General features: G+C 35.8%; 1 protein-coding gene and 1 pseudogene across 1 annotated transcript; both read right to left on the bottom strand.

Moving 5' to 3' along the window:
* Window positions 1–13,731, bottom strand: part of LOC124106583 (high affinity copper uptake protein 1-like) — a 14,212-nt pseudogene extending 481 nt beyond the window's left edge.
* A 16,375-nt stretch (window positions 13,732–30,106) lies between these two features.
* LOC124106582 (amelogenin, X isoform-like) lies at window positions 30,107–62,758 on the bottom strand. The gene is made up of 5 exons (XM_046464257.1): window positions 62,705–62,758; window positions 60,496–60,543; window positions 59,110–59,154; window positions 58,361–58,840; window positions 30,107–30,415 (listed from the first exon to the last, which is right to left on the bottom strand). Exons 1-5 carry the CDS (start codon window positions 62,756–62,758, stop codon window positions 30,107–30,109), a joined length of 936 nt encoding a protein of 311 aa, XP_046320213.1.
* Window positions 62,759–72,089: the final 9,331 nt, after the last annotated feature.

Here is a 72,089-nt window from a genome sequence, read left to right as displayed (position 1 = left end):
AGCTGAGGTGGTTGGATGATGGTGAGTTGGTTGGCATGGCTCATATAGTTTATTCCCATATGAAGGGAATGGTCCAGGAAAATTTGAAAGTTAGCAGAAGAGTCTCTTGCCAGGTCCTGCCACAGGTGCCTTGCTCTCAGAGCCTGAGCTAATCACCCACTCAGGACTTCTCAGAAGCTCCTACTACTTCTGCCTGGCTTGACGTGTCCACCACTGTCACAGAGGCCATGGGTTCCCGCCCCTGTTTGGATGTTTAGCAGATGTCAATCAGTCTGTTGATTTCTTTTGAGTTTCAGAGGCACAGGAGACAATTACCTAGTTGTTAAGAACTTACTATCAGTAGCTTCCTGCAATTGACAGCTTGGATGGCAGATCCTATTATATATATAGTAGTGTTATGGGTTGATTTGAAAATTAAGTCAGGCAGACCCCATTCTTCTCAGACATCTCACCCTGCACAGAATTGGCCCCTCTTTCCTCATGAGCTTATTTGCATAAAAGCTGACACCCCCACCCACTTGTACCCTGATCACAGCATCTTTAAACTTTGAAGCTAATGCAAGATTGCTTCCTGAGTATGTATAAAAGGTGTAAATTTCCGAGAAATGTGTCTTATGATTGTACTTGTCTTCCCTGCTGCAACCTTTTTTGGTTTTTCTGTTTTTTAAACTCTTCCCCATCAATTGTCAGTGTCTTGAGATGCTAATCTTTGCTTTTTTCTCTCCTTTGGCCTGGGACAGGAAAAAATCTTTTATCTTTACTTCAAAAGACCCAGAGTTTCATTTTGAATTTTGGAATAGAGCCTTAATAGTGTTTCAGGATGTAGGCTCTGGAGTGTCCCATGATTGCTGTGTCACTGTGTACTTTTCCACTCTATTGGATTCTTTTAATGCAGGAAAGATCCTGGTGGCTGTCAGTGGGAACAGGAACTTTGCCTGTGAATTTCCCATGGGTGATCTCTGGTATAACAGTATTCCCCTGGCCAATGTTGGTCTCTAATGCACAATTGTAAAGAGTCTCAGGTTGTTCTAGTTTGCACCACCCTAGGTTGTGAATAGCTTGTGTTGATTTACAATGCTAAGTCCAAAGCAAGGTCCCCAAAATATCCAAACAATTCTCCATCATTTGGCAGTTTAGATCATGGTTTAGACTCTGCACCTGTTAAAGCTGTTATGAGGTCCTTTCTGCTGTGTAGCCTCAGGCAATTTCCTGCTGGGTCTCTATGTTACTGAATATTCAGGCAGCATCTCTCTAGTAGGCCTTGTGATCCCATTCTTGCAGGTCATGGAGACTGTCCCTAGTATTTCCTATAGTACTTTCCCACTGTGTTCTTGGTTGGAAATCTGATGAGTCTGCCTTGCTTTTGTAAGAGCCAAAGCTGCCACTTTGTTGACTCTGTCAGAGTTGAGTAAGCAAACAGACACTGCCCAGAACTTTTAGCCCTTGCTTGGGTCACAGAGTCTGAGCAGGAATAGACACACACTTCCCTGGTTCAAGTCCCTTCCAGCCAACTCTGTTCTTCTTGTTGATGGTTTTGCAGGAAAGGAAGGGAGTTTCTGTGATTTAGAGTATTAAAGGTCCTTCTAGAAATTCTGCCTGTATTTTTAAGAGTTCTCTTTGCAAGGGAATTTCCTCTGATTTAATTTGTAGCTGCCTGGATTTGGGAAGATACTGAACTGATTTAAGAAGGTGACTAGTTGGGTGAGGGAGCCACAAAATGGCTGTGAATCCCCGGCTTAGTTTTCTTTTCACAATTTTTTTAAGGCTGTTGTGGGTTTTTTGTTTGTTTGTTTTGATATTGGGGCTTGAACTCAGGGGCACTGGACCACTTCACAACATCCCCAGCACTATTTTTTATTTTATTTAGGGATAGGGTCTCACTGAGTTGCTTAATGCCTAACTTTTGCTGAAGCTGGCTTTGAACTCATGATCCTCCTGCCTCATCCTCCCGAGTTGTTGAGATTATAGGCAATTAGAGACATAAGCCACCACACCTGCTTGTTTGTGCATCTTAAACATCTTAAAGGAGTTTTCTGTTTCTTTTGTGCTTAAAATTTTGTCTTTGTACACCATTTTTAAGTGGGAAAGCTTTGATGCCTCTCCCCCCTTCTCATTCACCATTTTTTGGTGGCTTAGGGTACCCTGTGCTCATTTTCTATTCTGGTAATCTATTTTCCAGTCTCTTCAGTTTTCAAACTATTGATATAGAATTTTAGATGATTTATTTTATCACCCACTTCTCAAGTCTGTTTTTCATTCACTGTGTCCTTTCTGTGTTTTGAAGAGACTGCTCCTAGTCATTTTTTTTTGTACTGGGGATTGACCTCAGGTGCCCTCAAACACTGAGCCAAATCCCCAGACCTACTTTGTATTTTATTTAGAGACACGGTCTCACTGAGTTGCTTTGGGCCTTGCAGTTGCTGAGGCTGGCTTTGAACTTGCCATTCTCATGCCTCAGCCTCCCAAGCTGCTGGAATTACAGGAGTGCCCTACCATGCCTGGCCCAGTCTATGTCTTTTAATTAGGAAATTAAGACCATTACATTCAGAGATATTGTAGAGATAATATTAATTTTTTTCATTTTGATTTGTTTCTAATGTTTAGTTAAATTTTAATTCTCTCACATTTTTAGTTTTCTTTTTTTTTCCTTTTTTAAAATTGGTTGTTCAAAACATTACAAAGCTCTTGACATATCATATTTCATACATTTGATTCAAGTGGGTTTTTAACTCCCAATTTTACCCCAAATACAGATTGCAGAATCACGTCGTTACACATCCACATTTTTACTTAATGCCCTATTAGTAACTGTTGTATTCTGCTACCTTTCCTATCCTCTACCATCCCCCCTCCCCTCCCCTCCCATCTTCTCTCTTTACCCCATCTACTGTAATTCATTTCTTTCCTTGTTTATTTTCCCATTCCCCTCACAACCTCTTATATGTAATTTTGTATAACCATGCGGGTCTCCCTCCAATTCCATGCAATTTCCCTTTTCTCTCCCTTTCCCTCCCACCTCATGTATCTGTTTAATGTTAATCTTTTCTTCCTGCTCTTCCTTCTTTGTTCTTAGTTGCTCTCATTATATCAAAGAAGACATTTGGCATTTGTTTTTTAGGGATTGGCTAGCTTCACTAAGCATAATCTGCTCTAGTGCCATCCATTTCCCTGCAAATTCCATGATTTTGTCATTTTTTTAGTGCTGCATAATACTCTATTGTGTATAAAATGTGCCACATTTTTTTTATCCATTCGTCTATTGAAGGGCATCTGGGTTGGTTCAACAGTCTAGCAATTGTGAATTGTGCTGCTATGAACATCGATGTAGCAGTATCCCTGTAATACGCTCTTTTAAGGTCTTCAGGGAATAGTCCGAGAAGGGTAATAGATGGGTCAAATGGTGGTTCCATTACAAGCTTTCCCAGAAATCTCCATACTGCTTTCCAAATTGGACGCACCAGTTTGCAGTCCCACCAGCAATGTACAAGAGTACCCTTTTCCCCACATCCTCGCCAGCACTTGTTGTTGTTTGACTTCATAATGGCTGCCAATCTTACTGGAGTGAGATGGTATCTTAGAGTGGTTTTGATTTGCATTTCTCTGACAGCTAGAGATGGTGAGCATTTTTTCATGTACTTGTTGATTGATTGTATGTCCTCCTCTGAGAAGTGTCTGTTCAGGTCTTTGGCCCATTTGTTGATTGGGTTATTTGTTTTCTTATTGTTTAATTTTTTGAGTTCTTTGTATACTCTGGATATTAGGGCTCTATCTGAAGTGTGAGGAGTAAAAATTTGTTCCCATGATGTAGGCTCCCTATTTACCTCTTTTATTGTTTCTCTTGCTGAGAGAAAACTTTTCAGTTTAAGTAAGTCCCATTTATTGATTTTTGTTATCAACTTTTGTGCTATGGGTGTCCTATTAAGGAATTTGGAGCCCGACCCTACAATATGTAGATCGGAGCCAACTTTTTCTTCTATCAGACACAGAGTCTCTGATTTGATATCTAGCTCCTTGATCCACTTTGAGTTAACTTTTGTGCATGGCGAGAGGAGGGGATTCAGTTTCATTTTGTTGCATATGGATTTCCAGTTTTCCCAGCACCATTTGTTGAAGATGCTATCCTCCCTCCATTGCATGCTTTTAGCTCCTTTATCAAATATAAGATAGTTGTAGCTTTGTGGATTGGTTTCTGTGTCCTCTATTCTGTACCATTGGTCCACACGCCTGTTTTGGTACCAGTACCATGCTGTTTTTGTTACTATTGCTCTGTACTATAGTTTTAAGTCTGGCATCGCTTTACCGCCTGATTCGCACTTCCTGCTTAGAATTGCTTTTGCTATTCTGGGTCTTTTATTTTTCCATATGAATTTCATGATTGCTTTATCCATTTCTATAAGAAATGCTGTTGGGATTTTGATTGGCATTGCATTAAACCTATAGAGAACTTTTGGTAATATCGCCATTTTGATGATGTTAGTTCTGCCTATCCATGAACAGGGTATATTTTTCCATCTTCTAAGATCTTCTTCTATTTCTCTCTTTAGGGTTCTGTAGTTTTCATTGTACAAATATTTCACCTCTTTTGTTAGGTTGATTCCCAAGTATTTTATTTATTTATTTATTTATTTATTTGTTTGTTTGTTTGTTTGTTTGTTTGAGGATATTGTGAATGTAGTGTTTTTCCTCATTTCCATTTCAGAAGTTTTGTCGCTGATATACAGAAATGCCTTTGATTTATGCATGTTGATTTTATATCCTGCCACTGTGCTGAATTCATTTATTAGTTCTAGTAGTTTTTTTGTAGACCCTTTTGGGTTTTCTAGGTATAGAATCATGTGATCTGCAAATAGTGATAATTTAAGTTCTTCCTTTCCTATTTTTATGCCTTTAATTTATTTCGTCTGTCTAATTGCTCTGGCCAGTGTTTTGAGAACTATATTGAATAGAAGTGGTGATAGAGGGCATCCCTGTCTTGTTCCAGATTTTAGGGGGAATGCCTTCAATTTTTCTCCATTCAGAATGATGCTAGCCTGAGGCTTAGCATAGATAGCTTTTACAATGTCGAGGTAAGTTCCTGTTATCCCTAGTTTTTCTAATGTTTTGAACATAAAGGGATGCTGTACTTTGTCGAATGCTTTTTCTGCGTCTATTGAGATAATCATATGGTTCTTATTTTTAAGTCTATTGATGTGGTGAATAACATTTATTGATTTCCGTATATTGAACCAGCTTTGCATCCCAGGGATGAATCCTACTTGATCATGGTGCACAATTTTTTTGATGTGCCTTTGTATCCGATTCGCCAGAATTTTATTGAGGATTTTTGCATCTAGGTTCATCAGAGATATTGGTCTGTAGTTTTCTTTCTTTGAGGTGTCTTTGTCTGGTTTCGGAATCAGGGTGATGTTGGCCTCATAGAATGAATTTGGCAGAGCTCCTTCTTTTTCTATTTCCTGAAATAACTTGAAAAGTATTGGTATTAATTCTTCCTTAAAGGTTTTGTAAAACTTCACTGTATACCCATCCGGTCCTGGGCTTTTCTTGGTTGGAAGTCTTTTGATTGCTTCTTCTATTTCATCTATTGTTATTGGTCTGTTTAAGTTGTGAGTATCCTCCTGACTCAGTCTGGGCAAATCAGACGACTTAAGGAATTTATCGATGTCTTCACTATCTTCTATTTTATTGGAATATAGGTTTTCAAAATAATTTCTAATTGTCTTCTGTATTTCTGTAGTGTCTGTTGTGATATTGCCTTTTTCATCCCGTGTGTTAGTGATTTGAGTTCTCTCTCTTCTTCTCTTCATTAGCATGGCTAAGGTCTGTCGATCTTATTTATTTTTTGGAAGAACCACCTTTTAGTTTTGTTAATTTTTTCAATAGTTTCTTTTGTTTCAATTTCGTTGATTTCTGCTCTGATTTTAATTATTTCTTGCCTTCTGCTACATTTGCTGTTGTTTTGCTCTTCCTTTTCTAGGGCTTTGAGATGAAGTGTGAGCTCATTTATTTGTTGGTTTTTCCTTTTTTTGAGGAATGACCTCCAGGCTATGAATTTCCCTCTTAAAACTGCTTTCATTGTGTCCCATAGATTCCAATATGTTGTGTCTGTATTTTCATTTATCTCTAAGAATTTTTTGATTTCCTCCTTTATGTCTTCTGTAACCCATTGAACATATTGTTCATTTTCCATGTGATGTAGGATTTTTCCTTCCTTCTTTTATCATTGATTTCCAGTTTCATTCCATTATGATCAGATAAAATGCATGGTATTATCTCCACCCCTTTATATTTACTGAGGGTTGCCCTATGGCATAATATGTGGTCTATTTTTGAGAAGGATCCATGTGCTGCTGAGAAAAAAGTATATCCACTTGATGATGGTTGATATATTCTATATATGTCAGTTAAGTCTAGGTTGTTGATTGTGATATTGAGTTCTATAATTTCTTTATTCAATGTTTGTTTGGAGGATCTGTCCAATGGTGAGAGAGGTGTGTTGAAGTCACCCATAATTATTGTGTTGTGGTCTATTAGACTCTTGAACTTGAGGAGAATTTATTTTATGAACGTCGCAGCACCATTATTTGGTGCATAAATATTGATAATTGTTATGTCTTGTTGGTGAATGGTTCCTTTTAACAGTATATAATGTCCTTCCTTATCCCTTTTGATTAACTTAGTCTTGAAGTCGATTTTATTCGATATGAGGATGGCCACCCCTGCTTGCTTACAAGGACCATGTGCGTGGTATATTTTTTCCCAACCTTTCACGTTCAGCCTGTGTATGTCTTTTGCAATCAGATGTGTCTCCTGGAGGCAGCATATTGTTGGATTTGTTTTTTTAATCCATGATACCAGCCTATGTCGCTTTATTGGAGAGTTTAAGCCATTAACGTTTAGATTTACTATTGATATATGGTTTGTACTTCCAGCCATGTTTGATTATTTATCTTCTTCTTTTTTTTTTTAATTTAATTTAGTTTGTTTCTCCATGGTTAGCTTTCCCCCTGCCCTCTGTTTTTATAGAGGCACTTGCCACTGATGGTTTTGGTTATTGTTTTTCATTTCTTCTTCGTGTAGTGTTTTGCTCAAGATGCTTTGCAATGCTGGTTTTCTGGCTGCAAAGTCTTTTAGCTTTTGTTTATCATGAAAGATTTTTATTTCGTTGTCGTACCTGAAGCTTAATTTTGCTGGATACAGAATTCTTGGTTGGCATCCATTGTCTTTCAGTGTTTGAAATACGTTGTTCCAGGATCTTCTCCCTTTCAGCATCTGTGATGAAAAATCCGTTGTTAACCTTATTGGTTTACCCCTGAATGTAATCTGCCTCCTTTCTCTTGTAGCTTTTAATATTTTCTCTTTGTTCTGTATATTGGATATCTTCATAACAATGTGTCTTGGCGTTGGTCTACTGTGATTTTGTGTGCTCGGTGTCCTGTATGCATCTACAATTTGTATATCCGTTTCCTTTTTTATTTCTGGAAAGTTTTCTGTAATTATTTCTTTCAGGAGGTTACTCATTCCCTTGGTTTGAATCTCTGTACCTTCTTCTATCCCAATGACTCGTAGGTTTGGTTTTTTAATGTTATCCCATATCTCTTGGATGTTTTTCTCGTGATTTTTTAACCAGCCTTTCTGAGTTGGCTAGACTCTTTTCAGATGATATATTTTGTCTTCTTTATGTGACGTTCTGGCTTCTACTTGCTCCACTCTGTTAGTGATACTCTCAATTGAGTTTTTAATTTGGTTTATCATTTCCTTCATTTTTAGAATTATTGTTTGATTTTTTTTTAAATAATCTGTATCTCCTGATAAAGATGCTTAACTTCTTTTATCTGTTTATGTAATTCATTTTCAAAGTGTTCTTTCACTGTTTGGATTTGCTGTCTCATATCCTCTTTAAGGTTCCATTCCATCTGTCTAAGTTATTCCTTGAGTTCTTTATATGACCATTTTTCTGATGATTCTAGGTCCTCCTGAATATTTAGGCTGTCCTTCATTGTTTGTACCCCCTTTCTTCCTTGCTCATGTTACTTCTTGTTCTGTTTGACTGCTAAGTTACTGTTTACTCTTATAAAATTATTTGATTCTTGGGAGGAAAGATATTAGAAGGGAAGGGAAGAAGTCACTAAAGAGAATGAGAGTAGGCAGGTAGAATTCAAGGAAGGGTGAATAAGAAAATTGAAAAGACATGAAAAGACAAAAGAAACAAAAACAAAACACACACAAAAAAGTTGGAAAATAAAGAAAGAAATAAAAGAAAAAAATTTTTTTACAAAAATAATAATGATAATAAAAATAATGAAAATGAAAATTAAAAAAATTATAATAATAATAAAAATAAAAATAAATTAAAAATAATTAGAAACATTAAAAAAGTTAAAGAACAAGAACAACAAAAAAGTTGAAAATGAAAGAAAAAAAAGAAAAAGAAAAAAGATAATAATAATAATAAAAATAAATGCAGTCATAGAGTTCGATTAATTTCTCTTCCAGCAGATGGAGCTGTGCCCACTGGGTCAAGCTTCTCCTCTCACTAGGTGGGAAACAATCACTGTGTAGCAGCTCTTTCTCACAGTCTGGGCGGGTCTCCAATCCTGAGTGCCTAGGGCCTTCTCTTGTGTTTCCTCAAGCCAGACCGTGATCACCTGTGATGCTCACCACAATACTGGCTGCACGCCAGGTCTGCTGCTCCTGGGAGCCCTGTTGCGCTGGTTTCAATGCAGTTATCTCCTCCACCTGTGATGTAAGTTCTCTGCCAAGGTGGAATCCCATGCAAATGGTGACTGTTCGTTCCCTTTGCCGGGTGACCAATGCAATGGGTGGGTCCTGACTGTCTCTGCCAATCCCCGTTTCAGTCCTGTGGCCACTGCCTATGAAGGCTTGGTTGGTTTTTACCTCTGAAAGTTCATAAGGGCCAACCAGTTATTTCAGCGGGATCGTTAGTGCTGAGTCACGAGAAGCAGGCGAACCGGAGCTTGAATGCAGCCGATCCGGGCTTGGTGTGTGTGTTCTGAGGGGCCCAGACTGTACACCCGAGATCCACGTCAGCTCAGCATTGCCTAGTGACCCTGAGCAAACAGCATTTATACAGTTTACAGCTCCCTATGCCCACGCAGTTGAAGAGGTCAGAGACTTGATCTCTCCCCGCCCGCTGCCATGTTAGATCTCCTCAATGATATTCATGTTGCCCTTACAGCTTCCTGGCATAAGCAAGTTCTTGGGATTATACAAGCTGCTGCTTCTGTTTCCAGTCCAGATTTCTAGAAATTAAACCCTGTCGCCGTCACCTCTTCCCCGGGGCCACGCTGGGGGACGCTGGGCTCGTCCGCGACTGTAGCTGTGCCACCGCTCAGTGCCCGGCCCCCGGGACCCAAGCGGTTGCCGCCGCGGTTCTCCGGCCTCCTCCTCTGGAGCACGGGTCCCCTCGCAGGGGGATGCAGAACGACCCCAGAGCAGGCTCTGCCCGAGGGTGCAGCGGCGAACAGGTGACCCAGGCGCTCAAGGATGCGGTCCAGCCTTTGGAGGACAGGGCTCGGCACGCAGCCCAGCTCCAACCTCTAGGTGTGGCTGCCGGACAATGTAGACATAGCCATCAAGACAGCTAGCAGAGAGCAAATGGCGGCTCCTGTGGAGTGGATTTTCGGCACAGAAACCGCAGCCCAGCCTACAATCCCAATCCACAAACTCTCCCTGTATAAAAAATATTCAAAAAAAAAAAATAAATAAAGGCGGGGCGCACTGAGCTTTCTTTGCCTCGGGTACTTACAATCCACTGCTGATTACACATTCACCTTCTCTGCCTGGAGCAAAGCGAAAGAGGAAGCAGATGGGAGCAAAGCACCCGGGGCTCTGGGCGGCAAAGCGTCCGGGAGCCAAGCGTCTCTTTTTTGATCTCTTTGTTCTTCCTGCTGCTTGACAAAGTGGTCCGGTACAGATTAATGGTGAAAGGAGCTCTTACACGCTGCGCGAAATCTTGATTAAAGCCGCTGCTCTGAGCACCACGCTCAGCACTTCAGCAACCCCCGTGCGCAGCAGCCATCTTCTCACATTTTTACTTTTCTAATGAGATTCATCTCTTGTTCTGACAGTTTGACAGTTCTTAAAAAATTTCTTTAGTGTGTAATTTTTTTCTTATAATGTTGTGTAATTATGGATTAGTCATCATAAATTCTTTTAGTGGTTATTTTTAAAGGTTTTTATTTCACTAATTCTGAAGAATGACTTTACTCTATATAGCTAACTTTGTATTTATTTTCTTTCAGGACTTCATATAAATGCTGCAATCACTCTTGGATTTAGAATCTGTACTGAAAAGTCTGTGACAATTCTTGAGAGTTGATTTTCTAGCAGAAAAGTACAGCTGCTTATATAACAATGACTGAAAACTGTTTCTTCTCTGTTTAGGAAGGTTGTCTTCTTTTAACTGATCCTGCATCTTTAGGAGGACATACATGTATGTTGAGGAAAGAAGGTCACATCTGCCTAAGCAAAGCCAAATTATTCCTGGAGTTCAATGCGATTACAGGTGTTATAAACTGATCACTCTTACATTCAATCAGTGATAATTTTCATTGACTTAATTTGAAATGTGAATTGCACAGTTCTCATGAGGCTTTTTCAGTTTCATCCTTGTCCTGCTGTACCTGGATTTTCATGTCCTTTCTAAAGTTTGGAAATTTTTCTGATATTATTTTACTGAAAAGTTTGTAAATGTTTTTAGTTTGTATTTCAGTACATTTTTTATATCAATGATTTTTTAAAAAATTTAGTCTTTTAATTTTCCATCATTCCTGAATATTCTGATCATGTATTTTACAAATCTTTTCATTTTCTCCTGTGCTTTCAAGATCATACCCTGTGTTTAAGCCCTGAAATTCTGTCTTCTATATGGCTAAATCTACAAGTCATGCTTTCTACAAAATTTTTAATTTCCTTATGAACCCATTTATTTCTAGGATTTTTATTTTATTCTTTCTCAGAGTCTCTCTTTTGGTGAAGGCACTCCCCCTCCCCATTGTCTTGACAATGAGAATAAGTGACAATAAGTGTGGCAAAGCCATGCTGGTGGGAAACCGAAACCATGAGACCCTTTTTTTATGTAATTGGGACTTTTCATTTTCATTCTCATGTTCCTGAAAGGAAGCATGAGCATGCTTAATGCCAAGCCAAATTTAATTTCAGATGGGTAGAACATAACAGATAGTTCATGCCTTGAAGGCTGTTCTACCACCCCTCAGCATATCAAGGACAAAATATAAGGCTGCTCTTCTATCTTGGGACATTGAGGACAAATCTGATAATGGACAACAACAATCATTCTCTGAAAGCTCATGAGAATTTTAGGCACCACTATGATTATATCAACTAAGAACCCAAGTGCATATCTCCAACCTCTTAGGAAAGCATAATCCATTATGCTTATTGCACAAAGCCCACCATATGTAATTTTATTTTATTAAGGGAAAGTTATGTTATACTTTAGGAAAGTTAAGACATATAAAGATACATTCTTCTCTTTTCTATAAATTATCTTTTACTTGACATAGTAACTTTTGATGAGCATCATTAATATTGGCAGTAAGTGGACTGATGTTCAGAACTTGCCTTTCAGTGAGAGAAATTACAAGGACATAAGAACTAGTGCACCTTAACTAAGAAACGATGAAACTCTTTAAGAAAGCAGCTCAACCAGTTTTATGAGAATTAATTTAGGAAGTAATCAAAGTAGCTTTATTAGACATACTTTTAGAATAATGTTAGAAATATTATTTTATTTTGATTCTGTTATAGTTAAAGCAATGTCCTGGGGTTTCATCAATTGACTTCCAGACCACTCACGTATAATTGAATCAAGCCTTTAATGAAGCACACCCATGGTGACTGACCAGGGACATAAAGTCTGTTTCCTGATCAGCCCCAAATAATTGTAAGGGTGCTACTTTTAAGCCTGAAAACCACATTGCATTGGGGTTTAGCCAATGCAAGCAAGCCAAGTTACAGAAGTGGGAGAGTGCAGTTAGGTGGCAGGACACTTAGCCAATCACAATTTGCTCAGCTACCCCAATTACATAAATGGAGCCTCATTACCCTAGTTACAGAAGCAAAGCCCCTTTAGATAGTTCCATTTTCTTCAGGGTTTCTATAACAAAAGGAAACAAACAAACAACAACAACAACAACAACAACAACAACAACAACAAAAAACCCTCAAAACCAAACTTGCCCCCATCTTGACCTTTCTATTTGTCATGGCTGTTTTACAAATATGGAATTACTAAACAAAATGGAGTCACTTTGGCTTGACTATCACATTCCCCACTAGTTTTAGCAGGCTAGATATCAATTCTGCACATTATATATATTTTTTAACTTCTCTAAAGGACCATACTGAGCTTGCAAGACTATAAATCAGACTTCAACTACACTCTGTGTACATGGTTTAGGAGGGTTTTTAAGAGACCTAAAGTAATCCCAATCAGGAGATTGGGGCCCAACTATAGCTGAGATGATGGTAGTCAATCAAGAGGACCATGAGAGTAAAAGCTTCCAGTTTGGAAATTGACATTTCTAGTGCACCTAAGTTTATATTTATTTTCAGAGTTTGTGATAAGAGTTGTAGTTCCTATAGCAGTAGATCTAGCTATTCCCAAGCCAGCTAGGAGAGGAACTAAAATTGGGCAGCCCATTTTTGTTGAAAAATCAGTGGGTCCTGGCCTTCTAATAAGTCCAGGCATTCTCTTTCTTCTACTCCATTAAAATAGTACATTTGAGGAAAAAGATGGTTTGTGATACATAGTTCAGAGTTATTGTCAGCTTGGAGATTTAGGCAAGGAGTTAGATTATACAAGCAGGCAAACTGAGCTCCTTTGGGAGGAATAAGAAAGCATGGCTCAGTGGTTGATTGAAGTGGGACCCAGGAAGCACAATTTTTGGAGAATGGGGAGTTGTCCCATTTGTAAGTTGGGCTGTGGAAGCAAGTGTCTCTTTCTTGGAGATTACCCAGGTGATCTTGGGGGTAGTTCCCCAAATACATCTTCCCAAGCTAGACATATTGGTGAACATCTATACTGACTGTAATTTTTCCCTCTAATATTAGGGACCTCCTACTACTGTAAGGAAAAAAAAAGATGATGATCATTCTTTCTACTTTGACTGATAGGGGGTGATGTGCGGTGGGACAAGCAGTTTGAATTCCCTTTTTAGAAATTGAGTGGGTGAAGGGGTTCCTGGAAAAAATCTGGTTCAGGAAGAACAGGTTGTAAATTCACCTGGGGGTAGGCACTTTTATAAGAGAAACAAAAGACATGAGTAATGAAATAAGATTAATACAAAATAGCAGTTATAGCATCTGGAGCCTGTCCATGAATATCATGATAGAAATTAATAATTGTTTACCAGGAGGTCGAAGGCCTGACAAATTGTCCACATAACAAGGCCTTACAAAGTCTAATAAGGCTCCTTTTAGGGAACATAAATCTTTAACATTGTCAGAGTTATCAGGAATGTAAACACAATATTTAGTTAAGTTAGTTAATGTCATCTGATTTTTGTAAAATATCTTTGTTGGTATAACTTCTGTGTTTAGTAAAGATCCCTTTGTTACTTAGAGCTAGATAGTTATACTAGCAAACACTGATTAAGTTTACCTATGTAGGAGGTTAGGAAGATCTGAAGGCCAAAACTGACTAAAAACTTCTGGCTCTGGCAGTTTTTGTTGATAGTTACCAGGCATTGTTGCCTAAGAATCTCTCTTCTGTTGCCTCCATTCTTACTTATTGGGGTGTGTTAACACAAGTGCACTTCTTAAATTACATTAAAATATCTGTTGTTTCTTTTTGAAAGCCTAGGAATGACTGTGCTTTGGTTTTAACTATTTTTGCTAGATGTTTAAGTTCAAGCTGATCAAACTGAACTTGCTCTTATCTATTGGTAAGAGTCAGCTGAGTTTTCTTGGTGGACACTCTTGGGGAATTCTTGAGCACAATTTTAGCTCTGCTAATGCCATTTATGTTAGGATGGGTCATTTGCTGACAATATGGCTTCCTTTGGAAGTTTCCCCCTTTCAATGATGCTCCCCTTTTTGCAGTATGAGCACTCATTGGCTTTCTATTCTCCAGTGGTCTCATTAATCTCCCTATTGGGAGGTTATGTGGCCTGGAATTACAAAGCTCTTTCCCTTTTCCTGGGTTCAGGGTGACTCAGAGAGCAAGAGCCAAATATTGGTTGTCTTGGCCCCTTTATTTTAACCTAAATTTTAAGCCTTGGCCTTAACCATCCAGCAAGACAGTCTTATCAGTCTTAAACTAAGAGTAGTGGGCTTTAACTTTAAAGTTCATAACTCTACAGTTAATAACTAATTTCTAGTTATACATAATATACTACCTTAATTTAATTTATTTTTTTATGTGATATTGAGGATTTAACCCAGTGTCTCATACATGTAAGACAAGCCCTTTACTTCTGAGCCATAATTCCAGCCCTTTTACAGTTAATTTAATCCCTTTTAATTAGTATCTGTCTATAGATGATGGCTTAATATATCAAATTAATTTAGGTTGTGTGTTCTTGAAGTATTATCTCTGCAAAACATTAACAGGCATCAGTTATAATGAATATACAAAGTGAAATTAACAATAGTAAAAACACTTAGCTTGTATATAATTTTGACTTGGCTGAGTTATACATTATATCTCCTATTTGAGATCACAGTAATCTTTTCAATAAAATTAATCTTTGAATATAACTTTAAATCAACCAAAATCTGTCCTACTTTGAAGTCATTCTGACATGCTGTAAGGTGGGAGGCAGAGCCTTAGCTGAGGTAAGGTGAGGCTCTTCACAAATCTTAGGTAAAATGTTCTAAAGCTGATCTTTGTCTCCTTTTCCAGATACAATTTTTTAAAGTTTAAATATATGGTTTCCTGAGTCTGTATGAATGTTTGCTAACTCAGTATGATATTACATATAAAATGTGACTCAAGGAAAAACTGAGAGTTTTTAACTTTCCTTTGTGTGGAAAAGTGGCAAAATGTTTTATAATATTAACCTTTAAACAGACCAGCCTCTTATATTTTAAAATACCTTTAAATTTCCATATTCCAGTGTAAAAGGTAACATAAGGTTTGGTTACAAAACATCAAATGATATAAATAAATCTCTGCAAAAATCAGTTATCCTTATAAGTTTAAAATTATCATTATAGACAACTTCACTTTGGAGAACACCAGCTAGATAAAATGTTCCTTTAAATCTTTTACCTTAAGGACTTGAATACCTGAAAGGTATGAACACATTTATATGTAAAGAAGAGTAATTTACCACAATTTCATTGATGTTTTCTTATTAACCAAGTCTAGCTTTTAAAGAAAAAATCTAGACTCTGTACTATAGTATAATACTCTAAAAAACCAGTTTCTGTTTAACTACAGATATACAAACTTTAATTTCTCCAAGATTAGTTGTTGTAGAGAACAAAACTTAACAGGCACAATGTACTTGATTTTTTAAAAAGTTTTTGTCATTTTAATACATAAATATATCAGTACATTAATATTTTCCCTAGAGCACAACCTTGAATAGTTTAAATATTTGTGCTACTTATATAACCAACTTAGTTATATATAAACATTGTAATATTTATTCTTTATTTATAGACCTTTATATTACTTAATTAGACCCTTTTATTGTTTACTTAGATGTATTATAATTATACTTTACCAATAAAAACTTTTTTACCTGGAAACATTTTTTTATTAAATATATTTTTATATTTAGAAACTTTTAATAATTTTTAACCCACTGATCCCTATTTTTGTTTATACTTTTAAATAACCCTTATAAATTTCTAAATTTAGATAAATTAATCCATTTTAATAAGATAAACTTTTTTGTTATTTACAGTAATCTAATTTACATGCTTTTGAAACCTCTGACTCATTGTGTATAGAATTATACCTGTTGGGACTTTTAAATTTTACAAACCTTGTTCTCATGGTATAAAAATGTCAATAATGTTTAAGTATTTTATCTTATTGAATTTAAGGAGTTAAGAGTACTTGATATTATATTTAACAGTTAACATTTAAACCTTGTAAACCAATCAGATGTCTCTAACAAACACTTCCATGATTAATTTCATACATGTCAGATCTAATTTACATTTTTCTTAAAAACAAGTTATTAGACAAGTGATTTCAACAGTACTAGTCATCATTTTTTAAAATTTTTATTCTTTTTCTGTTGAAGAAAAGTCCTAGAGACAATGAATATTAGACATTTTATAGACATTAACATTTTGTTGCCAACTGTTAGACCATCTAGAAACAAAACTTAAAAGACATTTTTACATTTATTTATTTTCCCAATTTAAATTGAACCTTATAAATGATATAAGCTAAAGGTATTTGAATTTATTTTTTTTAAATTTTAATTTATGAGCTTATATGTCAATTTTTGGTACCAAGTATCTATAGACATGGCAATACATGTAGACAGACAGTACACCTGTGCACCTACATAAAACAAACAAACAAAAGCCTTGTAGGTAATTTTTTAAAAACCCTATGAGATTGAGAGTTAACCCTTGTAAATTTGCCTTAGAACAAAGTAGAGTATAATCAGAAAAAAACATATTAACCTAGACATATTGGACCAAAATTGTATATTTAAAAAATCTAAAATTTAAATGCCTTCCTGGTCTTTGTCCTGAGGTTGTTCTGCTCATCAAAGGTTAAAAGAGTTAAGGGAACTCAAACAAATGACAGGGCCTTATTTCTCCCATAGAGGTACTTCCCATAGAGGCAACTCCATTAGTCTCCTTGGGAGAGTCCCCCAGGCTGGGGTCCCATTCTGAACTTTTTTTTTCCTTTTGGTTTCTTGGATGGTGGCCACAAAATTTTGGCCTGACATTGAAAAATCTTTGGACCATTTTTAATAGTTGGAGTTATTTATGTTTGCAAATACTGAGAGACAAAAGCCAAATTTTCTAGAAAAAATTATGCTTTTTGTTATACAATTCAGGAATAATAATTTTATAAAACACTGTGGGTTTAATCTGTCCTCTATAGGAATTGACATGATGTACCCTGTTAACTACCTGGCCCAGTTCCTAAATAAAGGCATTCTCTTGAATGCCTTTTTACTTTTGACCTTTTTGTTTTTCAAGTTCCATTAGCAGCCATTTACATTTAACCATTTTTTTAAACATTAGAAACAAACTGAGATAAGAATTTAACATAGAACACAAAGGGGACAAACACAAGCAAATGAATAGACAAAGACACTGACAAAGACATAAACTAGAGCCAGATTGACCTAGGGAGACCACTTAGGAGACCAGAGAGATGTCTTGGCTGGTCTCAAGGCTCAGCCTCAGTGGGCACATTCAGCCTGACTAAAAAAATTTCAACCATAAGTCAACTTACCCAGACAGAAACAGAAGGCTTTTCCTTTTAGCACCTTGTGGGATGAAGCTTTGATCCTCATGGAGTGAAGCTGAGAAACATCTCTCAGGAGCTCCCCTCTACTCCCTGGAGGGTCAGGAAACAGCCCAGAGAGGACAAAATTTAGAATGTGGGTGCTGAGAGAATTAAGAATCTCCATGGAGTGAAGGAGTCCTGATGAAAGAAGAGTGGTTATGAAAACAAAAAGGGCCCATGCACACACACAATACATGGCAAGACAGACACAGAACAGGTGAGGCCACATGGGGAGGCCTCCAGTAGGACAGGGTTGATGTCTCATCTTGTCCTGGGACTTGGTATAAATAACTGCATCCAGTCTGACCTTTTTTTCCAGAGGAATCAACTTACCAGGTTTGACAGGCAAGCAGGCAGAAGACTTCTCAGAGTGTTCTAGGATGGACTGGAATCACCATCAGAGTGAGGCTAGAAATGTCTCTCAGGAGCTTCTCTCTACTCCAAGGCCTAAGGTCCAAAGGCTCATTATATTTGGTGTGAGGTTAGGGAAGAAATGAATCCCAGATGAGCCCCCAAATATTATACTTAACCCATGTCCCAGGGCTTCATAAATTGACTTCCAGATCACTCATGTATAATTGAATCAAGCCTGACCAGGAACATAAAGTCAGTTCCTGTTCAGTCCCAATTGTAAGGGCACTACTTTTAAGCTTGAAAACCACAAAAGAAATGTTTGGGAGTTTAGGCAATGCAAGCAAGCCAAGTTACAGAAGCAGGATATTGCAGTCAAGTGGGATAAAGCTTGTCCAATCACAATTAGCCTAGTCACCCCAGTTACAGAAACAGAGCTCCATTACCCTAGTTACAGAAACAATGACCCATTAGATAGTTCCATGTTCTTGAGGATTTCTACATCAAAAGGAAAAACAAATTACCCCCATCATGACCTTTCTATTTGGCATGGCTGTTTTACAAAGTGGAGTAACTAAACAAAATGGAGTCATTCTGGCTTGACTATCATAGTACAACATATCTCTGAAGCATGTTCATTTTGCTTCACTACAGTTGTTTCCTTTATCATTAACTATTTCCTCCTCCTTTCTCCCAATATTTAGAACTTTAAATAAAAATTACCAGAAACTATCTTTTTCATGACACATCACAGTTATATGCCAAATATATATATATATATATATATATATATATATATATATATATATATATATATATATCCACCAGAATTTCAGCAGGTATCTTTGCAGAAACACTAAAGATTAGAAAAATATGGAATAATACACTTTTTAATATCCCAAATAAAATAACTTCTAAGCAGTATTACAAATCCAGAACAATTATCCTTGAAGTTGAATAAGAAATAAATTTTTTTTCAATATAAACATAAAAGAATATGCAAGACACCCAATCTGTATTACAGAAGATATATTATAAAATCTTGCCCTAAGAGATCAAGATGACACAATCACAAAATCATAGTAAAGAATAAATCTCACTAGAAAAGTAGGTAAGCAACTGAATAGCAGAAAAGAATCAAATATGATTATATCAGGAGATCAAAATCCCTAAGATTAATCAGGGAGAAAGAACTACAGAATATTTCTTTCAATAATAATCTAGAATATATCAGGTGAAAATTCTCCAATTAATAAAGTTTTTTTTAAAAAGAGAGAGAGAGAGAGAGAGAGAGAGAGAGAGAGAGAGAGAGAGAGAATTTTTTAATATTTATTTTTCAGTTTTTGGTGGACACAACATCTGTATTTTTTTTTTAAATTAAATAATAATGTCCGTTGGCTCACAGTTTATTCTTTTTTTTTTTTAATATTTATTTATTTATTTTTCGGTGGACACAACATCTTTGTTTGTATGTGGTGCTGAGGATCGAATCCGGGCTGCACGCATGCCAGGCAAGCGCGCTACCACTTGAGCCACATCCCCAGCCCAACATATGTATTTTTTATGCTGAGGATTGAACCCAGCTCCCCGCGCATGCCAGGCAAGTGCACTACTGCTTGAACCACATCCCCAGCCCCTGAAAAGTTTTTTTAAAGATCCATTTACAGAGCCGCCACCTGGCGCCTGCACCTGCAAGGTAGGCAGACCTGTGACTGACCGGCAGAACAGGCTCAGAGGCCCACCAGCGTGGTAGACACGTCACCCCAATTGGAGGAGGGGCCCAGCCATTGCCCGCAAGGTAGGCAGACCACGCGACCTGGAGAAGGCGCCCAGCCGCCCGCCGGCGTGATAGACAGATCACCCCAATTGAAGGAGGAGCACAGCCGCTGCCCGCCCCTACAAGGGAGACTCTGCAACTATAAAAGAGCAATATAAATATATAGGGGGAAAATTCAATAACACAACAGTTTCACCAAGCAGAAAGAAATGCGAGCAGTATGAAAAGACAAGGAAAGAAAGGAACACAAGCAATGCAGGTCAACTCAACCTTAGAAGAGGCAATAGCTGCAGCAGATGGAATGTCAGATAAAGAATTCAGGATTTACATGCTTCAGATGATCTGGAGTCTCAAGGAAAGACATTAAACAGCAAAATCAGACAATGAAAGATCACTTCAACAATGAATTACATAAACAAATCCAAGAAGCAAAAGATCAACTATACAGGGAGATAGAGGTTATAAAAAACAAACAAACAGAAATCCTAGAAATGCAAGAAGCAATAAACCAACTTAAAAACTCAAATGAGAATACTACCAGCAGAGTAGAACACTTAGAAGATAGAACATCAGACAATGAAGACAAAGTATTGCTACTTGAAAAGAACATAGACAGCTCAGCAAGACTCTTAAGAAACCATGAGCAGAACATCCAAGAAATATGGGATAACATAAAGAGACCAAACTTAAGAGTCATTGGGATACAGGAAGGTATAGAGGTCCACACCAAAGGAATGAGTAATCTATTCAATGAAATAATACGAGAAAACTTCCCAGACTTGAAGAATGAGACAGAATCCCAAATCCTAGAGGTCTACAGGATGCCGAATGTGCAAAATCATAAGAGATCCACACCTAGACACATTATAATGAAGATGCCCAACATACAGAATAAGGAGAGAATTTTAAAAGCTACAAGAGAAAAGAAGCAGATTACATTTAGGGGTAAACCAATCAGGATAACAGCTGATTTTTCAACACAGACTCTGAAAGCTAGAAGATCCTGGAATAACATATTTCAAACACTGAAAGAAAATGGGTTCCAACCAAGAATTGTGTATCCAGCAAAATTAAGCTTCAGGATGGAAGATGAAATTAAAACCTTCCACGATAAACAAAAGTTAAAAGAATTTGCAGCTAGAAAACCATCTCTTCAAAACATCCTCTGCAAAACATTACAGGAAGAGGAAATGGAAAATAACAATGAAAACCAACAGTGGGAGATAGGACAGTAAAGTGGGGAAAATAATCAAAGAGGAAAACAAACCATTTTAGTAACATAAATAAACAAATATGGCTGGAAGAACAATCCATATCTCAATAATAACCCTAAATGTTAATGGCTTAAACTCACCAATTAAGAGACACAGGCTAGTAGAATGGATCACAAAACAAGACCCAACAATATGCTGCCTACAGGAGGCGCATTTGATAGGAAAAGACATACATAGACTGAAGGTGAAAGGTTGGGAAAAATCATATCACTCATATGGACTTCGGAAACAAGCAGGAGTGTCCATACTCATATCAAATAAAAGAGATTTCAAGCCAAAGTTAATCAAAAGGGATAAAGAGGGACACTACATACTGCTCAAGGGAACCATACACCAACAAGACATAACAATCATAAATATATATGCTCCAAACAATGGTGCATCTTTGTTCATCAAACAAACTCTTCTCAAGTTCAAGAGTCTAATAGACCACCATACAATAATTATGGGAGAGCTTCAACACACCTCTCTCACCACTGGACAGATCTTCCAAACAAAAGTTGAATAAGGAAACTATAGAACTCAATAACACAATTAATAACCTAGACTTAATTGACATATATAGAATATACCACCCAACATCAAGCAGTTACACTTTTTTCTCAGCAGCACATGGATCCTTCTCAAAAATAGATCATATATTATGTCACAGGGCAACTCTTAGACATTATAAAGGAGTAGAGATGATACCATGCATCCTATCTGATCATAATGGAATGAAACTGGAAATCAATGATAAAAGAAGGAAGGAAAAATCGTGCATCACTTGGAGAATGAACAATAGGTTACTGAATGATCAATGGGTTACAGAAGACATCAAGGAGGAAATTAAAAAATTCTTAGAGATAAATGAAAACACAGACACAACATATCAGAATCTATGGGACACAATGAAAGCAGTTTTAAGAGGGAAATTCATCGCCTGGAGGTCATTCCTCAAAAAAAGGAAAAACCAACAAATAAATGAGCTCACACTTCATCTCAAAGCCCTAGAAAAGGAAGAGCAAAACAACAGCAAATGTAGCAGAAGGCAAGAAATAATTAAAATCAGAGCGGAAATCAATGAAATTGAAACAAAAGAAACTATTGAAAAAATTGACAAAACTAAAAGTTGGTTCTTTGAAATATAAATAAGATCGACAGACCCTTAGCCATGCTAATGAAGAGAAGAAGAGAGAGAACTCAAATTACTAGCATACGGGATGAAAAAGGCAATATCACAACAGACACTTCAGAAATACAGAAGATAATTAGAAATTATTTTGAATCCTTATACTCCAATAAAATAGAAGATAGTGAAGGCATTGATAAATTTCTTAAGTCATATGATCTACCCAGATTGAGTCAGGAGGATATAGACAACTTAAACAGACCAATATCAATTGAGGAAATAGAAGAAACCATCAAAAGACTACCAACTAAGAAAAGCCCAGGAACGGATGGGTATACAGTGGAGTTTTACAAAACCTTTAAAGAAGAACTAATACCAATACTTTTCAAGCTATTTCAGGAAATAGAAAAAGAGTGAGAACTTCCAAATTCATTTTATGAGGCCAACATCACCCTGATTCCTAAACCAGACAAAGACACTTCAAAGAAAGAAAACTACAGACCAATATCTCTAATGAATCTAGATGCAAAAATCCTCAATAAAATTCTGGTGAATCGGATACAAAAACATCAAAAAAAATTGTTCACCATGATCAAGTAGGATTCATCCCTGGGATGCAAGGCTGGTTCAATATACGGAAATCAATAAATGTTATTCACCACATCAATAGACTTAAAGATAAGAACCATATGATCATCTCGATAGATGCAGAAAAAGAATTCAACAAAGTACAGCATCCCTTTATGTTCAAAACTCTATAAAAACTAGGGATAACAGGAACATACCTAAATTTTGTAAAAGCAATCTATGCTAAGCCTCAGGCTAGCATCATTCTGAATGGAGAAAAATTGAAGGCATTCCCTCTAAAATCTGGAACAAGACAGGGATGCCCTCTCTCTCACCACTTCTGTTTAACATAGTTCTCGAAACACTGGCCAGAGCAATTAGACCAATGAAAGAAATTAAAGGCATAAAAATAGGAAAAGAAAAACTTAAATTATCACTATTTGCAGATGACATGACTCTATACCTAGCAGACCCAAAAGGGTCTACAAAGAAACTTTGAGAGCTAATAAATGAATTCAGCAAAGTGGCAGGATATAAAATCAACACGCATAAATCAAAGGCATTCCTGTATATCAGCGACAAAACTTCTGAAATGGAAATGAGGACAACCACTCCATTCACAATATCCTCAAAAAATAAATAAATAAATAAATAAAATACTTTGGAATCACCCTAACAAAAAGAGGTGAAAGAGTTATACAATGAAAACTACAGAACCCTAAAGAGAGAAATAGAAGAAGATCTTAGAAGATGGAAAAATATACCCTGTTCATGGATAGGCAGAACTAACATCATCAAAATGGCGATATTACCAAAAGTTCTCCATAGGTTTAATGAAATGCCAATCAAAATCCCAACCGCATATCTTGTAGAAATAGAGAAAGCAATCATGAAATTCATATGGAAAAATAAAAGACCCAGAATAGCAAAAATACCTCTAAGCAGGAAGTGTGAATCAGGTGGTATAGCAATACCAGACTTCAAACTATACTACAGAGCAATAGTAACAAAAACAGCATGGTACTGGTACCAAAACAGGCGGGTGGACCAATGGTACAGAATAGAGGACACAGAAACCAATCCACAATATTACAAATATCTTATATTTGATAAAGGGGCTAAAAGCATGCAATGGAGGAAGGATAGCATCTTCAACAAATGGTGCTGGGAAAACTGGAAATCCATATGTAACAAAATGAAACTGAATCCCTTTCTCTCACCATGCACAAAAGTTAACTCAAAATGGATCAAGGAGCTAGATATCAAATCAGAGACATGGCATCTGATAGAAGAAAAATTTGGCTACGATCTATATACTGTGGGGTTGGGCTCCAAATTCCTCAATAGAACACCCATAGCACAAGAGTTAATAACTGGAATCAACAAATGGGACTTACTCAAACTAAAAAGTTTTTTTCTCAGCAAAAGAAACAATAAGAGACGTAAACAGGGAGCCTACATCCTGGGAACAAATTTTTACTCCTCACACTTCAGATAGAGCCCTAATATCCAGAGTATACAAAGAACTCAAAAAATTAAACAATAAGAAAACAAATAACCCAATCAACAAATGGACCAAGGACCTGAACAGACACTTCTCAGAGGAGGACATACAATCAATCAACAAGTACAAGAAAAATCGCTCACCATCTCTAGCAGTCAGAGAAATGCAAATCAAAACCACCCTAAGATACCATCTCACTCCAGTAAGATTGGCACAGCATTCTGAAGTCAAACAACAACAAGTGCTGGCGAGGATGTGGGGAAAAGAGTACACTTGTACATTGCTGGTGGGAATGCAAATTGGTGCAGCCAATTTGGAAAGCAGCATGGAGATTTCTTGGAAAGCTGGGAATGGAATCACCATCTGACCCAGCTATTCCCCTTCTCGGTCTATTCCCTAAAGATCTAAAAAGAGCATGCTTCAGGGACACTGCTACATCGATGTTCATAGCAGCACAATTCACAATAGCAAGACTGTGGAACCAACCTAGATGCCCTTCAATAGACGAATGGATTAAAAAAATGTGGCATTTATACACAATGGAGTATTACTCTGCATTAAAAAAATGACAAAATCATAGAATTTACAGGGAAATGTATGGCATTAGAACAGATTATGCTAAGTGAAGCTAGCCAATCCCTAAAAAACAAATGCCAAATGTCTTCTTTGATATAAGGAGATTAACTAAGAACAGAGTAGGGACAAAGAGCATGAGAAGAAGATTAACATTAAACAAAGACATGAGGTGGTAGGGAAAGGGAGAGAGAAAGGAAATTGCATGGAAATGGAAGGAGACCCTCAGGGTTAAACAAAATTTCATACAAGAGGCAGTGAGGGGATAGGGGAAAATAATACAAGGGGGACAAATGAATGACAGTAGAGGGGGTAGAGAGAGAAGAGGGGAGGGGAGGGGAGGGGAGGGGGGATAGTAGAGGATAGGAAAGGCAGCAGAACACAACAGACACTAGTATGGCAATATGTAAATCAGTGGGTGTGTAACTGATGTGATTCTGCAATCTGTATATGGGGTAAAAATGGGAGTTCATAACCCACTTGAATCAAAGTGTGAAATATGATATATCAAGAACTATGTAATGTTTTGAACAACCAACAATAAAAATTAAAAAAAAGATCCATTTACATGTATTTACCAAACAACAATAACAATGAAAACAAAAGCCTTCATTTCAATATTAAATACATAAACTGATTGATAATGTAAAAATGGAGATAATATCTTGACCATATGAATTCAAATTAAGCAGGAGTTCTTTCCTTATTCTGTCTGTTCTCCCTTCCTGTCAATCTCTTTCATCTAGCCCACTGATCTTTCTTTTATATTGGTGGAATACTCCACTGCCACCTGTTTCCCCTTTCTATCTTATTTTTAGCTTCTTATTTTGGACTAGGTTTCACATATCAGAGAAGATATTTGACTTCAAATTTGGGGGGTCTGGCTTAGCATAATAGTCTCCAGGTTTATCCATCTACCACCAAATGTCAAAATTTCATTCTTATTCATGGCTGCGTAATTGTGTCTATAATCACCACATTTTCTTTATCTATTTATCTGGGGAAGGATACATAAGTCATGGCTAATCATAGCATAGCTAATGTGGATTATGCTGCTATAAATATTGATGTAGCTGTATCCCTATAATAAGCTTACTTGAGATATTTTGGATATATACTTGGGAATGGAAGAGATTTTTCAAATTGTGGTTTTATTTCTAATTATTGAAATAAAATATCCTGCTTTCTGGAGTGGTTACACTATTTAAGAATCCTATCAACATTACATGAGTGTACCCTCCCCCCAACTTCCTCTCCAGTATTTAATATTAAATATCAACATAGTTTTGATTGGCATTTACTTTAATTGCTAAAGATGTTAAACAATTTTTCATAGGTTTGTTGGCCTTTTTCATTTCTTCTTTTATGAAATATCTATTTCTTTTGCCCATTTATTAATTGGGTTATTTCTTTCTATGTTAAATTTTTTAAGTTTTTCATACTTTCTGGATATTGATTGTGTGAGGAAAAGATAGCAAATATTTTCTTCAATTTTTTAGATTTTATCTTTACACTATTTATATTTCTTTTGCTATGAAGAAACTTTAACTTGATGTTATTTTTTTATTCAGTCTTGATTTTATTTCTGTGCTCAGGAATCCTGGGAATGGAGTTCAGTTCTGTACTGACATGTTGAAGTTTTTGTCTACATTTTCTTTTAGAAGTTGAAGAGTTTCTGATCTAATTCATAAGTTTTGAGTCAAGTTATACTTTTGTACAAATGAATTTCTAGTTTTTCTGCACCATTTGTTTAAAACACTGTCTTTTTTTCAATGTATGTTTTTGTTGCCTTTCTCTACTGTCAGAATGCTGTTTTTATTTTATTTATTACATACATCACATAGAGGAGTGCATTACATTCATAATTTTTTTGCATTGCAGTTCTTAGTACACCTTTATACCACAATTTATCAAATCTATTTGTAGACAATGTATGTTGACACCAAATTCTCATCTTCATACGTGAATTTTATATAATGATGACCATCTCCTTCCACTATGCTTGCTATTCCCATTCTCCCTCCCTTTCTCTCCCACCTCTATTTCCTATCTAGAGGTAATCTTTCTCCCTTGCTTTCCCTCCCAACCCTATTTTGAGTCACCTCTCTTATATAAGAGAAGACATTTAGCATTTTTTTTTGATTGGCTAACTTCACTTAGCATAATCTGCCCTAATGCCATCCATTTCCCTGCAAATGCCATGATCTTATTATTTTTTAGCGCTGCATAATATTTCATTGTGTATAAAGGCCACATTTTTAATCCATTCATCCATTGAAGGATGAATGGCTTCACAGTTTAGCTATTGTGAATTGTGCTGTTATAAATATTGATGTGGCTGTGTCCATGTAGTATGCAGTTTTTAGGTCCTTTGGGTGTAGTCCGAGAAGAGAAATAGCTGGGTCAAATGGTGGTTCCATTCCAGCTTTCCAAGGAATCTCCATACTGCTTTCCATATTGGCTGCACTAATTTGCAGTCCCACCAGCAGTGTAAAAGTGTACCTATTTCCCCACATCCTCGCCAACACTGTTGTTGTTTGTCTTCATCATGGCTGCCATTCTTACTGGGGTGAGATGGTATTTTAGAGTAGTTTTAATGTGCATTTCTCTGATTGCTAGAGATACTGAGCATTTTTTTTGTATATTTGTTGATTGATTGTATATCCTCTTCTGAGAAGTGTCTGTTTACGTCCTTGGCCCATTTATTGATTGGATTATTTGACTTTTTTTGGTGCTTATCTTGTTGAGCTCTTTATATACCTAGAGATTAGAGCTCTGTCTAATGTGTGAGAGATAAAAATTTGCTCCCAGGATGTAGGATCTCTATTCACCTCACAGATTATTTCTTTTGCTGAGGAGAAACTTTTTAGTTTGAATCCATCCCATTTTGTTGAGAGCCACAGCTGAAGGGGCCCCAGCAAACTTCCAGCTGCCAGCTGATTGGCTCCTCTGCGGTGATGCTCTTTGGGCTGTTTCCCTGCCCTTTCAGACCATGGAGCTGCTCATTGGGGGACTTTTTTGGCTCTGCCCACGTGACCCAGCCAATCAGCCTCAAGAGCAGGAGGAGTGGGGGAGATGGAGAGGCTTGTGGGAAGCCGGTGGTGGCAGTTTGGCTCTGAGGGTTTTTCCTGAGGAGCTGTTTTGTTTGGCGTGTGTGGTTCTAAAAATAAAGTTTTTTTCTTTTGACAAGTGGCTCCTGAATTGTGCCCAGCCAGACTGAGGCACCATTTGTTGATTCTTGATTTTAATTCTTGTGCTATAGGAGTCTTATTAAGGAAGTTGGGGCCTAAACTCATATGATGAAAATTAGGACTTACTTTTTTTTTTCTATTAGATGCAAAGTCTCTGGTCTAATTCCTAGGTCCTTGGTCCATTTTGAGTTAACTTTTGTGCATGGTGAGAGATAGGGATTCAATTTCATTTTATTGCGTATGGCTTTCCAGTTTTCTCAGCACCATTTGTTGAAGATACTATCTTTCTTCAGTGCATGCTTTTGGGACCTTTGTCTAATATAAGATAGTTGTAATTTTGTGAGTTAGTCTCTGTGTTCTCTATTTTATACTATTGGCCTACCAACACCATGCTGTTTTTGTTACTATTGCTTTGTAGTATAGTTTAAGTTCTGGTATAGCGATACCACCTGTTTTACTCTTCCTGCTTAGAATTGCTTTATTTATTCTGGTCTCTTATTCTTCCAGATCGTGACTCTTTTTTTTTGTCTGTATCTTCCTGTATCTCTCCATTTTGAATCTGACTAACCAAAATCCAACTGGAGCTATTTTCTCTCTGGAACATGCCCCTTGGTGCTCCTCTAAGCTGCTGGGTCTGACCAGCTCAGCAGAAATTCAACTTTTGGTTTTAGGTTTTTTCCCCTGAGGCTGCTTGTCTGTGGTTTGTAAGCTGCAGACTGAGCAAAAATTGACTCCCTCCTCAGTCCTGCCACAGAAAGAGAGAACCCCTTGGAAGGTGTCAGGACATTTGTCCTATTCCAAACCTCTAACAGCTCTCTGAAGCCTTTTCAGCATGTCCTTGGGGGACCTATTTCCTGTTCTAGGTCATCAAAAAGACATATTTCTAAAGTGGTCCAGACCTTCTGAACACTCTCTATTGTATTTTTAGACAGCTTGGCAGAGAGGCAGACTTTATATAATTTTCTACCTAGCCTTTCTCAAGTACGTAAATTCAGTTAATCTTGCTGACAAAACCACAGGCACGTCTCACTAACTGTTTTCAGGAACTGAGCTAGCTGGGCCCTTCTGACTTGTTTTCCACTCTGGTTGATTACTATCTCCAGAGTTGTTAAATACATTTCTTTATCTGAAGACATGGAACTGCACATGATAATTCTTTAACATCCCTGGCTCTGAAACTGTCTGCTTCCTCTGTGATCCCCCAAAGAATCAGTTTTATCAAGGGACACAGACCTTTTATAAAACATTATGCAGAATGGTGGCCTATTAAATCCTGTAGGAATGGTAAGAACACAGTCTGTAAAGACAACAATGAGTATCATGAGACATTTTTGCAGGTATATAACAATTTTAGCCAAGAGAATCCAGATATTATAATAGGTTTTAACAGTCAAGGAGTCTAACAGTCAAGGAGTCTAAATTCCCCATGGCTGGGGAACAACAGGACAATGTTATTATTAAGACCAAAGCATTTACAGAGTTTTTTTTTTTTTTTTTGTGAGTTTAGCAATTAAATCAGTAACTAAGTTGTTTTTTTTTTTTTTTAAAATTTGTTTTAATTAGTTATACATGACAGTGGAATGCATTTATGCACTTTGATATATCATACATGGATGGAATATAATTTCTCATTATATATATAATATAGTATATAATATATATATAATAAATACAATATTGTATGTAAAATAATGTCTATTTCATTCTAATATCTTTCCTATCCCCACATCCCCTCTTCTCCCCTCCCATCACTTCCCTCTACCTAATCTAAGGTAACACTATTCTTCCATAGTGCCCCCCACCTTATTGTGAATTAGTATCTGCATATTAGAGAAAACATTCAGCCTTTGGTTTTGTGGGATTGATTTATTTGCTTAGCATGATATTCTCCAAATCCAACCATTTACTGGCAAATTTCATAATTTTACTTTCTTTAAAACTGAGCAACATGGCATTGAGTACATATACACAATTTTTTTTTATCCATTCATCTATTGAGGGACACCTAGTTTGTTCCATAGTCTAGCTATTGTGAATTAAGCTGCTATAAACATTGATATTGCTGATTTTCAGGCCCAGAGTCTTTCCTGTTGCTGTTAAAACCCAGGAAGCTCATTCTGATAAAAATCCCAAGTGGTCATAGGTGTTGAGAGCCTGGAGCCACGGGGCCCACGTGGGGCACTAAGAGGGGCTACTGGGTTCAGCTGCAGCGGCGACCTGGGAGAGGAAGGGACAGGATGGAGGCAGAGGAGGCGAGCCCTGTGCCTGTCTTCCTTGAGCCATCATGGAATTGGTCCCTGGTCTCGGCTGCCTGGCCTCTCCTGCCACAGGGAGCCAGGTCGCCTCTGCTTCGGGGTGCTGGGCTGCGGCTGGGCGTTGGTGGCCACAGCTGCCGGTGAATGCGCATGAGCAGCTTTGGGTCTCACACCATGCAAGAGGGAGCTGTGAGCCTGCAGCTGCTCAGACGCAGCACTTGGGGAGAACTGGGGCCAGGAATTGGCACTTCCTCTTCCCTGCCTGTTGAGAGCCGCAGCCAAGTCGGGATGGCGCCTGGCGTTTTGCCAGGGTGGAGTTAGCGGAGTTCCCGAGTTCTGGTGGAGCTCTCATGGAATTCCTAGAAAGTTCACCTTGGTGGAGTTGGAGGGTACAGTTCCAGTTGAGTGCTAGAGGAAGTGCCAGAGTTGGCGGTTGAGCTCTAGGATGGGGTGGTGCAGTGAGAATCATCGGTGCTAAAAATAAAGTTCGTTCCTGCTTGACAAGTGGAATTGTGCCCAGCCAGACTGCGGCACATAGGAAAATATTTTGGGTAAAGACAAGGTTGCTAGGTAATGTGCGTGGCTGAAAAAGCTAGGACAGCGGAATCTTGGTCACTTTTTTTCCCCTTATTCCCATTTTGATATTATCTGGAGCTGGATATGTGAAGTTGTGTTTGACAGCCTAGGCTGGATTTCCTGGGTAGGGATCCAAAAGTGGTCTTCATTATCTATAAAAACATACACACAACTTTTGCCTTGGGTTATATTCTTACCAGAATTCCAAATGTTAGTAAGATCATCCTGATACCAAATCGGTGTGTCTAAATGTTTCCCTTCTTCTGTCAAAAAATATTTATCTGTCCGAGTCATAATGTCTCCTTAAGGTAAACTTATAAAGTTTATTGTAAATAAAGCCAATGCACTATTACCATTAATTTTTAAAAATATTTGTTTATGGATAATATCAAGTATAGGATCAAATAATTTCCCCCTTTTTGATTTTTAAAATTTGGAGTTTTAAAGTTCAATTAGCTCTTTCAGTAATAGCTTGACCTTGAGGGTTGTAGGGTATACCAGTACAATATTGCAGGTCTTTAAAATAGTTTAAAATTTATGAGAAGCATACACAAGAGCATTATCAGTTTTAATAATAGAGGGAATTTTCATAGCAGCCAAACATTCAGTTAAATATAGGAATACATGTTGAACAGTTTCTCCATTGTGTGGAGAAGGCTATATAAAGCCAGAATAGGTATGTACACATACAAAAAGGTAAGCATATTGTTTTAGAGAAGGCAAATGTGTTACGTTCATCTGCCACATGGCATTAGGCTCCATTCTTCATGGATTTGTTCCTTGGAGGACAGGTCTTTTCTTCAGAGCTTGGTATACCTTAGTCCAAGACCTCCTAGCCTTAAGAATCTAGCTTGAGAAATCAGCTGATGCCTAAATTGTTTCCTTCTAAATGTTATTTGACTTTTTTCTCTGGCACTCTTTAGAAATATACCCTTATTCTGTATATTAGGCAACTTTATAATAATATGTCTTTAATTTTATAATAATAATAACTTTATAATAATATAAAAAATCCAATGATTTTTTAAAAAATTTGATTTATTGATTCCTTTAGTTCCAGAATTTCTGCTTTTCTCCCCAGAATCATTCTGTCTTTATTGAAGTGATCTTTTTCTTTCTCTATTTTCTCCCTTGCACTGTTCTTTATCTCACCAATCAATGTAGATATGAACATTCTAACATATTCTTCACTGCCATGTTGAATTCCATTTTTAGATATTTTGGTTTGAGGCCATTTATTCTCTTGATGTTTCATGTTTATTTGTATGTCTACCCACCTAACAATTGATGTTGAGGCACTAGATTTTCTGCCTTGTGAAATTATGCTATTTCTGAAGGTTTCTAATTATTCAGAGTTTAGAGAGATGGATACTAATAACAAGTGGTACAAACCATTTGCAGCAGCATTAAACCAAATATATCTTGCAATGAAATCTACAATATTGATTGTTCCAATGCTCACAAATGGTGTGTCATCAATTGCCCAAAGTAAAAATGGTAAGTTTATAAAAGGCTTAACAATTTCCTGTGAGGACCAGAGTTAGAACAAAAGTGATGTAAGAGGTAATGATATTGAGAAGAGGAGCATAAAAGGAGGTAAAAAATTAAAGGAGGAGAGGAAGAAAGAACAATAGAGATTGTCAGTTCTTGTTGAAAAAGTGAGAGAACCAAGAAACAAACAAATATGAGAAAAAAATATAAAAAATAAGAGTAAAATAGAATTTTTTTAAAAAAGAAAAGAAATATGAAAGAAAAATATGAGAAAAAAGTTTACAAGAACAAAATTGATATATGCTGATAAAACATCTTAGTTTGCATAATACTGATCCATGAAAGATAACTGTCTTCAAATAAAATGGTCAAAGAAAAAAAATAGGATATTGAGTATATAAAAGTATCAAGTTAAAGATAGAGTTTTTTAAATTAAAAAAAAAACCCTTAACACTGAAAAACAAACAATCTAATCAGTAAATAGGCAAAGAAACTGAATAGACAATTCACAGAAGAAGAAATACAAATGATCAACAAAAATATGAATGGATGTTCAACATCTCTAGCAATTAGACAAATGCAAACCAAAACTACAGTGAGATTTTTGTCTCACTCTAGTCAAAATGGCATCACCAAGAATACAAACAACAATAAATGTTGTTTGTATATAAAAATGTACATTCATATATTACTGGTGGGGCTGCAAATAGGTGCAATCACAGTATGGAGATACCTAAGAACTTGAAATGCAACCACCATTGGACCCAGTCATTCTACTTCTTGGTTTATGCTCCCAAACCATAAAATCAGCCAACTACAGTAATGTGGTCATATCAATGTTTACAGCAGCTCAATTCACAGTTGATAAACTATGGGACCAACCTAGGTGTCCTTCAAAAGATGAGTCAATAAAGAAACTGTTATAGATACACAATGAACTATTACTTAACCTTACAGAAGAATAAAATAATGGCATTTGCCAAATATGGATGAACTGGAGAACATGATGCCAAGCAAAATAAGCCAATGAATCAAAGAACAAAAGGCCAATATTTTCTCTGATATGTGGATATAATACACAATGTGTGTTTGGGGAAGTAATGGTATTTTGGATTAAACAGAGTGGAGTGAAGAAAAGCAAGAATGGATGGGGGACCTGGGAGAATGAATGATAGTATAATAAATCAGACATTATTACCCTATGTGCATATATGAGTACAAGACCTGTATAATTCTACATCATATACAACCAGAAGAATAAGAATTTATACTCCATTTATGTATGATGTCAAAATTTATTCTACTGTATAACCAATTAAAAAATTAAAAATAAATAAATAAAAGAGTTCTTTAAGAGGAAAAGAAGAGGAAAGGGGTGGTAGAAAATGCTTTGTAGATTCAAACAATGAGTGAGGTATGCAGATGTAATGTAGGATGTGTTTTTAAAACAAAAAAATATAAAAATAGAAGAAAAGGAATTAAAAGAAGAATGTCAGAGAGCATACAATAGAATTTGGCTGTTGGTAAAAAATGACACAGAAACTATAAAAGAGATTTGTGAAAAAAACTATAAAATATCTGTCAATAGAAAATCAATTCAAAATATACTAATCATAGATATAGGCTTCAAAAAAACAACAACAAAAAAACAACCAAACAAAATAACTAATACAGAGCATGAAAAATAGCTACCTTCAAGAAATGTTGAAAACTAAATAAAAAACCAAAAAGCAACAGTAATAAAAACCCCAAATGGATGCCTATGTTTACAAATGTATAAATGTTTATTTTTTTCAATCAGTTTACATTCAAAAACAAAACCAAAAAATTCCAAAATATAAAAAAAAACAAAACAGAAAAATAGTCAATGGAAGTTTTTGTTTGTTGTTTGTGCCAAACAACACAACAAAAAAAAACTCAGGTTTTCTTCTCAGTTGGATAATGTGAAGAGCTATGGAAAATGTCAACAGCTTGACTTCCTGTGTTTTGTTGCCTTTGGATCCTGTGGAATGAATTGCTAAAAATGAAGCTTAGAGGGGTGGGAATTTGGTCTGTTATTATACCAGGTGTTTTATCTGGTGGGAAGTTTTGTGTTGTTAATGAATCAATGTGCTTCTAGGAGTTTATCCACTACTTTCATCAGGCCACTACTCCATTCTTCTATCTATCCTTCTGCTCTGCTTTGAGGGCTTCCTGTGCTTTTGTGTTTTAATTTTTTTTTCTCTCAAAGGGGTATTTTGAGCACCGAGCTTAATGGAGTTCTTCTCTGCCCTAGGTTCTGTGTGCTGCTGGCAGCATGTTCAATATCTGTGTGTGGGGGAGTGTACCAGTGAAAAGAAAATAAAAATGACACACAGAGACAAGATGCAAATGCAGGAAGTATGGCAGAATGGCCAGGCTATCAGATCTATATGACATTATTCCTAGGAGCATCATTCCCAGGAGCTGTTGTATCAATAGGTTACTTTAGGTCATTGGCATGATTACTACATATTGTTCATTGTATTATGAGGCAGATTATAGACTTAGCATCATTATGTTGCTTATTTCTCAGATACATGCTAAATTGCAATGTGCAATGTTAGAAGTATTGTGTAGCTCTCAAAAATATCCATTTTATAAAATTACTGATATGAGGACAAGTTTAGGCTCAGTGAAACATTGTGGTTGAGTAAGGAAATTTCCTTCATTCCCAGGATCTGTGTGCTGCAATAACCTGTGTAGCTAAACTAGCAGATTCCCACAAGAGAAGATGGGAGATTTGAAGAGATAAAGAATTAACACACACAGATTTTGAACATAAAGTTGAGATCAGATGGAGCACTGCTCTCTGATAGAAAAACATGTCTAAAAAATTACACCAGCAATCCTTATCATATATGCCTCTAGATCAGGTTAAAGAATATGCAAGCATTATTCTTTGTATTCATGAAAGTTAGAGTTAAATGTATGCAGCGATTTCTTCTGTTACTATCTACAGTTGAAGTATGCAAAGTTAGGAGCATTGGGCAGCTCTCAAGAAAGCCCATTGTTTAAAGTTACTAATTTGTGGGTAGAATTAGAAGCAGTGGAACTGGTGAAACATTGTGGTTATCTTAGCAAGGAAATTCCTTAATTCCCATGAGCTGCTGTGCGTAAGAATAAAGTCAAGGCTGATAAGACTCTAGCATGAAGGACATTTTCATAGAAACCGGTCATCCTATGCCTTTGCACAAAACCTCTCCCAGCCACCAACTATGCCACAGCTATGAAGTCATCCGGGACCCCAATCTCAGACACTGGTCTCCCAGTCACTGTCACTACTTTCCACAGTGTGCCTGAGATCAAGGTCAAGGCTGATAAGACTCTAGTGGCATTAGCAAAGATAGCAGCTAGACATAGAACATGTATTAGATAACTTACTAGCTCCTAGAAACTGCAGAGCATTCTAAGTGTGGGAAATTGAGTGCCAGTTTCCCCCCCTTGTATATTTCCACTGATAGAATCCCTACAGCTCCCCCTTTATGTTTTGTATGACATTTTGGATAAATATCATTTGTTTTATCTTTAATATTGGAGGAGGCAAAAAGTAGGGAAGGCATTGAGAGTAACACGCATGACATAACAATCCCAGTATTAGTAAAGACCCACCTATGAACAAGGAGTCTTGATTTTTTTTTTATTTCCCATAGTTGGGGTACAATAGTAGTCACATTGTGATAAGAATCAAAACATTTACAGAGTTTTGTGTAAGTTAGCAAACGAAATGGTGACCAAATTTTTTAGAGTGCATTCTAATCCCATTTGAGCCAGCAGCTATTGAACTGAAGCTGTTAATGATTTTATATTTTCCCAAATCATGAGAAGATAGCCTTCTTATAGTTTTTTTTTTCTCTTTGAGGATGGTGATTATCTTTTGGTTCACTGGAATCCTCCTCATCCAGGGTCAAAGGAACTTGGAATAAGATGGTGAAGTTCCTAATATCAACTCATAATTAGCAGTTCTCATGCATTGAGCTGGAGTCCAAACAGGACCTGTTGTTGTAAGAATAGCAGTCTATCCTATTCTCCATGTGATAAGCGGTCTTGTCATCCTGGGTCTGGTGAACTCCTATATTTTATATAAATTTTTGGTAATGGCTGCTTGAAAATAGAATGTTTATTCCAAGCAGATAACCAATTGTGAGTATTAACTTTGTATTGCATGTTGAGTGCATTAAATGTAAATAAAACAATATTTAAAGCATTATTAATGTGAGAGAGGCTGAGTCTCCTGTTTTTTGTTTTAAAAAGCATGTTTTAAGAGTACCGCGTGCTCCTTCAAAGTCTGCCTGGTAAGATTATGAAGAATTTTATGACTTAAAGTTATATTTTATTGATTATATATATATTTTTTAAAGTATGAGATGTATATGCATGAGCATTATCTGTTTTTAAAAGAGCAGGCTTGCCAATAGTGGCAAAGTAAAGTAATAAATAAGAAATGCAAGAAAATACTTTTTTTTAAACCTGTGGGCACTATCACTATTAAACAAAGATTGAGTATCAAAGAAAACATGAAGAAAGGAACAAAAATGAAAGGAGGGAAATGGGTAACATCCATTTGTGAAAGTGTATTAGACAGTAGGCTACATGAATTTATAGATTTCCACATAGGAACCTGAAAAAGTGTACAGTGAGAATAACTATTGACTATAGCATGAACTGGTTGAGAAGAGATCAAATGCATTTTTGTTAGTGAGCAAGAATTTTGATGAATAAATCCAGAAGATTTTATAGCATCTGAAAATAAAGGATAAAAGGATCTCATAACTTTATATGTATGAGTGTTATCCTCTAAGAGGTCCAGGAATTTTGGTGTGGCTGCATATAGGAGCAAGGATGATTCGAAGACATACAATGCTGCAAAAGAGTTTAAATGGTTAAAAAAGAGAGATAGTAAGCTAGAGTCTAAATTATGGCATAACACAACTATAAAAATATAAGAAACAAATTTAGTTATATATTGAGAATCTGTAATATTGTTTGAAGTAGTAGAAAATAATCTCAGCATCAGAAATGGCTAATTCAGCTTTTTGTAGAAGATTTGAGGCAGAATACAGTAATTATTTTATTTATCATTAATAAAAACAGACATTAATCTTCTTTGTTTAGTTCCACCATTATATTTGTTAACTCATGTACAAGAGAAATGTAAAAATTAAGGAAAAGGAGGAATGTAAAACCTGATATAACAAATAGAATTTGCTATCAAGAGGCATGTGAAAAGCAATTGGTGCTAAAAACCTGTAAATATAACTTCATAATAGAGAGAGAACTGTAAGTAAGTATTGGAGATTTAAAGTTTTAAGTAAGATATAAAGATATATAAGTAAGATATAAAACATGAATGTGTATGCCTGTTAAGGATAAAATTCTAGGATAAAATTAATTATTCTCAATTAATTGAGCATGCATATTAGTAAAAGGCAAAATATTACAGCCTGAAAAATGAGGACAATATAATTACATATATATATGTGTGTGTGTGTGTGTGTGTGTGTGTCTGTGTGTGTGTATTTTTCAGTTATAATAGTAACTACTGCTACAAAATTATAAGGTGTTTTAATAAAAACTATCAATAATAATGGCATTCTAGATATTGAAAATTGATCCACCATTTTTGTTGATAATCCTTTTTATTTCTTTGTAAAGCCTGTTTTAAAGAAGTTAGATAAAGAAAGGAGAGAGGGTCTTTTTTTAACAATTGGAAAAAAAAGGAGAGATAAGTTGGGTATCATTTGTATTTTTTATTTATTTTTTTAAGAACTTGCACTTATAAAGATTAATTTCATTTATGTTAAATGTAATTAATCTATTTTAATGGTAAGATAAATATATCAGAAAAACATGATTAATAGAATTAATTATTTCTTTTTTGTATAAAAATTTTTAGAAGTAATGGATATTATATTTTAGAAATCAAAACTTTATTATTTGTTCACCTAGAAAAACCCGTGAGTCAGAACTTTAAAGACATCTATATATTTATTTAATTATTTGATTTGAATTAAATTTTTTGATCCCTTTGAGTGCTCATTTGTTTAAATGCCAATTTAATACCAAGAATATAACATATAGACACTGAACAGGCTTGTATAATTGGAAATGTCAGGTTCAAAATTCAAACAGCCAGGAGATCCAACATGGCGGTGGGCGCGGAGAGATCAAGTCTCTGACCTCTTCAGCTGCGCAGGTATAGGGAGTCATAAATCATCTAAATGCTGTTTGCTCAAGATCACTAGGCAATTCTGAGCTGACGTGGATCTGGGGTGAACAGTCTGGGCCTCTCAGAACACACACCGAGTCCGGATTGGCTGAATTCAAGCTCTCGTTTGCCTACTTCTAGCAGACAAACTGCTGTGACTCAGCACTAAATAATCCCACTGAAACAACTGGTTGGCCCTTCTGATCCTACGGAGTTTAATGCCAACCGAGCCTTCATAGGCAGTGGCCACAGGATTGAAACGGGGCTTGGGAGAGACAATCAGGACCCACCTGTTGCATTAGTCACCCGGCAAAGGGAACAAACTGTCACCATTTGCATGGGATACCACCATGGCAGAGAACTAATGTCACCAGAATGTGGCGGAGGAGATAAATTCCGGCTACCACTCCCTCCAGTGCTGACAACTGAGGTCTCTTGCACCAGCTACCGGGGGCATGGCTACCGGAGGGCAAGCAAAATTTGCTGAGGGTTCTAAGCCCCAAGCTCTACAAACTTAGGGTCTGGGGGAATGGCAAACAGGGAGAGTGTGCCCAGTCATTCATGAAAACAGGGGTCCCAGGAGCAGCAGACCTGGCGTGTAGCCAGTATTGTGGTGAGCGTCACCTGTGAGTGGGGCCTGGCTTGAGGAAAAGTGGGGAAGTGACTAGACACAGGAGAAGGCCCTAGGCACTCAGGATTGGAGGCCCACCCAGTCTGGGAGGAGGAGCTGCTGCACAGTGATTGGTTCCCGTGTATTGAGAGGAGAAGCTTGGCCCGGTGGGCACAGCTCCACCTACTGGAAGAGAAGTTAATCAAACTCTAAGACTGCATTTATTAATTTTTTTTTAAATTTGGTTTTTTTTTAATTTTCATTTTTTTGTTGTTTTTTAAATTTAAATTTAAATTTTTTAATTTTTTTAAATTTTTTTTCTTTTCTAATTTTTTCTTTTGTCTTTTCATTTCTTTTCAATTTTCTTATTCCCCCTTCCTTGAATTCTACCTGCTTACTCGCATTCTCTTTAGTGACTTCTTCCCTTCCCTTCTAATACCTTTCCTCCCAAGCATCAAATAAATTTATAGGAGTAAACAGTAACTCAGCAGTCAAACAGAACAAGAAGTAACATGAGCAACATGAAAAAGCAAGGAAGAAAAGGAGTACAAACAATGCAGGACAGCCTAAATATTCAGGAGGACCTAGAGTCATAAGAAAAATGGTCAAATAAAGAACTCAAGGAATACCTTAGACAGATGGAATGGAACCTTAAAGAGGATATGAGACAGCAAATTCAAACAGTGAAAGAACACATTGAAAATGAATTACATAAACAGATAAAAGAAGAAGTTAAGCATCTTTATCAGGAGATAGAGATTATAAAAAAAATCAAACAATAATTCTAGAAATGAAGGAAACTATAAACCAAATTAAAAACTCAAATGAGAGTATCATTAACAGAGTGGAGCAAGTAGAAGCCAGAATGTCAGATAATGAAGACAAAATATATCATCTTGAAAAGAGTCTAGTCAACTCAGAAAGGCTGGTAAAAAATCATGAGAAAACATCCAAGAGATATGGGATAACATAAAAAAAACAAACTTAAGAGTCATCGGGATAGAGGAAGGTATAGAGATTCAAACCAAGGGAATGAGTAACCTGCTGAATGAAATAATTACAGAAAACTTTCCAGAAATAAAAAAGGAAATGGATATACAAATTGTAGATGCATACAGGACACCAAGCACACAAAATCACAGTAGACCAATGCCAAGACACATTGTTATGAAGATCTCCAATATACAGGACAAAGAGAAAATATTAAAAGCTACAAGAGAAAGGAGGCAGATAACATTCAGGGGTAAACCAATTAGGTTAACAACGGATTTTTCATCACAGACGCTGAAAGGGAGAAGATCCTGGAACAACGTATTTCAAACACTGGAAGACAATGGATGCCAACCAAGAACTCTGTATCCAGCAAAATTAAGCTTCAGGTATGACAATGAAATAAAAATCTTTCATGATAAACAAAAGTTAAAAGAATTTGCATCCAGAAAACCAGCATTGCAAAGCATCTTGAACAAAACACTACACAAGGAAGAAATGAAAAACAATAACCAAAACCATCAGTGAGTGGGAAGTGCCTCAGCAAAGACAGAGGGTGGGGGTGAAAGCTAATCATGGAGAAACAAACTAAATTAAAAAAAAGATAAATAATCAAACATGGCTGGAAGTACAAACCATATATCAATAGTAACTCTAAACGTTGATGGCTTAAACTCTCCAATAAAGCAACATAGGCTGGTAACATGGATTAAAAAAACAAATCCAACAATATGCTGCCTCCAGGAGACACATCTGATTGCAAAAGACATACACAGGCTGAACGTGAAAGGTTGGGAAAAAATGTACCACGCACATGGTCCTCATAAGCAAGCAGGGATGGCCATCCTCATATCGAATAAAATCGACTTCAAGACTAAGTTAATCAAAAGGGATAAGGAAGGACATTATATACTGTCGTGACCCCCTGCCAGCAAGGAAGACACGACACAGGATTCTTTTTTTAGCGGTTTATTTAGGCCTTAATTCTAGTCTTCTCTCAAGCGCGCTTGCTTCCGCGCACCCACACACAGCCTAATAAAGCTTACTCAAGTCCAATCCAAAGCTGCCACGCAGGGTTTTCTCATAGGGTATTGAGGGACAGCGCACCAACTCTTCCTAATAAGGAGTTGTTTACCAAGATCCACAACGGAGACCGGCGCCATCTTCTAATGGCGGCAATGGTCTACAAACACGGCTCACCACAGTTCCCCCTTATTTCTTAAAAATTAATGCAGGCGAAAGTAGAGGTCCTATCCCACTGTGCAAACATGGCTGCAAAGTATGGCTCAGTCCCAAGGAGGCGCCTTCCCTAGATCTGACACCATATCAGCCGACGCCTTTTTTCATGGGACGGGGCGTGGACGTCAAACCCGTATGCAATAGGACATGCTTTCCTTGAGGTCCGGAGACCGGATCACTCAAGTGCAGTGCCTTGCCTCGCATCCTGCATCGTGATGACGGCGAAAAGGAAGGGGGATTTTACAAGTAGCCGGTCAGTGACTATGAGATTGGAAGTGGCAACACCGTCTCTCAGCCCCTGAGAAAACGAAGGGTCCAAAGCATAAAGTGCAGCACCAGCATGGAAGCCCATCTGCGTGCAATGGCAACAAGGCCTGCAGAGTGCATGGGCCTTCCATAACTGGGAAAGCAGGAAGAGGAGGGCATGCCAATCCCAGTGCAATGTCAAAGATAACTTGGGGTGCAATGGCCAAAACCCAGGAAATTATTGCTTAAGTTGTGCAAGGCAAACTTGTGGAGAGATACCATTCTCTAGAGCTGCAAAAGCCTGGACGATCATAGCCTTTTCTTGGCTATGGCAAGCTCTTAGGCGACAGAAAAGCCACAGACAAAGGACAACCCCAAAACAACACATCGCTCCAAAAATGCCTACTCCCACCCATTCCTTAAAGAAAGAAAAAGCAGAAGACAACCAATTCGTAAATTGGCCCAATGTCACAGGGTCCACACGAGTGTTGTTCAACATGGCAATTTGTGTCAGTTGAGTCTGGATCAGCTTCTCTGCTTCCATGGACCAGTTTCCGGCCAGGTACTGTCCAATAATTTGAGAGGTATTTCTGGAATCATTAAATCTGAGAGATGTTATACATAAATGTGCACAATGATCAACACAACCCAAATGTACTAGGTCTGACAATTCCTCAATCTGAGCTTGGAGGAGATCCACCCTTTGATTAGGGCCAAAATTCCTGATAAAATATGTTGATTGATTTTACTTTGAGACTCTAAAATGCTGGAAGTTTGTTGGATGACCTGATTAACCGTGGCTGCAGTCTGCACTTGACTAGCCATGGCCACTCCAGCAGTGACCGCTGCAGCAGCAGACACTGCAACCACTGTCACAATAGCTGCCGTGATTCCAAAATCCCTACGGCTCCTGAGCACCTCAACAATAGGGAAGGAGTCCGGATCTGCAGTAACCGGAATCGGGACGAAAGTCGGGACCTTCATAACAATTGTCGTGCTCCAGGATCCATTCCAACACTCAGACAAGACACATGTACAATTAGAACAGTCAATCATTTCTGATCCTGTAGTATTGGTATCATTGATCAAAAGGAACAGAAACGGAGAATGAAGGCAGACTGCTGCAGAGGGCAGTGTGGCATTGGACACCTGAGAATTGTATGAAATGTTTTTAAGCCTCCTACCATTATCAGTGTCCTGTACAGAGCCAGACACATTAAACAGCCAGCTCTGGACTCCTCTCAATTGAGCCAGAGCAGAGACATTGGCTGTGGCCCCCTTTTCATTGGAAATCAACCATTGAAACCAAGACCAGCCTGTTCCTGTAGTGGAATTATCCTTGGAAGAATTATACAAATACCTTTTAAGAGAAGGGGAAAGAGAGAAACCCACAGCAACTTTGCGCTTCTTCTAAGAATGATCTTGACAAGGCGTGAATGTCGGGGGGAAGGAATAATATGGGGTACAATAAGGAGAGGCCTTAAAATAAGTGGCATTACTAGCGTTAGGAAAAGCCACCAGGAGTGACACCTGGGAAGTTATAGCCAAAGTGGTGATATTTATTTCGGTCGAATTTGTAGTCTCTCCTGAGCCCTCCTGTGCCCCCTACTCTTAATACTCTCAGCTCCCTCAGACCTCTCCTCATGCAATTGTTCAAGAATCTCCTGTCCTTTGGTTAGGGCATCCTGACACCTACTGTCAGATAAACAACCCCTTACTAACTTCCATAAAGGAATTACCCCACCTTCGAGGGTCCCTTGTTCGTGTGCAAAATCTAAATCCTTGCCTAGTTTTTCCCAGCTGGAGGTCGTGAGACTGCCTGAGTAAGCAAACCACGGGGCCGCTAGGTCTACTTGTTTTAAGAACATCTGCAAAGTACTCTGTTTAACTTTTAAACCTTTAGATCGTAGCAGTCCATCCAGGGCTAACAGAATAGGGCTAGAAGCAGAGGCGCCCATGGCGTTAATGCAGAAAGTGAAAGCAAAGAAAGAAAGTGAAAGTCCAAAAAATCCCCGCTCTCTCTTCTTACAGAGGAGCGACCCGCTAATTTTTCTGCGGATTCCCACTTACCTGGGAACTTACAGGTGCACCACCCTGACCACTGAAAGTTCTGGATCCTGGGATTGAGAGGTATTCGGTTCCCCGTGCGGGCCACCAATTGTCGCGACCCCCTCGCCAGCAAGGAAGACACGACACAGGATTCTTCTTTCAGCAGTTTATTCAGGCCTTAATTCTAGTCTTCTCTCAAGCGCGCTTGCTTCTGCACACCCACACACAGCCTAATAAAGCTTACTCAAGTCCAATCCAAAGCTGCCATGCGGGGTGTTCTCATAGGGTATTGAGGGACAGTGCACCAACACTTCCTAATAAGGAGTTGTTTACCAAGATCCACAACGGAGACTGGCGCCATCTTCTAATGGCGGCAACGGTCTACAAACACAGCTCACCACAATATACTGTTAAAAGGAACCATTCACCAACAAGACATAACAATTATCAATATTTATGCACCAAATAATGGTGCTGCGACGTTCATAAAATAAATTCTCCTCAAGTTCAAGAGTCTAATAGACCACAACACAATAATTATGGGTGACTTCAACACACCTCTCTCACCATTGGACAGATCCTCCAAACAAACATTGAATAAAGAAATTATAGAACTCAATATCACAATCAACAACCTAGACTTAACTGACATATATAGAATATATCAACCGTCATCAAGTGGATATACTTTTTTCTCAGCAGCACATGGATCCTTCTCAAAAATAGACCATATATTATGCCATAGGGCAACCCTCAGTAAATATAAAGGGGTGGAGATAATACCATGCATTTTATCTGATCATAATGGAATGAAACTGGAAATCAATGATAAAAGAAGGAAGGAAAAATCCTACATCACATGGAAAATGAACAATATGTTACTGAATGATCAATGGGTTACAGAAGACATAAAGGAGGAAATCAAAAAATTCTTAGAGATAAATGAAAAAACAGACACAACATATTGGAATCTATGGGACACAATGAAAGCAGTTTTAAGAGGGAAATTCATAGCCTGGAGGTCATTCCTCAAAAAAAGGAAAAACCAACAAATAAATGAGCTCACACTTCATCTCAAAGCCCTAGAAAAGGAAGAGCAAAACAACAGCAAATGTAGCAGAAGGCAAGAAATAATTAAAATCAGAGCAGAAATCACCGAAATTGAAACAAAAGAAATTATTGAAAAAATTAACAAAACTAAAAGGTGGTTCTTCCAAAAAATAAATAAGATCGACAGACCCTTAGCCATGCTAATGAAGAGAAGAAGAGAGAGAATTCAAATTACTAACATATGGGATGAAAAAGTCAATATCATAACAGATGCTACAGAAATACAGAAGACAATTAGAAATTATTTTGAAAACCTATACTCCAATAAAATAGAAGATAGTGAAGACATCGATAAATTTCTTAAGTCATATGATTTGCCCAGACTGAGTCAGGAGGATACACACAATTTCAACAGACCAATATGAATGGATGAAATAGAAGAAGCAATCAAAAGACTTCCAACCAAGAAAAGCCCAGGACTGGATGGGTATACAGTGCAGTTTTACAAAACCTTTAAAGAAGAATTAATACCAATACTTTTCAAGTTATTTAGGGAAATAGAAAAAGAGGGAGCTCTTCCAAATTCATTCTATGAGGCCAACATCACCCTGATTCCGAAACCAGACAAAGACACCTCAATGAAAGAAAACTACAGACCAATATCTCTAATGAACATAGATGCAAAAATCCTCAATAAAATTCTGGCGAATCAGATACAAAAACATCAAAAAAAATTGTGCACCATGATCAAGTAGGATTCATCCCTGGGATGCAAGGCTGGTTCAATATACGGAAATCAATAAATGTTATTCACCACATCAATAGACTTAAAGATAAGAACCATATGATCATCTCAATAGATGCAGAAAAAGCATTCAACAAATTACAGCATCCCTTTATGTTCAAAACATTAGAAAAACTAGGGATAACAGGAACTCACCTCGACATTGTAAAAGCTATCTATGCTAAGCCTCAGGCTAGCATCATTCTGAATGGAGAAAAATTGAAGGCATTCCCTCTAAAATCTGGAACAAGACAGGGATGCCTTCTATCACCACTTCTATTCAATATAGTTCTTGAAACACTGGCCAGAGCAATTAGACCAATGAAAGAAATTAAAGGCATAAAAATAGGAAAAGAAGAACTTAAATTATCACTATTTGTGGTTGACATGATTCTATACCTAGAAGACCCAAAAGGGTCTACAAAAAAACTACTAGAACTAATAAATGAATTCAGCAAAGTGGCAGAATATAAAATCAACACACATAAATCAAAGGCATTTCTGTATATCAGCGACAAAACTTCTGAAACTGAAATGAGGAAAAACACTACATTCACAATATCCTCAAACAAAAAAACAAACAAACAAACAAATAAATAAATAAATAAATAAAATTCTTGGGAATCAACCTAACAAAAGAGGTGAAATATTTGTACAATGAAAACTACAGAACCCTAAAGAGAGAAATAGAAGAAGATCTTAGAAGATGGAAAAATATACCCTGTTCATGGATAGGCAGAACTAACATCATCAAAATGGCAATATTGCCAAAAGTTCTCTATAGGTTTAATGCAATGCCAATCAAAATCCCAATGGCATTTCTTGTAGAAATAGAGAAAGCAATCATGAAATTCATATGGAAAAATAAAAGACCCAGAATAGCAAAAGCAGGAAGTGTGAATGAGGCGGTATAGTGATACCAGATTTCAAACTATATTACAGAGCAATAGTAACAAAAACAGCATGGTACCTGTACAGGATGGTGGACCAATGGTACAGAATAGAGGACACACAAAGTTACAACTATCTTATATTTGATAAAGGGGCTAAAAGCATGCAATGGAGTAAGGATAGCATCTTCCACAAACGGTGTTGGGAAAACTGGAAATCCATGTGCAACAAAATGAAACTGAATGCCCTCCTCTCGCCATGCACAAAAGTTAACTCAAAATGGATCAAGGAGCTTGATAGGAAATCAGAGACTCTGCATCTGATAGAAGAAAATGTTGGCTCCGATCTACATATTGTGGGGTCGGGCTCCAAATTCCTTAATAGGACACCCATAGCACAAGAGTTAATAAAAAGAATCAACAAATGGGACTTACTTAAACTAAAAAGTTTTTTCTCAGCAAGAGAAACAATAAAAGAGGTAAATATGGAGCCTACATCATGGGGACAAATTTTACTCCTCACACTTCAGATAGAGCCCTAATATCCAGAGTATACAAAGAACTCAAAAAATTAGACAATAAGAAAACAAATAACCCAATCAACAAATGGGCCAAGGGCCTGAACAGACACTTCTCAGAGGAGGACATACAATCAATCAACAAATACATGAAAAAATGCTCACCATCTCTAGCAGTCAGAGAAATGCAAATCAAAACCACCCTAAGATACCATCTCACTCCAGTAAGATTGGCACACCATTCTGAAGTCCAACAACAACATGTGCTGGCGAGGATGTGGGGAAAAGAGTACACTTGTACATTGCTGGTGGGACTGCAAATTGGTGCGGCCAATTTGGAAAGCAGTATGGAGATTCCTGGGAAAGCTGGGAATGGAACCACCATTTGACCTAGCTATTGCCCTTCTTGGACTATTCCCTGAAGACCTTAAAAGAGCGTACTACAGGGACACTGCCACATCGATGTTCATAGCAGCACAATTCACAAGAGCTAGAATGTGGAACCAACCCAGATGCCCTTCAATAGATGAATGGATAAAAAAAAATGTGGCATTTTTACACAATGGAGTACTACGCAGCACTAAAAAATGACAAAATCATGGAATTTGCAGGGAAATGGATGGCACTAGAGCAGATTATGCTTAGTGAAGCTAGCCAATCCCTAAAAAACAAATGCCAAATGTTTTCTTTGATATAATGAGAGCAACTAAGAACAGAGCAGGGAGGAAGAGCAGGAGGGAATGATTAACATTTAACAGAGACACGAGGTGGGAGGGAAAGGGAGAGAGAAGGGAAATTGCATGGAAATGGAAGGAGACCCTCGTTGTTATACAAAATTACATATAAGAGGCTGTGAGGGGAATGGGAAAAAAAACAAGGAGCGAAATGAATTACAGTAGATGGGGTAGATAGAAAAGATGGGAGGGGAGGGGAGGGGGGATAGTAGAGTATAGGAAAGGTAGCATAATACAACAGTTACTAATATGGTGTTATGTGAAATGTGTATGTGTAACCGATGTGATTCTGCAGTCTGTATTTGGGGTAAAAATGGGAGTTAATAACCCACTTGAATCTAATGTATGAAATGTGATATGTCAAGAGCTTTGTAATGTTTTGAAAAACCAATAAAAAATTCAACGGCCATAATGAATACTAAAATTATAGGTTTCAGATATTTGAATTTTGTAGTAAAACAGGGGTATACTTTATCACTACAGTTTTTCTTATTGTTACAGCCATTCAGCAAAGTTCATGGGGCCTTGCAACAGACCCTTGTCATGTAATGATGATCCTGAGGGAAGATGAGACTGTGAAAGGCAGACAGAGGGAAAAGGAGGGAGCAACAATCTACCTTAAAACAAGCACCTGCAGCAGGCACTGGAAATGGAGGCAAAAATCTACTTCCAAACAAGCAACCACAATAGCTGCAGGAGGGAGACAGACAGGAAATGTTATCTCTATCCTTCATGGTGCAGAAAGCGGTGACCACAAATTGTGCAGGTGTACATTCTAGTGACAGGCAAAGATTATATCATTCATTGAGTCAATGGTAACTGCCTCAGTATGAGGCAATGCCAAAGCCAGTAAAGGAGTATGACAGTTTGGAAATAACCAGGCCACCAGACAAGCCTGAGCTATGGTTTACCAGAAATTCATTCCAGGAGGACAGAGATCCTTTTGAAGAGCCATGTAAGATAAGAGATGAGAAGTGAGATAAGGGAATACAAGCCTTCCCAGTCAACACAGCCCCCATATCACATCACCCTGCCACTTGGTACCCACATGCATTTGGTGTACCCTAAAGGAGTTAAAGAAGGCAGTAAAGGAGAATGGGCCCTGGGGGCTATTTGCAGAGCAAATGCTGAAATCACTGTCTTGAACTTAATTGCCCTCAAGACTGGAAAGACCTAGCCAGAGCAGTTCTTGAGCCAGAAATATTTCTGAAGTGGAAGGCATTTTTTTAATGATAAATGTGAACAGCAGGGGGATCACAACCACACCATGAATGTTAACCTCCCATCTGAATGCATGCAGGAAAAGGGAATCTATAGTTCTCCTGAAGTATAAGCCATAGGCCCACCAAATTATTTCAACCAGGTGAGACTCTGTCCTCTGAGAGCCTGGAGAAAGTTGTCAGCTGGGGGAGATACAGTTTCTATACAAGGCTTAAGGCGGAGAACCATTGAGGACTTGCCACAGTTTAATAACAGAATAATCAAGGTGGTAGGAGGGAAGGTGTCTCATGAAGGAGTTAGGGCAGCCTTAGCCAAGGAATCAATCTGGGACAGACTAAATAAGTAACATAGAGTAGCAGTGGTGCCAGTACACAATGGCACTGTGGATGATTGGACTTTGGCCTCCCAGGGTATGGGGACACATTCAGTTCAAGCCTCTTTGTGGCCCTCAGCTATGGCAGCTGCATAGAAGTAGGACTAAAGAGGCTTGCAAACAGCCAGTCAGTGACTGCAAAAATTGTGCACATTTTCTCCCCATTGGACATTTAAACCTGCTGGGAGTGAGTTCCCAAGAGTTCAGATCTAATGCTTTGTGGCAAATGAATTTTCACTCATTTGATCCTTTTGAAAATTTAACATATATTCATGTAATTATTAATGTCTATTCAGGCTTTGTAATGGCCATAGCCTCCATAGGAGAAACCACAGAAAAGGTCATTTCCAATCTACTTAAATGTTTTGGAATTTTGGATGTTTCCATGTCTATTAAAGCTGATAATGGGCCAGCCTATACTAGCAAGACATTTCATGCAGATTGCAATGATTGGCATATACAGCACTTAACTGGGATCCCCTTGACTTTAGACTCAAGGCATCATCAAAAGAACAAACAAGGAATTAAAGACCATGCTACAGAGGGGGGAAATTATACTAGTCTCCTCATGATGCCTTTAAAAGCATCTTATTTGCTTTAAATTTTCTTTCAATTTCAAAATTGTCTACAGAAATAGCAGCCTATAAGCTTTGGCCCCCCTCACAGGGTCCTCCCATCTACCTATGGTCTCAAGGATGAATCCCAAAACAAATGTATAGTCTGGGTGGGGGGTTTGCATATGTTAACAGGAGCCTTGCCCCATCTAGGTGCCTTCCAGAAAGTCAAGCCTTGGACATCTAGAACCACCAACCAAGAAGATGAAGGAACTAACTCTGGAGGAGAAACCTCAAAAGCAAAGAACTCAACAATGCAAATGGACCTCAATGTAACCTGGGGGTGACATTAAAGATCTTGTTTACCAAGCCACCAGATTGGCCCCTTTACCTAGAGGCAACCCCATTTCTGGGCCTACGGTGTACAATGTGGTCCTATTGTATGCAATGCTCACTGCTAACAGTGAAACTTCCCATGAGTTAAAATGAGTTTTTGTCACTAGGTCACCACTTTTAGCAGTGGCTAATTGGGAAGCAGCTTTACCTAAGCTCTTCTCTAATAATTCCAATATTATTGTTCCTGAGTTATCCATCTAGGAGGTAACATCCTGGAACACCAGAATTTTAAACCCTCCTTGCCCATTTGTTTCTCCATAGTAGACAATGAAACCTATAATCCAGGCAGTCTCCTCTGTTTTGCTCTTGCCAATGGAACTATTGTAGATAACTATAATAAGTCATATGTTGGTCTGTCTCTCACTGACCTTAGGTTATAGTTCTTGCTACCTATAACCATAGACTCTCCCATGGCAAATGAAAGAAACCATTGCTGCCAACATGCCCAACTATGCTTTTGGAAAGCCCCCCTCAAATAATGATAGCATTGAATGGAATCAATAAGTCACTTCCATACCTTATCTCCTTGATAGAGGAATTTCTCTGGGGGAAGAACAATATCTTTGTGCCTGGGTAAGCATAACTCCCTGGAATGTAACTGATGTGCCCCCAAACTGTATGGACTACTGCGTACCTGCTACATGGGACAAGCCATTACCAACTGGTATACTGGAAATCAGTAGAGTATGATGGATATTATGCCAATATTGCTAGCTGCTGTTGGGAAAAGTATAAACGGCAGCCATACCCCAGAGAAAAAACCCCAACATGGCGCCTAAGGACCTCTTCTTCCTACCTTCTTCTTTTCTGCAGTGGCGCGAAAAGTTCCCGCCCATGTGAACTCTCACGCCGGCGCCAATTTCAAATCTCGCTGGTGGGGAACTGCAGCCCCAATGAGAACTAATTCCTGGGCTCCGGAGATGATATCTGGAAGAACTTGCCAATAAATGGGTTACCTGCCATTTATCTAAGCCCTACCATCTTCCCCTTAGTTCTATATAAGCACACAGCTTTTTGCAATAAAATTGGAATTCTCCCGGTGAAGTGTCTTTGCGTGGGGAATTCTTTCAGCTGCTACACATCAAATGGGCAGCTGAAGGTTGGAGTAATGATCTATATTGAGTCCAGACACTGAGCATGGATTTCCCTTTGTGCCAAATTATACCCATACCCACTATGCACAAGCTTGTGCGACATCACCCTTTGTCATACTAATAACCAATGATACTGATGGCATAAATATCACTCATACAGAGGTCCCTTATATAGTCAATACATCTTGCTGGCTTGCAAATTTTCTAACCCCTGCTATGAAAGCTAAATGTATATTTATCCTCAGAGTGTTCCCAGCAATATGGCTTCCAATGAACCTGTCTGAAGAGTGGAGGAGTCCATGGGATGTGGTAAGCCATTCTTATAGACCGTGGCCGCCATTAGAAGATGGCGCCGGCTTCCACTGTGGCCTGTGATAAACAACTCCTTTTTTGGAGAGTTGGCGCGCAATCCCTTACCACCCTATGAGAGAGATCCACGTGGCAGCTTGGGATTGGTATGCGGGAGGCTTTATTAGGCTGTGCTTGGGTGCTCGGCGGGGGGTTCACTAGAAGATGATACATGAAACAAGGCCTGAATAAACTGCTGAAAGAAGAATCCTGTGTCGTGTTTTCCCTTGCCGGCGAGGGGTCGCGACAATGGGACATGGAGATGAAGAGTCTTCTGAATGGGATCCTATACTGGACAAGGCATGCAATTAGCCTCATCATCGCTGGAATTATTGTCCTGGTGGCCACCACAGCTGTCACAGCAACTGCTGCTGCTTCACTCACTCAGAGTAAACAATTTTTCTATTGCCATGGCAGAAGGCTTTGCCATTCAAAATGACTTAAATAAGCTGTCCCAAATCACTATTTTAGTCATTCAGCAAGAACTAGACTTTTGCCAGGAAACTGGCAGTTCTGCCAGGAGCAACTAGATATTCTGTTTATGTTGCAAATGCTCACCTGTGAACCTGAATTCCATTGTATTTGTGTCAACCTATATACTATATTGAAATTGTAACCTTACACTTCTCCAATTTTTCTCAGTATATTAAGGGCGCTTGGGATGCTAACTACATTATGACCATGCATAATCTTACCAAGGCAATTTGTCAAAATCAATGAGACCAAGGTGTCTATCTCGAGAACCTCTTTCTTCTTCCAAGGATTGACTGAACATTGGAAAAACCTGATAGTAAAATTAACTAATACTTATAATGCTATTACCCTGGCCTTCATGTTTATATTAGTGATATTTTTTTTGTGTGTGTGTTGTGAGAAACTATGTACATATAAAGACCAGTGAATGAAAAACAGCAATACTGCTGAAGTCCTTGCAGCACAGTAGGCTTTCTTCTACTTGCCTACTTCTCAATTGATTGCTGTAGGGACAGTTGGCCAGTAATTGTATTGGTAGCTGCTTGTAACCTACTTAGCAGCAGCTAAGTAGGTTTTACATGGTAACTGCACAATAAAATCAGACCTGTTTCCTGCTTGGTCTCTGGTGGTCTTGAATAGCAACTCTGCAGCCACGCTCTCCTCTACCCTGTTCTGTGGGCCTCCTCACTGGATGTGAGAGAGCACACACATACCGTCTTCAATGTACTTTTAAAATTCTCTGTTACACTTAATGCTGTGTTTTTTTTGCCTGATTTCTTTAGCTGCTGTGCTGGTATTTTTATATGTGGATAATTGTGACAATCAAGGATAATGAGCATTAGAGACTATTATTGTCTCATCACCTTGTTGCATTTATCCCCTCCCTTAAATAAGTTGTCAGTAGAGACATGTTTCTTCATGTTTTTCAAATTAGAATTCCATTATGTAGGGAATTCATTGATGTGTAAATAAGGGAAAAGGTCTCTAGGAGCTTCTGAGTAGTTGAAAACACATAAATTTTTGAAATTATTATTATGAGCTATGGTGATGAAGTTCATATTCTTATCATTGACTCTTAATGTTCCTGTTAATTTATTATACAGATATGAATAGTCATTTTGCCCTTTAAATTTAGTGAGAAATGGAAAGTAATGTGACTATTTTCTATTTTCAATATATTCTAATGTTTGCAGTTAGTAGGTCAATTTCAATGATTTATTAAAAGTTCTTTCAAATTTTTTTTATTTCTATATTTTCATCAACTTAATTTTCAGAAGTTGTAGAAAAAGCCAACCATATTTGTATTGAGACTCAATTAACTCTAGATTAGTCTGCTTTAAAAGGAAACTAAAAAGGAAATCACTGTTATGTGTGCAATTTGGCCTCAGGAAAATACTTATAGAAATATTTATTTTTTTAGTGTAGAAATAATGATTTTTAACTTCTTTCTTTTCCTATGTGAGTTTATATATTTACGTATATATACTTCATTTTTTATGCTATGGATCATGTAGATATTAATTTATCTAATTCTTAGAAAAATATCATATGCTATCATAATTACTGGACTAGTTGGAAAATGTGAATGATTTTTTTTTGTATATTTTAACTGAAAAACAAAATCAGAATTACTAGAAAATTTTTCCCTATGTCAGGAAATATTGTGTCTAATAAAGTTTTCTGCTATAACAGAAATTGTATATATGGTATTTAATTATATATATGGTATTTAAATTGTACATATGGTATTTTTTAGGAGAATTTGAGTTTGTTTGTCATTTAAATATGAATCTAAGAAATAAAAAGAAATTAGTTTTCCATTTTATTTCATTTTAACTTATTCAAATTTAAATCACCCACATAGCCATTGGGGAGGAATATACCACCATATTGGACAGTCGTATATCATAATTACATAATATGTAGCATACTGCTTTATTTCAAGTAACCTCTTCCCTACATAATGGAATTCTAATTTGAAAAACATGAAAACTACTAGTGTCTCTACTGACATAAAATTAATATTACTTCTACATAATCTTTAAGTTTCCATTATCAAACTTGCTATCAAGGTAGGCAGTTTTAGAATATAGTCAAAATTAGTTTGTTAGATTATTTATTTTTGCCCTTTTTAATAAATAGTATTTTTTTGTTAAATTATGTTGTTACTGATTGAAGTTATACTCTTAAAAGTGACTCAGGTACTAAACAATTAAATGAAAAAAAAAATCACACTATATGCCATTAAAGGTGCTAAAGTTACCAATAGATCAGGCATTTAATTGTCAAAAAATTGTAAATACAAAAATTTCTGAAAATTCCTTAGCATAGCATCCAAACTAATTATTTGAATTTGACTTGTGACCTGAACTGTAACTTGAATTTAGCCAATTTTGTCAAAGTATACTTATTTGGTTTTTTGTTCATTTTTTTTTCTATTTTCTTTTGTTCTTTTTAATTTCTTTTCCTGCATTTTATAATTTCTTAGTTTCTTTTAGTTTTAGTTTGAATTGAACTTTTCATTCTGATAAAATCTATTGCTTTTTAAACTTAACACTTGTGTAATCAATTATTTTTGCTATAAAATTAAGCACATATTAACATATTTCTCATTGGAATTTACCTGAAGTGAACACACCAAAATATAAAGCCAACACCAAAAGGAACTGATGAAAACAAAACCTAGAACTTATAAATATTATTTTTTTTCTAGTTATATAAGTACTTATTTTTATTGTAGAAATAATGGATTGAATGTTTTCTTTATTTTCATTTTCCTATGTAAATTTATAAATTTATGTACGAATACTTCATTTGAATGCTATGAATCAGATAGATATTTGTCTTAAGCCTAATGTCATAGATTTATATTTATTACATTTTCCAATAGTTTTCTTCTAAACCTTGTTTTTATCAGAATTCTTCACTAGATTAATAAATAAAAAAGAAAGAGTAATTTTCACATTTATATAATGGCAAAAATCTTTAGGCATATTATATTCTTTGCTTTTTAATTGCTGCAAGGTTGTTTTGAAGTAATATATCTCCCCCTCAGTTTTACATGTATTGAAACCCTTACTAACAGTGAGTGAATTAAAACAAAACATATATCAAGTGTATAATTTACAGATGAGACATTATGGGTGAGTTGAGTATTTTTGTGATTGATTACTTAACTATCTTTTAAATATGTTTATTGTTTACATAATTTTGTAAACAATATGCATAATATGTAAACAAAAATGCATAATTATGAATTTTTCTAATGTGAAATTATGTAGATACTAGTTCAGACTTATTTAAACATAAATATGTTTATGATAAACTACTTTTTATTTAAGTTGGTTATTATAGTAATTTCTTCATTTATTTAAAATGCAGTATAGGCAGTTACCAGACTACCACACTGTAGCTTAAAAATTATGTTATCTCAAGTGATGTGAAATTTTATTAAACAATTATACATGAGTACTTTTTAAATCATTTTATTGCATCATAGTGGCACTTAGCTTTAATTACAGAATTTCTACTAAACTGACCAGGCACAAATCATTTTGTTCTTGCATCATTTGTAAAAGAACTTGAAATATCTATTTCTTTTATTTTCTGATCTTTTAATCCTGAAAAAAAGAAAAAAAATAATTTACAAGTATATCTACAAAATGTTGCCAAAATTTAGTGCAATTTAAGTCAAGATCTATTATCTCCAAAATTTCTTTTACAGTCTCACTGTGATTAGATATAAAATGCCCTTGCTTCAGGACATTTAAATTTTATGACTTAATAATACAATGACAATTAGCTATTTTTCACCAAATACTTAGCTCATACCAGTTTAGGAGATAATTATTTTTAATAAACAATCCTATAAAGTTATTTTTTATATTCTAATTTTACATTTGCAGAAAATTTTTAAAAGTGCTTAAACTACCTATTCAATTCATTTTAAATAAATACTAATTTTGACTAAATGTAAAAATAGTATAAGGTTCATAGCCTTAATTATTAGAAAATACATATAAATGCTTTATCTATGTAAAGAGTGAAAGTATATCTGTAATTAGAACAATTAACTATAAGGAATAAATATCTGGGATTCAAAAAATTTTCAAAACTTGTGTTTTAAATTCCTTATGATATAATCACAATTGAAAATTCCCATGTGAATATATTTTTTGATTGAGAAACTATCAAAATAGAGCCTTGAAAAGATCTGTTGCAGTTACTTTCCCCCATTTAAAAATATAAAACCATATGCTCATAAATTTGACATAATTTATATAATACCATTATCTTTTGGGGAGGCAAAATAAAAACTAGAATCCAGATTATTTTGATACTTCATGCATGTTATTTTTATCTTAATCTTTTTACTTCTCAGTAACAAATCACTAATAGAATTTATAAGTTGCAAAATTATGTGCTCATATAGATAAAAATGTGAGGATTTCTAAGAAACAAAGATTATCTATTGACTGTTTCCTACTAATTTAGAAAAAAAATCTCTAATGGAAATAGCTTTTGTTCTGAATTGTGAAAAATTATTCTCAAAAAATTAATCTGATAAATCTAAGCAATGAGAATGAATTTAGAAGCTGGTTTAGCTTCCTTCATGCTAAAAAACTTTAGACAGGCATTACTACTTTAAAATGACTTTCCATCTACCTTTCTTAGACTCTCCAAACGTAAGCATATCCATTCTCTCAAAATCACACTTTTTAATTTTTTTAGTATGAGTTTGTCTTGTTCCTTCCAAATCATTGAAATTTTAAGAGAATTAATTTATCTTATTCTTTTATTTCTCTTTTTAAAATTTTTTATTGTTGGTTGTTCAATACATTACATAGTTCTTGATATATCATATTTCACACTTTGATTCAAGTGGGTTATGAACTCCCATTTTTACCCCGTATACAAATTGCAGAATCACATCAGTTACACATCCACTGATTTACATATTGCCATACTAGTGTCTGTTGTATTCTGCTGCCTTTCCTATCCTCTACTATCCCCCATCCCCTCCCCTCCCCTCTTCTCTCTCTACCCCCTCTACTGTCATTCATTTCTCCCCCTTGTATTATTTTCCCCTTTCCCCTCACTTCCTCTTGTATGAAATTTTGTATAACCCTGAGGGTCTCCTTCCATTTCCACGCAATTCCCCTTCTCTCTCCCTTTCCCTCCCACCTCTCATCCCAGTTTAATGTTAATCTTCTTTTCATGCTCTTCGTCCCTACTCTGTTCTTAGTTACTCTCCTTATATCAAAGAAGACATTTGGCATTTGTTTTTTAGGGATTGGCTAGCTTCACTTAGCATAATCTGCTCTAATGCCATCCATTTCCCTGCAAATTCTATGATTTTGTCTTTTTTTAATGCAGAGTAATACTCCATTGTGTATAAATGCCACATTTTTTTTAAATCCATTCGTCTATTGAAGGGCATCTAGTTTGGTTCCACAGTCTTGCTATTGTGAATTGTGCTGCTATGAACATCGATGTAGCAGTGTCCCTGTAGCATGCTCTTTTTAGGTCTTTAGGGAATAGACCGAGAAGGGGAATAGCTGGGTCAAATGGTGGTTCCATTCCCAGCTTTCCAAGAAATCTCCATGCTGCTTTCCAAATTGGCTGCACCAATTTGCAGTCCCACCAGCAATGTACAAGTGTACCCTTTTCCCCACATCCTCGCCAGCACTTGTTGTTGTTTGACTTCCTAATGGCTGCCAATCTTACTGGAGTGAGATGGTATCTTAGGGTGGTTTTGATTTGCATTTCTCTGACTGCTAGAGATGGTGAGCATTTTTTCATGTATTTGTTGATTGATTGTATGTCCTCCTCTGAGAAGTGTCTGTTCAGGTCCTTGGCCCATATCAAATCAGAGACACGGCGTCTGATAGAAGAAAAAGTTGGCTACGATCTATATACGGTGGGGTCGGGCTCCAAATTCCTCAATAGGACACCCATAGCACTAAAGTTAATAACTAGAATCAACAAATGGGACTTACTCAAACTAAAAAGTTTTTTCTCAGCAAAAGAAACAATAAGAGAGGTAAATAGGGAGCCTACATCCTGGGAACAAATCTTTACTCCTCACACTTCAGATAGAGCCCTAATATCCAGAGTATACAAAGAGCTCAAAAAATTAGACAATAAGATAACAAATAACCCAATCAACAAATGGGCCAAGGACCTGAACACTTATTCTTTTATTTCTAAAGTGAATAAATTTCTTTAATTTTTTTTGTAGATGGAACTCAAAGTAGTTGTAAGTTTTAAATCCAGCATAAATATGTGATATGTAAAAATAAACTCATTTATTTAATAAAAATTTAATGCATGAACTAATGGAATCACAAACTGTAAGGAATCAAAAAACATCCAGTTTCCCAGGATTTGTCTCTTAGCGGCTTCAGTGTATACTCACCACTTCTTCCCGCTTGGTCTTGTCTGTTGCTGGCCAAGCTTCCAGAGGCAAATCAGGAAGAAAGGGGGGCAGCTGCATGGGGAACATCGGAGGCAGATGTGGCTGTGGTGGCAGGGGATGCAGGGAGTGCAGAGGTGGTTGGGGCTGGACAGGCTGGACAGGCTGGACGGGCTGGACAGGCTGCATGGGCTGGATGGGCTGGTGAGACTGTGGCTGAATGGACTGGGGCTGGAAGGGCTGCTGGAAGGGCTGCTGGGCAGGTGGAGGGAGGTTTGGCTGGTGGTGTTGGTTTGGAGTCATGGAGTGGTGGCCAGGAACTGGCATCATTGGCTGCTGGGGGGCCACGGGCTGTTGAGCTGGCACCACTGGGATGTGGTGATGAGGCTGAAGGGTGTGACTCGGGGTATGCTGTTGAGACAGCACGGGGATGATTTGGTGGTGCAGCAATCCACCCATGGGTTCGTAACCATAGGAAGGATACTGGTGAGAAACAGAGAGTCAGGTTTACCATTGGCTCAGTTGACTTCCAACTGGAGAAGTAGCAATGATTTCTTTGTCATTATGACCATATGAATATTTTAGTCATTTTTTCCTTTGCAAGAGTTTTTGTGTATATAGATACAATCTTTTATAAATTAAAATTACAGTAAGTGTTTATATGTGGAGTAGACATGATATTTTGCTTAATAAAGGAATTTAAGTACATATCTAAATATTTTATGGGATTAAAGAACAAAATGTCTACCTACCGGCTGCCTTATCATGCTCTGGGACCACCTCAAAGGAGTAAGCACCTTAAAACAAATGAACATTATGATGCTTTTAATATAATTGTTTTATCCGATATATACACTCACTAATAAAGATGAAATATAGACTAACTAATGAAATCTTGAAAACATTAGTCTGATAATATGATTTTAACAAAAGAAAGAAGGTAAACATTCACCAGATGCTTCCTGTTTAATGGGTACTCTGTTACACCCATCACATATGCTTTTCATGTTTTTTCACTTTATCTGAGGGGAATATCATCACCTCACTTTTATAAACAAGGTAATCAAGACTAAAAGAGTACATTAACCTCACTGGGCTTATCAAAATAGTAATTATGTTTACTTCCAGAGGGCATGCTCATTACTCTGTACCAAAAAAAATTTAATCTAATTTTACTTTAATATTTTTATATTCTTTGATTTCACAAGAAGAGAAGCTAAACCCATCATATAAATGAGGGGGTTTTGGTCATATTTATCAGATTTTTAAGGTTAACAGAAAATTTTGTCTCAAATTCTAACATTTTTTTTCAACTTGTATGAGAAAACAGACTCAGAGATTGTTACCTGAACCTGTGAAGAAGCAAAAATTTCAGGTCTTTATAAGCAATACATATTTATCTAGATTCAAAATTAGACTTTCTTGATATAATAGTATATAATATTAATATATTATATATAATACAATCATAAATTATTAACCTTGCTTAAGTTATATGTGACACAGCATTTATTATATTCATTAATAATTTTTCTCCCCAAATTATAGTTTGGTTATCATTATTTCACATCTTTATATAAGGAAATCATAGTGCCAGGTAGAGAAAATAATTTACCCAATTTTATGCAGTCAGTATGGGATTGAATAGAACCTCAAACATGACTTTCATAATTCATAAACTTCTATCTCTCTGCAGTTTTTCATTATAGCACTGAGTCACTGATCTTTCAATGAAACAATAAGAGATATGCACATGGTATGAATATCTTATAAATTTTGGAAAACAACCTTAAGTAACATTTTAACCTAATCCTCACATTTTATGGCCTGGGATAAAATTATACTGTTCCAGCTGAGTTCATCTTTTGCCCTACTACATATAGTTCATAATGGGTACATTGATAGCCATATTTAAGAAGACAGAAGCAGTCAAAGTGGGCACATAATAAGTTGCTAGGACAATTTGGGCTTGAGGCCTTCTTTTGGGGTTTAAACCAGAAAACTTGGTGGGAACAGAAAAGTAGGAATATTTAAGAAATATGTTGAATTAAAAATCAATACAGTGTTCTTTGCAGAGGTCAGGGCATTGTTAAATCAAACAATGTTATGGTAAATGCTGTGGTAAATGGAAAAATTACCTCATAGCTGAAGTTGATATAACCAGGGTGCCCAGGATGAGGTGGTAGCTTTTTTTATAAGGAGGAAAAACAGAATGGAAAGAGAATGATTGGAAGGCAAAAGGAGAGGAAGAGAGAAAGAGAAAGGAACAGGTTAAGTCAATATTCAATTGTTCACATTAAGGGAAACTGAAGCTATTTTTCAAAAAATATCTACACAGTAAAAGATATATTTGAGATATATATGTACACACACACTACACACACACATATTAGTTTGAATATATATGTTGTTTAGGAGGAGACATTATTATTAATAATATTATTACTTTTGATACTGGGGATTGAACTCAGGGGTACTGGGCCACTGAGACACTGAGCCACATTCATAGGCCTATTTTGTATTTTATTCAGAGACAGGGTTCCTGAGTTGCTTGCTGCCTTGCCATTGCTGAGGCTGGCTTTGAACTCATAATCCTCCTGTCTCAGCCTCCCAAGCCACTGGGATTACAGGCATTTGCCACCACACCCAGCTTGAGTAAACGTATTTCAGAGAGGTTCAAAACAGGTAAATGATTTTTCCCTGACATAATAGTTTTACAGAAGGAGACGTAGAGGCATCAACCAGCATAAATTTATTTTTCCAGTGGTATTGAGATAAGAACATCTACCCCATGATGTCAAGTAATCCTATAATATACTACCAATCAATTTAGTATTTCAAACTCACACCATGATGGGAAGAGAGAAGAATGTTTCTGTTACACAATTTAAAAATACCAAAAAGGAAAGAATATAAAAGATACCTTGCAGACCACGTGCTTAAAATTTTAAGTACAGAGGAATTCTTCATATTTGGAATGCAAACTAAGTAACACATCAACTGTAACAAAAAGTACAACTAGGTGGAAATTACTGATTAAGTTGAAAATAAGATGAATACAGTAAAATGGTGCAGAAAACACCTCCCATGTAAAATGGAAAGTTTTATGTATGAAACTTAGGCCTTTTATTTTTATTTTCTGTTAGTATATTTAAGGCACAAAGTTGAAAGCTCAAAATAAAAAGCAATCTGAATAATTATGTATGCCATAACTAACTGTCCTTTCCAAAGAGGGGAAAAAGTGACTGATACCTGCCTTGAATTCTGGATAGCCCTGATGTGGAGGTGAGAGAAGAAAGCCCCATGCAGAAAATGTCCCTCTGATAGGGCACTAATTAAGAATCTGCTCTATTCTATTCTTTCAAAAAGCTGATATTTTATGAGAAGTTTTAATAACTTTCATTTTCATTGTGAATTGTTTTACTGAGGTAACTGTCTCTCCTACACTATCTTCATATTACGCCTTCTGAGTATTGAATGTGGAATGGAAAAAAGGGGATCCTATAGGAAACTAGAAGTTGCCAAAGTGCAGGGTCAGGAAGGCAGGGCATAGCATCTTGATCTCTTGAGAGAGGAAAAGAGGAGGCAGGTATACAAGTTTACTGGTTTCTGGTGGTATCAACTGCTCTTCATGCCATCAAAAATAAAATGGATTTTGCTTTTCTTCGTGTGAGGTAAACTCTCTTCCTATATGTATCTGAGTTTCAAAAGAATAGTTGGTATTTGATATATGTGAATGTAATGTAATATATACATAAGCAAGACACCAGAAAATAATAATACCAAAACAAAAACAAAAACAAAAACAAAACAAAACCAAAAACCCAACCCCCTTATGATTAGGTAATATACTTTTTTATAGGAACTATAAAAACAGATATGTTCCAAGAAGTGAATTCCTAATATAAAAATATTATCCTTGTAATTTATAAACTAATTGTCTCAACAGAATTACTTGGGGGTGTTTGTTAAATGTAGATTCCTACAGTCATATGTTTAACAATCTATTTAACTTTGAATTGATAAGTAGTAATTACATAGATTTATGGAGTACAAGGTGATATTTTGATAGATGTTTACAATGCAGAATTATTAGGTTAATTAAGAGAATACTGTGAGGCCATTACATGAATAAAATCTTATCACTTGCAATAACATAGATAAACTTGGAGGGCATTATGTTAAGAGAAATAAGATGTACACATAATCTATTATTTTATTTATCTCATTAAGGTTTTTTTTACATTGATCTTAAACTCTTTTAAAACATAACACTTACCATTTATGGGGCAGATTTTTAATCCAAAATTTATGATTGAGTTGATATATGAAAGTGGTATTACTCACAGGCATAGTGAAGGCTGTTCCAAACAGGAAGGCAAACAAAATCCAGGTCCCCATTTCTTGATAGTTCTGAAATGTGAGTCAAAACCCACTTCTTACCTCTTCTCAAAATGGATATAATGCTCAATAAAACACAGATAATCTCTTTCTATGTATGTATGTATGGCCCAGGGAATTAAACCCAGGGCCATTTGACAGCTACGTTCTTAAACCTTTAAATGAATAAGTAAATAAACAAATAAATAAATATAATTTTAAGAAAGGATCTATGTTGCCTAAGTTGGCCTTTGATGGCAGTTGTCCTGCCTCAGCTTCCTGAATCTCTGGTATTACAAGTATGTACCAGCATTCCTGGCCAAAATATATATGATCAGTATTAGTCTGTTGCTATTAAAATAATGGAAACATTATTTTTGAGGTGACTTCATTCAAAATATTTATCCATTATTGCATAATACTTTGTGATTTTTAGATTAAAGAACCAAAGAACATTTTCTTATTAATAATATTGAAAACAAAGGTTAATTTCTTGAGACGAAATCATGAACTTGCCAACATGAATCAAGAAGTAAAGTGTGACAGGGATTTAGTTTTGTATGTTGCAAACTAGTTTGACTTCAGTTATTACTTTTGAATAATAATATGAGCTTAAACAGTCTACATTGCAAAACATGAAATTGAATACAAAGGAAAGAACAATACTAATATTCTGTGGTTTTTTAATCAATAAATTTTAAATAATTTTTCCTGAAAGAAGCCATCTTTATTCCTTTATTCTTTTGTTAAATATATTTAATTACTTGAAAAATTATATAATTGGTATAAAAAGAAAAATGTGGCCATGTTCTAGTCACAACACTTTGTGACAAATATTTTAATAATTTAAATTTTAACTAAAAAAGGTTTTATCATGAAAATTATATGAATAATGTTAATATGAGGACTAAACTCACATTTTTTTTCTATTTTAAAATTTTCTTATGGTTGAATTTTTTAAAAGAACAAAATATCTAGGGGATGGATCTAGTATTAAGTACACTAGTATTTTCTAGAATTAAAAAAAATGATTTTCAAAGCCACAAATTCCAGTGTAAAGGTTTTGTTTATCTCAGTTGATGAATAATGAATATGTCCTGTGAGTATATATTTCAAAAAGCCTGTTTGAATTCTAGATGGTAATTATTTAAAAAATACAAATTCGTTAAACACTAATATTTTAAGAAATAAACATCTTATTTATGGTGAAGCTAAAGAAGTAATAATTATTGACAGTAAATATTGTTAGAAAATGTGAACTAAATTTCCATGTTTAAAAAAATAATGAAACACAAACAAACAAGTACAATGCAAAGGATGAAAAATTACAAAAAAAAAAGAAAGAAAAAGAAATGCACATACCTTTGAATGTATTTAAAACAACTGTCTGACATCCAAGGAATTGAATCCTTTACATTTCTTTCATGTATGTGCTCAATTTATATCATCCACAACCTCTACAATAACCAATCATGATTTCTGAAAAATAAATTGCTAGAGTATGACTAAAATATTCTGTATCATGAATTTTTAGCACGAATGATCATATTTCAGATTGTACATTATGATTAGTTCATATAGTCTTTCATTATACATAATAATATGTTCAACAAGCAAAAGTATCTTCATTGCACTACAGTTAAGTCAGCAAATTAGTTGATTACACATGCAGATACATTCAGACATACTTTTAAGAAGCTGCTACATCAATGCCTCTGTGTATTAAAATGTTTGAATAACTGTGGCTTGTTTTTTTACTTTGCTTGAAGATGTTTTTTGTTTGCTATGGACACTTTTTTATCAGCACTTTGGTATCTAATGTAGGTAATAAATGACAATTCTTGACCCTATCTGCTCAAGTAACCATGAGCTCAAGATTATCACAGTAGAAAAACTTTTACTGGTGATTTCAACATCAAGGCAAGGGACTTTATTTCAAATCCACTATCCATAAGAATGCATTTTATTATTTACAAACATCTACATCATAACTCCAACCTTTTCATAGTAAGTTGCTTTTCATCTATGCACTTGTAACTCAATATTACTTTCTTTCATCCAAGAACCAAATTACTCATTTCTTTTCTTTCAAAAAACTTTTTGTATCTAGTTCCATTGTCTTCATATTAGAAACACCCTCATTTTACTAAAGAAACAATCACAAAATTCTAAGAAAATTATAAATCATACTTTATTTTTTATTTTCCAACCTTACTAGAGCTCATGAACTTACTTACATTTTGCTGTATTTTATTTATTAAAATATTAGCTGGTGAGTTGTCTATCAATATTGCCAATAAATGAAAAGCTAAAAATATGTCCAGATAAAATTAGTATTATTACAGGATTCTAAATTTTTAACTAAGAAACTGTTTAAGTGTATCTGTAATTATACAGAAGGCCCACATTTGATGATTGAAGAAAAAAATACTTATGAAAACCAATGTATTAAGAGTGAAGAGGTCTAGATTTATGTGTTTCCTAATTCCATTTTTTTCATAGTTTAAGGATCACTGAAAATTTTCTTAGTCTTAGCCATAGTTTTCTCATCTATAAAAAGAAGACAATAATAGACCTGTAGTCAGCTTAGCATAAAAAGTACATGAGGAACATTTTCCATAAGTAGTTCTTTTTTCTACTCTTCCTACTATAATCATATGGTAAATATTACTGTGAATGTTTAAAGAATATAAAAAATTTCTAAGATTATTTAAAAATATATTAGTGATAAATTTCATATATATATATACCAATAATTTCCAATATTATATGCAATTATAAAGCTAAAATATAAAAATAAACCCCAAATTTAAGCGAGTAAATTTTCCCTATGAAGTAAAGTAAATCTCTCAAGTTAAAGATTACAAAAAGAAATTGGACAGTTATAAAGGATAAAATGAAGAAATTAAAATTTAAACATTATTTTAATGACAAATTTATCCCAAAATTTATATATATTTATAAATATGTTGCTGATGAATTTCATAGTTAAGGTAAGGAAAATTCTGTTTAAAGGAAATTGAATAAAAGGTTTTTAGCAGAAGCTACTCTTTTTGAGGAGGATCATTTCACATGAAAGTGAATATGATCAACAGAATGCTTAATAGGTGGCAAGTTAATTATAATTAATAATATATGCTTGTATAATGTTTGATAAATATTACTGAAGAAATGTGGTTCTTTTTTTCTGTTTTCCCTGCATACATATCTTAGTTGAGTCTTAAAGTATGAATAACCCTGTTTGCAATCTCATCTGATGATTTAGAAAATTAAACCATTAAATCCTTTCAAAGAAGAAAAAAAACATTTATAGGACATTTTTGTACAATTATTTCATTTACAAATAAAGTAAATTTTAAAAAAAATATATATATAATATGTATTGGCTAATTATTTTGGGCTATAAGAAGGGCTATTCTATTTTACAGAATTCTTGTCATTTGAATCTTCTTGCTTTTGGGGATTAAATATATCTCATTTTTACTATTTTAGGAAATGGATTACAGGTATAAAATATTAGATATAAAAACAATCAATTATTTGTCTCTCAAAGTATTTCTCCAGTATTATGAGTAAACAAATGCCCTTATCAAATTTAATACTATTCAGTTTTTATAGTTTTCATTCTTTTGTCTAACTTGGAGTTAAACACTTTTTAATGTTGTGCAACATTTATTCTAAAGGTTCCCCTTAAATTGTGCGGTATCTAAATTAAAATGTGTTGGACAATCAAATGCCATGTCTTGTAGAAACATATTCGTGATATTAAAAGAATGCTCTAAGATGTATTGAATTGGGAACACCTTTATTTTAAATCACACAAATTCAGTTTTGTGGCAATTTTTATTTTTAAATTTCTGGAAAGGTGTTTTGTTTTTTGACACATTTCTTATTTTTAATGTCTCAACAATCTTTAGGTATGCATGCGATGTTTGTATTTTTTTTAATAATTAGCATTTTGAGATACAGATTTTGAAAAATAAATCTCACAAGACCAGAACTATGAAAATGCTAAATCACTATAAGGAAATATCTTATTTCTTTTTTGTCTTTGATATGAAGTTATTAAAAAATTTTATAGTTTATTGGGAACCTTTATATTAAATAATAAAACATGGTAAGTCATGAAGCAGCAATATTACTCTTGAATAATCTTACTTGACAAGAAAATTTTAAGATTAATTTTTGCCTTATACTTTCTTCACTTATTTTCATAAACCATGGCACATGAATTTAAACCTTACAAATGGAATAAATTAGAATTCTGATATTAAGTGGAATAATAACAGGGCTTACACTGAAATTTTGTCTTATGTTACAAGATGACAGTTTGGAAAATTGCATCATTCCTTTCACACAAGAGCCTCTGTGATAAGTTCACCATTTTCCAATGTCTTAAAGAATCTGAGCAATGTAAAATAAATGTTCTTAACATTAAAAAGGAGGTGAGTGAGATGAGTGAGTCTTTTTCATTCATTAAAGTTAAAAATAAAAACACAAAGCTTCAAAAATTCCTAAATAATCAGTCATGATTATAATTAGTGTTGTGGTTCTTTTTCAAATATCAGTGATTGGAATCATGATGTTTTGCCTATAAGGAGATTTATGTTCCTTTTATTCTCTACGTTTACTGGTATTATATTATGTAAAACCCCCAAACAAAATTCAAATCATGAGTTATTTTCTAGTCCCCTCCACAGTGAATCATAGTCCAGAATGTTTAAAATAATCAAAAGTGCATGGTCAATCAATACATTATAATATGTGTGAAAAAATCAATCATAAAAAGGTCATATTTAATTCATATAAAATGTCCATATAATGATAATTAATTGTGCTTTTTTTTGTTTTCATTTTTGAGAAGGTTTATCCCAGAGATGAATGTCCAGTGAGCCACATTTCTTAGAAACTTCAAATTTTTCTGTTGAGACAGGGTCTTTTTGTGTAGACCTAGCACCCTTTAGCCCCATGGTTATATTTCCCCAGCTCTTGATTTAATTGAAAATCCATGTAGAACCCCCAAGTCTTTATTTTAAAGAAATATATCTATAAACCATTGTATTAATTGAACTTATTTGTTCTATGTTTCTCTCCTTACTGTATCTTTTTCTGATTCTCTCTTATGTGCTCACTGTCTCTTTTTCTCTCTTGTCTTTTTAATTCTTATTCTATTCCTGAAAGGAATGAAACAATAACATGAAAAAGCTTTGTTCACACCTCTGTGTATCTCAAAGGATTTAAAATCAACATATAATAATAATTGCAGAATAAGTACTGTAATCATTATAATGTAATAGTAAGCTACTTATAATTATTAAATAATTACATATCAATTATATTAAATAATGATATGATTAGTTTGTAATTACATATTAATATAATTAGTAAGAAATAATAATAGAATCAGCCACATTAGTGTTTACAGCAGGAAAATTCACAATAGCTAAGCTATGGAACCAACTAGATGCCCTTCAACAAATGAATGGTTTATGTATACAATTACATATCACTCAACCATAGAGAAGAATGACTTTATGACATTTACTGGTAAGTGTTGGACCTGGAGACTATTATACTACGTGAAATAAGCCAATACAACAACAACAACAAAAACACAACAAAGGTCAAATGTTCTCTTTCTGATATGTGGACACTAACACACAACATGGAGGGTGCAAAACAACAGTAGTCTAATGGATTAGAAAAAGGCGGAATAAAGAGAAGGGAGAAAAATATAAATAAGAATTATAGTGGAATGAATCTAAACATGATTTCTTCTTGACATATATAAACACATGAATACTCCACAGTGAATCTCAATATCATATACATCCACAAGACAGTGATTCTAATACATTTCATAATATAGTTTGATATATAAGAAATATATATATATATATATATATATATATATATATACACACACACACACACACACACACACACACATAAGACTGTGATACTAATATGTCATGATATATTTGTATGATATAGATATATAAGATATTTATGTATATAGATATAAAGGATTTGTTAGATACGTAAGATATATTTCATGTTTGTATAAATATATCAAAATGTGCTCTCATGTGTAACTAAAAAGAACAAATAGAAAAAGAAAACTACACACACAAATTGAGATATGTATCCATACAGGACCCTCAAATAGACAAGCTTAAAGAAAAAAAATCCAAGAAAAGCATAAACAAATAAAAATATCTAACACAGAAAATAAGAAAAGAATATTAAAAACTGTAAGAGATGATTATCAGGTCACATTTAGAAACTTGTGTTTCTTTTGTGAAATGTCTGTTTAGTTATTTTGCCAATTTATGGGCTTTTTTGGTATTTTTTTCAATTCTTTATATATTCTGGATAGTTACACTCTTTTTGAAGGCAAAGATCTTTTCCTATTCTCTAGGTTCTCTCTTCAAATTCTTGTTTCCATTGCTGTGCAAAAGCTTTTTAATTTGATAGCATTCTATTCAATGATTTTTTGGTTTTACTTATTGTGCTTTAAGAGTCTATTTTTTTAAATAAATTTTAAGACTTATTGGTATATGGCTTGCTCTTAAATATTTGCTGTTATAGTTGATCTTCATTTTCTCTCGGGGGAGATGTAAGGAAATTGATCAAGGCATTAAAAGTAGTTCAACAGTTCATTTGAAATGGAGATTTTTTGTGGTTTGAATATGAGGTTTTTAGAAAATCTTCTGCAACTTTCTATACAAGAATGTGAAGATTAGATTATGAGAGCTCTAATTTAGTCAATGGGTTAATGGATTAGCTGGGTGATAGCATAGGTGGGTAGAGTTGGCTGGAGGAAGTAGGTCACTGAGATATGGTTTTGACGTTTACATTATATTCCAGCACCCCCTCATACACCACTTTCTGTACATCATAAGTTTAACAGCTTTCCTTTGATGCATCATTTTGTCATGATGTTTTACCACATCTTGATCCAGAATGATGCAGTTGGCTGAACATGGATGAATCTCTAAAACCATGAACCCAAATAAATCTTTCATTCTCTCAGTTTTTTTTTTATCAAGTCTTTTGGTCACAACAATGAAAAGCTGACTAAAATAGAAACTTCTATCAAGAGGTTGGTCATTGCTGTGACTTAACTGAAACATGGTCAGAAAAAATTTGGACCTGGTTTGGGGTGAGTTTGGAATATATTAAAACGAACAAGCTAGGAAAGCCTTAGAAAATCTTGCCACCCAAGATTGCTATACTCAGCAAAGTTTTATTTCACAATTAATGGAGAATTGGCTAATTTTGTGGGTACTCATAAATTCAAAATGCTACTCATAAATCCAATCTTTTTTATTTTTTATTTCATTTTATTTTTTTAATTTTAAAAATTTGTTTTAATTAGTTACACATTACAGCGCATTGATCTTGACATATCATACATTTGAATCAGATGGGGTATAATTTCTCATTTCATAAATCCAGTCTTATGGTGCTCATAAATCCAGACTCTGCTCTTGAGGCACCAGAGGGGAAGTAAGGCTATAATGGAAATTAGAGGTCATTCAGGTTTCACTCTGATGAAGTAATTGGTCTGACAGGGAATATTTCAAAGAAACAAAAATTTAGACAGTGGCATGGATATTGCTGACAGCTTTCAACCAAATATACTGAAATAATTCAGAGCATATTGCTGAGGAGATTTGGAAAACTTTGAAGTTGGCTTAAAAATATGTGTATAAAACTGCATCCAGGTAAGTTGTAGTTGTTGAAGGGTTTACAGTCACTAAAGAAGTGGTAAGTAAGAGGAAAGAGGATTTAAGGGCATCTCAGAAATTGGGAGACTACAACTTTCACAGGCTCAAGGGTAAAAGCAAAATTCCTTTGAGAATAGACATGGGAGCACCCTCTTGTACAATGAAGTCTAAGAAATTGTTCCACCTTATTCAGTCATTCAGGCACTGAGAGTCTACAGAAGCCATGGTTCCAAGATGCTTGCTATTATTCAAGAAGACAGTAGATCTTGGTTTTTTTCATATAGTGCTTATTCTATAAGGATGCAGATTATTAGATTTAGGTGGTTAAGGAAGTTTCCACTGAGATATCAAAGGTGGCCAAAGTATATAGTTTGGAGTGCCAGCAGTCAATCATTCAGAAGGCTATGCATGAAGATGTGAGAGGAAGATGAAGTTTCTATAGACACTTTCAAGATTAAGATATTATAATAATGTAGATTCTGTGCTAAGAAAACTGCAGTGATCAAGAAGAAACAAGCCAGGAGAGAAAGAGTATGTGCTGCAACCAACAAGATAATAAGGGTAGAGCTACACAAGTTCTTTGGACAGAACATCAGAATGAATGTGCCACAGATACAGGTCATGAAGCTACCAGGCTTGTTTTCCCTGCAGGACTTCAGTATTGCTTTGTTTCCATCCCTTCATGTTGTGCTATCACTTTCCTGTTTAAGAATTAAATTGTTTTTAGCTATTACATATTAGATATATGTAACTTTTTTTTTTTTTAGTCTTTAAAGGAACCAACGATCAAGAGTTTTATTGAGTCTTAGATAAGATTTTCAACTTGTACTTTGGGACAATGTTTGAACTATAAAAAAATTTGGGGACTCTTGGAAATGTAATTTGCATTGGGAGATGAGCATAAATTTGGGATCAGGAGTGGTATGTGATGTTCCTCTAAAGCTTACTAGACTAATCAATAATTTTCAGAGATGTAATAATTATTATAACATAAATAATAAGTGCATTAATCAATTTGAACAGGTTAACTATTGTAATTATATGCAAATAGGTAACTATATGCAGTAACTGGAGGAAGTAGATCACTGGGAGATTACCCATAAAGTTTATATGTTGTCCTGGACACCTTGTTGTTTTTTTTTTCTATTTATACTTCTGGGATGTCATGCATTTAGAAATATCCTTCATTACATTACTTTGTCTCATATTGAACTGAGAGCAATATAGCTGGCCATCAATGGACTCACTCATTGGATAATTAGCCAAATAATCTTTTCCTTTTCGAGTTGTTATTATTTGATCTTTAGATTACAATGATAAAAAGCTGACTAAAATATGGCTAGACTTTTGGATAGAGACACACAGTAAAATGAAATTGACCTACAAATGCAGTCCTTCAGACAGCAAAAATCTATTCTACAAGTTGAGCATACCTTAACATATAAATTTAGGAAACATGAGAAGCTGAGTAAGAATGATGTATCTGTGAATCTGTTATAAACTGAATCCTCAGATATTGAAATAAATAAAATCCCATAAATCCTACATTGATATTTACACTGATTAATTAAATATATAAGAAATAAAAGATGAAAAAATACAAATGATGAAATATTATT

Source organism: Marmota monax, unplaced genomic scaffold (genome assembly GCF_021218885.2).
Source record: "Marmota monax isolate L192 unplaced genomic scaffold, Marmota_monax_Labrador192_F-V1.1 WCK01_AAM20220418_F8-fsc00260, whole genome shotgun sequence".
Classification (NCBI taxonomy): domain Eukaryota; kingdom Metazoa; phylum Chordata; class Mammalia; order Rodentia; family Sciuridae; genus Marmota; species Marmota monax.
This window is presented reverse-complemented; position numbering and strand designations above follow the sequence as displayed.

What these genes read in the sequence shown, in the direction of transcription:
- LOC124106582 (XM_046464257.1), bottom strand. Translation starts at nt 62,758, where the DNA reads ATGGGGACCTGGATTTTGTTTGCCTTCCTGTTTGGAACAGCCTTCACT. An exon ending in GAACAGCCTTCACTATGCCT is followed by an intron (nt 60,544 to 62,704) that starts GTGAGTAATACC and finishes TTATAAAAAAAG; the next exon opens with CTACCACCTCATCCTGGGCA. An exon ending in ATATCAACTTCAGCTATGAG is followed by an intron (nt 59,155 to 60,495) that starts GTAATTTTTCCA and finishes ATTTGTTTTAAG; the next exon opens with GTGCTTACTCCTTTGAGGTG.